At 40.8% G+C, this 60,973-nt stretch overlaps 1 non-coding gene and 1 pseudogene across 1 annotated transcript; one reads left to right on the top strand and one right to left on the bottom strand.

Moving 5' to 3' along the window:
• The first annotated feature begins 23,511 nt into the window (after positions 1-23,511).
• LOC145637414 (small nucleolar RNA R71) lies at positions 23,512-23,615 on the top strand. The gene has a single exon (XR_014114202.1). It is a non-coding gene; the product is annotated as a small nucleolar RNA R71 (small nucleolar RNA).
• A 17,798-nt stretch (positions 23,616-41,413) lies between these two features.
• LOC145637600 (small nucleolar RNA R71) lies at positions 41,414-41,512 on the bottom strand (annotated as a pseudogene).
• Between the last annotated feature and the right edge of the window lie 19,461 nt (positions 41,513-60,973).

The raw sequence follows: 60,973 nt of genomic DNA on the forward strand, positions 1-60,973 counted from the left end.
CTGTCATTTTCTCGATGATAGTCTTTAGATTTTTATTAGCTGCCTCGACTGCTCCGTTTGCTTGAGGTCTATAAGGGGGAGAATAATGATGTTGAATGCCGTATTTTTGTAGCAATTCTTCACATTCGGCTTGAAAGTGAGTTCCATTGTCACTTATCATTTCATGTGGGACTCCATATCGACAAATAATATTTCTCTCGATAAAGAGTGCTACATGTTTTGCAGTGAGCTTAGCGTATGATTGCGCTTCGACCCACTTCGTAAAGTAATCGATTGCTACTAGAATAAATTCGTGGCCTCCTGTTCCTGGGGGAGTAATTTTGCCAATTATGTCAATTCCCCACGTAGAGAATGGCCATGGCGATGTGTAGGTGTAGAGCAAAGATGGAGGGACATGTTGTAAATTGGCATAAATTTGGCAATTAGGGCATCTTTTTACGTATTGATGGCAATCCCTATTCATTGTAGTCCAATAATATCCTTCTCGCATTATTTTCTGGACTAACATTTTGCCATTTACATGAGTGCCACAGATTCCTTCGTGAACTATTCTCATTACTCTTTGTGCATCCACCTTTCCTACACATAGGAGAGCTCGACCTTTAGGTACCCTTTTATGTAGCTTGTTGTCTATGAGTACATATTGAGAAGCCAAAAGTCTCAATGCTCGCCTTGCTCTTTTGTCAGCATGAGGAGGGTATTCACCATTGGTGACATAGTTGAGTATGTATGTGTACTACGGTTCTTGTTCTTCTTCTTCTTCGCCTTGGACTGAGTCGTCGTCTTTTATAGCCTGGATATATGCTGGTTTGTGCCTTTTTTCGATAGTTAGAGGCATTTGCTCGATTTCCGTGGGAATCCTAACCATTGAGGCTAATCTTGTCAAGGCATCAGCAAATTGGTTTTCTTCTCTAGGTAGATATGTGTATTCTACCTTCTCTAACTGATCGGTAAGAGTTTCCAGATAGGTTTGGTAAGGGGCTAGGCTTTCGCTCCTTACTTTCCACCTTTTAGATATATGATTGATGATCAAAGAAGAGTCTCCGAATATCCTTAACTTCTTTACTCCCAATGCCAAAGCTGTTTCAAGGCCTACCACGCATGCTTCATATTTAGCAGCATTGTTGGTAACGTCGAAATCAAGCTTTATTGAGATTGGAACATGCTCTTCTTTAGGTGATACTAGTAGCACTCCGACGCCACATCCCTTTTGGTTTGAGGCTCCGTCAAAATACAAGGTCCAAGTATCATCTTCAGTGACCATTAAGTCTTCATCTGGAAATTCATTGTCCTGTATTGGTGTCGAGTGGTTCTATTTGAAAATCTGCTAGAAAGTCTGACACCACGGATCCTTTAATGGCTTTTTGTGGCATAAACCGTACATCGAACTGGGCCAGATTGACTATCCATCTTGATATGCGTCCATTGAGTGTAGATTTCTCGAACAAATTTTTGAGTGGATCCAATCGGGAGACTACGAAAACGGTATGTACCAACATGTAATGTCTTAACTTAGTTGTGGCCCACACCAAGGCGAGGCACAATTTCTCGAGCGGTGTATAGCGTGTTTCGTATTCGAGCATCTTTTTACTTAGGTAATAGATTGCGTTTTCTTTGCCTTCTACCTCTTGTGCTAGCATGGCTCCCATTGTCTCTTTGGTAACCGTCAAGTATAACCTAAGAGGTATTCCGGGAAGTGCTGGCGCTAATACGGGAGGATTTGCGAGATAGGCTTTGATAATTTCAAAGGCTTTTTAACACTCGTCATCCCATATTACTGGTACATTCTTCTTAAGCTTCTTGAAGATTGGTTCACATATCATCGTCAGTTTTGATATGAACCTACTTATGTATTGCAACCGGCCAATAAATCCTCGAATTTGTTTCTCGGTCTTGGGCGATGGCATTGACATGATTGCTTTAATCTTGGTTGGATCTACTTCTATTCCTCTAGAGCTTATGACGTATCCCAAGAGCTTGCCTGAGGTGACTCCAAAAGCACATTTTGATGGATTCAACCTCATGTTATATTTTTCTTAGCCTTTCGAATAATTTCCTTAAGGCTATTTGATGGCCTGGACGGTCTTTTGATTTTACAATCATGTCGTCGACATATACCTCGACTTCTTTGTGCATCATGTCATGGAGTTAGGCAGATGCTGCACGTTGGTAAGTAGCACCCGCGTTTTTCAACCCGAATGGCATTACGGTGTAGCAGTAAGTGCCCCATGGTGTTATAAAGGTTGTTTTCTCCATGTCTTCTTCTGCCATGAGGATCTGGTTATACCCTGCGTATCCATCCATGAATGAGAGAAGCGCGTGATTTGCCGTGTTGTCTACCAGAATATCGATGTGTGGCAAAGGGAAGTCGTCCTTTGGACTTGGCTTATTTAGATCTCGATAGTCGACACACATCCTTACCCTTCCGTCTTTCTTTGGAACTGGGACGACGTTGGCGACCCATTCGGGGTATTTGGATACCTTGATGAAACCTGCAGTTATTTGTTTTTTAACTTCTTCTTTTATTTTAAGTGCTACATCGGGTTTCATTCGACGCAACTTTTGTTTTAACGGTTTCATTCCTGGAATTAGTGGTATAGTGTGTTGAGCTATTTCTCTATTAATGCCTGGCATATCTTCATATGACCAAGCAAATACATCGATAAATTCTTTAAGCAAGTTAATTAAATCGGTTCTTTCTTGTTTATTCAATGTTAGTCCGATTTTAACTTCTCTTTTATGAGTTCATTCGAGATGTCAACTGTTTCAGTTTCTTCAATTATCGGTGTTTTCTTTTCGAGTGTTTCCATTGCTTTAATAATTTCTTTGTCTTTTTCATCGTTAGCTAAGCAATGCTCATCATCTTGGGTTAGAGAAGAACACAAGAAGTAAGGAGAATGAGAAATATTATTGTACTCTAAGATCATTACATCAAAGAGTGATATGTCCTTAGGGACTGGATCACTAACTATCCTAGGAGAAGAAATAGGAGGGGGAGGTGTTACTACTAAAGACTTAGAAGACTCTAAAGGGGAAGACTCAGACTCAGACTCTGACTTAGACGGCTCTTTGAACATCGGTCCTTGCCTTGTCGTGATTGATATCTTCCTTTCGCTTGGAGTAGTCACTTTGATAGTCTTGCGCCACCCTTGTAGTGATCCTTCGGCTGGAGTAATTAGCTTTGAGGGGTCGAAGCTTTCACTTTGTAGGACCGTTTGAATGAGCGAGGAGTTATCTTCTTCGTAGGTTAGCTCATTCTTTTCTCGTCCAAACAGTAATCCCATGACGTTAAAGTCAAAGCATGGGGGTGCTTTCTGCTTGTGGACGGGAGTTGGGATTTCATCAGTGAAGTAGCAATCCAAGAAAATCTCGAATCCTGGTTGCCGTATGCCGTTTACAACAAATGGCTCGGGAAATTCATGGCACGGATAGTCCTCTCCTTCTTTTATGAACTGACCATTAAGCGTAAGAGGGTACTGATCCATTGGAATTGCTTTCTTTTGAATGCGAGCGTCCCTACGTGCTTTCAACTTGTCCTGGGATCGCTTGAGATCTTTCCGAGTCGGTTCGAAACCAAGTCCGAAAGTATCTAGCTTAGGGAGGCCAGGTGACTCTAGCGATTTTGCGATCCCTTTCTTCTTTCCTGAGTTATCCCAGGGAAGTGTCCTTATTTCTTCACCATGGTGTTGACAATCATTTTGGAATGGGGGTCATGGCAAAGAGATCTCCTTTCATCCTCCTGGATTAAGGAGACTTCTTCGTTAAAGCCCCATAAGTCTTCATCATCTTCGTCGTGCTCCACATTAATGATTGGATTTTCTATGGATTTGATTCTCATTGGCGAAGCATCGATAGTGATTGGAATTCCTCCAACTATGGCTTTTACTTGTTGATGGAGAGATGAAGGGACGGCCTTTAGATCATGAAGCCAAGGGTGTCCCAACAACAAGTTGAATGAGGCTTTGATATCTACTACTTGAAAAGTAGTAGCATGTTCTATTGCTCCTGCCGTTACATTTAGGGTTATTTTGCCAAGAGCTTGACGACGAGTATTATCGTAGGCTCTTATACATTGTGTGGACGGAATTAAGTCTTCATCCCTTATGCCGAGCATCCTCGCAGTTCTAAGTGGACAGACATTGATAGCCGATCCATTGTCTACAAGAGTCATGGGAACATTCATCCTTTTGCAGACTACCGTGAGGTTTATTGCCTTGTAATGTCTGTCACCTTCTGGGGGTAAATCTTTGTCAGAGAAGGTGATTAAATTAATCGGACTAGGAAGGTCACTTGTGAGGAAGTTGGCTAGTCCCTCAGGAGTAGTGTCAGAATCTATCCCGATTTTATCCAAGGCATTCATTACAGCCAACCTATGTTCTCGAGATGTTGCAAGAAGTTTCCACACATTCATCTCAACTTTTGTCTTCTTAAACTGTTTAACAATATCATTGTCTTCGATGATAGGTATGGGAACTTGTTGTACGGTGGGCATAGGTTGCGATGAAACGGGAAGTTGCATTCTCCCAGATCTTGTGAGGACATCTATTGATGAATCTTCTTCAGCCCAAATGTCATTTGTGGTGTATGATACAGAAGGTGAAGGTCCTACTATGTCCTTTAGGTAGACATCTTCTTCATCACTGTCCCAAACTCCATTGATGGTTATATATTTCTTCTTGTTGGGTTTGGACTAGTTTCTTTTCATCAATCATTTTATGTACCAAATCCTTGAATTTGAAACAGTTTTCTATAGTGTGCCTTCCTGATTGATGATATTGGCAGTAATATCTATCTGTCCTTTTTAATGACTTGAATGGTCTCGGTTCGAGAGGTTTGACCTTGCCACTTTCGGAGAGCATTTTGAACATTTGCGCATATGGGATCCCAATTGGAGTGTAGATTCTATTGCTCTTCTTGGGTTTTTCAGTGACTTGTAAGGGAAAATACTTTGCCTCATAAGTCGTTCTCACTGGTGTGAATTCTCTTTTAGATTCTTCTTTTAGAAGTGGAAGCTCATCATATTTCTTATGGAGTTCGTTCATAAATTTGAGAGCTTCACGTAGTAGTTGCGATGCCTCCTTCATAGACAGTGTGAGCAATTGTATATCTTCCTTACTCGTCGATTCTGGAAGGCTATCTTTGACATCGAAGAAGGTCTCCTCTTCTTTTTCTATGGCATTGATTTCTTCAACAGGTTTAATGAGAGATGAGGGGTCAATCTCGTTTTCCTCGTCGGAGATAGCCAAAGTATGAGCTAGAGGTGCATTGTCGATGCTTGGCTTCTTACTGGCAGGGGGCAACGGCAGTTTGTTATTGTCGATTAGGTCTTGGATGGCTTCTTTAAGCATCCAACAACTTTCAGTAGAATGGCCCCTACCTTGGTGATACTTGCAGTGTGCGTTGGGGTTCCAGTTAACCGACCTCTTCTCGACTGGTGGGTCCCCAAATGGTCCAATGGGAGTTATAAGACCTTTTGCATTTAATCGATCAAATGCGGTGTCATAACTCATGCCAATAGGAGTGAAGTTCCTCATAAATGGTTTCTTCTGTCTTTGGTTGTTCATGGCAAGAACTTCTCCTAAATTAAAGGTGCTAACATTATTTGAGTGGGCGGTTTTGGAAGAATAAGGATTGTCGTTCTTCTTTCCTTTCCAGCCACTGTTGGAGTTATTTTTGGCAGCTTTTGACTTAGCCAAGTCATCTTTAATATTGATCCCGATGTCATAAACAGCCTTAAAGTTATGTAGATTATTTTGATATTTAAGATGCTTGGAATATTTTTGTTGGAGATTTTTGATAAACAGTCTCACATACTCTTTTTCACTTGGCACCTTGACGAGGGGAAAACTAGGTCGTTATCTAATCTTCCCTCGGTCAAAATAAATTTATAAACACTTAACAAACCTAAATACGAGTATAGAGGCAAGTCAAGGGTCGAAACCAAAGGAACGGTAATGTTCAAGCACTTTCAATTATGCGCCTAAGCTAGGTCGAAGACGAAGGTAAGAGAGAATACTAACAACTAACAAAACAAGTAACCAAGGAAATAAAACACTAGGAATGGGGATCAACAAGTAATCATGTCAATTGCAACAACTTGGGAAGAGCATGCCAATCAAAGGTTGTGAGGACTAAATGATAAGAGCAATCAATAGGAATCAAAGAGCTATCTCCTAATTGTTAAGCTAGGGTTCACTATGAATAACAAACTAAGAGAATCACAATCAAAACCAATTGATAATTGCAATTCCTAAATCAATTGTTCATGTCATTAGCAATTACAATGCAATCTAGCATAATTCTCAAGGCCAAATTGAATTACACACATGCAAACCTTCACTAATCACTTTAATCTCAACAATCAATCAACACAATCCCTAAATTAATCACAATTAATCAATCATACAAGTTTCACCCAATTCCTAGCCAAACAACTATTCAAGAATCATCATCTATCAACTAACAACTATAGAAATCAAGAATCAACAAAATACCAAGAACAATTACACTAATCAAGCATCAAACATCAAAATTAAACCAAACAAACATGAAATTAAACAAAGAAATAAGGTGAGATAGAGTTAAGAATGCTCATTGATAATAGAGAAGATCTTGAACACAATTGTCACACTTGCATCTTCAATCTCACAATCACCATTGAAATTCCACACTTTCTCTCTCTAAAACTACTCCTAATCTAGCCTAATCTAGAGAGAGAAGCTCTCAACCTAAGAGAGAGAAAACTATTCTAAAACTAAAGAAATACATGAATGAATAATAAAGGAAACCAAAAACTATATAAACAAAAGGAGAAAAGAAGCTTAAAATCGTAAAAGACCCAGAAACCCGCGCCCGCGGAGGGGAACGGACACCCCGATAGCCGCGCCCGCGGCCCAAGCCCGCGCCCGCGGGGCCAAGTCCCGCGCCCTCGGAGAGCCCTCGGGACAACCGCGGGTGCTTACTGCCCAAATACGGCAGTTTTGGAGCTGCAGCAACCCCGCGCCCGCGGGTACTGTAGCCCGCGCCCGCGGCAGTTTTCCAGGGCCAACTTCAGAAGGCTGTAACTTCCGACCTAAGAATCTTATGAAGGCGTGCGACCTATCATTGGAAAACTATTCAAGTCTAGTTTCCAACCCAACTTGAATCACCCTAATCCGATCTGTAGAACTTGAGATACGACTAAAACAATGAACAAAGGTCCTATTTGATACTTTGCAATCCTTCGTTTTCCTTTGTTTCAAACTCAAATTCAATTTCAAAAAGTGCATATTGATCCTAGTGGGTGCTATTTTCAATTCCCATGCATATAGCCCGCGACGTACCTACAAAACAAGACAAAGAAACGGAGAAGCAAGAGAAATAGCCGAGAAATGAATAAAATGATAAGAAAGCCATTAAAAGCATGCATTTCTCTAAACTAACACAAAAACAAGCGAATCGAGCATTATTCTCTAAAAACACGACATAAACGACTACAAAGGAGCATAGAAATATAAAGAAAACATAGCCTAAAGGTGCCATAAATGACACGGATCACACCTCAATCATTTTAGCTGAGGTTTCTCTCCACTTGTTAAAGAAAGAGGTAAAGCCTTCATTCTCTTTCTGTTTGAGGATTTCAAGTTCTCTATGGTCAGTCTCGACTTGAATGTTTCACTTGTACCTATCAACGAAAGCGTTTGCTATAGACTCCCAGGTAGAGGTCTTTTCTTTCTCGAGAGAAAAGAACCATTGTTGGCAAACGGTCTCGAGAGATAGTGAGAAAAGAGAAGGGAAGACCTTCTTATCAATACCCTTGATACTCATTATTGTTTAAAATGCTCTTAAATGGAAGTAAGGGTTGTCAATTGCTCTGAATTTTGGGATGTCGTTGGCGTTGAACTTCTGCGGAAGAAGATCTTTGTCCACCAAGACCCCTTGTGATGTAAGCTCTTGAAACTTGTAGTCACTAGACAACTTGCTTAAACTCTCTTGCATGAGGTCCATTTGTTGTTGCTTCACGGGATCGTCGATCCTAAGTGCGAGAAGCTTAAGTGTCTCAGTCACAGTAGCCAGTTGGTTCTTAAGATCATTGACTTCTTCTTGAGTTTCCATTATGACTCTTGCTTTCCTCTTACGAGCTATAGGTTTGTCGAAAAGTTGGACTTGTACGAAGAGGTTATCTTTGATTAATCGTCCTTCTTTCCTTAATCATGGTCGAGGTATGTGTATTGGTGTGTGCGTTGAGTGTAAGTGACATGCTTGGACTCTTGTGTAAGACCATGGCACTTAGTGCCTAAACTCGATCATTGATTCAATTAAACATTATTGACAGCAAAATTAACCGAATTAAACAGAAAACTGATTAATTAGACCTTAGGTGATGACTCGACAAATAATCCGAACTGTCGGCCAAGCGACAAGACTGGCGTCACACTGTGGAGCTTGGCGCCAGACAACATAGCTGTCGTTAGGCGCTACACTCCATAGTGTGGCGCTACAGCTCAGACCTTGGCGCCAATAGTGGAGCTTCGGTCTGGGACTGTTTTCGGTGTTATTAGTCAACTGGGGTATGCCTAAAGTCGTACTAGGTCAATTCCGATTAAAAAAAATTAGACTTTATCGACTCAAATTAAATAAATAAATAAATAATTAATTAATTAGGAAAAGTTCTTTAAGTCATTAATATATTTAATCTCAACACAAGTCAACAAACGGTTAAGAGAAACATAGAATATATATATGCACAACAAATAATGCACAATTAGTCAAGTAGGCACAATATGATGCAATGCGTTCGCAACCTAACCATGGCTCTAGTTCTCTAAAGTTCGGGATATGGTTTAGTCAAAGAGAGTCCATGGTTAATTGTCCGGATGCACCGCGCAAAAGCCTAACCGTGAAGGGTTGGCGCGAGAGGATGGGTCACCGCGAGTTTTAGAAAAAACTCGCTTCCATGGTTTGGTGAATTCAACATCTCGGATGTACCCTTTGTTGCACGAAGCGTTCAATCGGGTAGATGGAGCATGAATTCCCAGAGGGTTATATCCATATGTAGAACACATATGGGTTTCAAAAAAGTGAGAAAAAACACAACCAAGAATTAGGATCGAGCAAACAATACGAAAAACCGTTCGAAATTAGAACGCATATTTCTGGCTCGGTATTAGGGGAAATTGGCGCCAGCAATCAGAGACTGGCGCCAGATTTAAACTGTAGCGCCTAGCGCCAATGCTGGCGTCTGGCGCTACGGCTAAAATTCTGGCGCCAATGCTCTGGCCCCTGACGCTACGTCCCACATGCCTCAGCAGCTTTCTGTGCTCGATAAAATTTTCCAGTTTCGCACGGTGTTATTTTGGTCCTAGTTGTGAAAGATATTTCTCAAATTTCCTACGTGTAAGATCCAATATTTTTAACTCATTACGGATGGTCTTTCCAATGAGATCTTTTTTATGCATATGACAATAATGTTAATCAAAATTACGCACATGAAATACTTAGAACTTTTCGAGTTTCACCCACTCATTCTAAATCATTGCCGAAACAAATTCAGGAATTAAAATAGAAATCCTCCCCAGTGGAGTCTCCAAAAAACTGTAGGGAATAATTTCAAGCTTTAAATCCCACTAGCTTGAACCCCACTGTGATCATACACTAAAGTACGGTGGCGTCCAAAAGGGAAGAAGATAGAGCAAAAGAGTCGCCAACAAGTTTTTTTAGGAACTTGTAAACCGTTCACCAGGTGAAGGTTACACCCCTTAACGATCCAAGAGATCGTCAACTCCATAAGGTCATGAACCAAATAAAGGTTAGGGGATGAAGGTACAAATCCAACCTAAAAGAGATTGAACCTGCCCTAATAATAGGCCACTACTTTATTCTGATCGTATTCATGTGCGCTTTCTGATTAACATGCAATCAATAGAATTAACCCTAAACCTGTTTATCTATGTTGGTTGAATATTAATGCACAAATAAATCTATTATTGGCGATCACTTGAATTACAATCACAATTAACCCTAAACAAGATTATTAAATATCTTATTAAGCGTGATTGCAAGTACAAATTCCCTTTAAACATGCATAGAAGGTGATCAAGCAACATAATAAATAATCAATATCATGAATAATAAAATTATATTAACAATAATAATCATAAATAAAATAATCATCATCAAAATAATAATAATAATAATAATATTCATAATCATCATAAATTATAACAATTATAATCATAATCATGGTCATGTTAATATTAAAGCGTAATAATAGCAAGATCCTAGGCAAGATACTAACAAGATTAATAACAAACCCTAGCATGTCACTAAGCAACAAAAATCAAATCTTTAGCCCTAACATGATACTAACAATCATAAATATTAGGAAGAACATAGGAAGCATCATAACAATCATATTTAATATTAAAAATACCCTAGGCATGATACTAGGAATATCATAATAACAATGTAAACATGATTTCTACATCATAATATCAATTAAACCAATAAAGTACTTACTTTGATGCCTCGTACCTCTTTCTAATAACAAAATACACACGTTAGTAACTTCAAGGAAAATAATAAATCAAACAACTAAATTAAATAATTGAAAGAGAAATTTGGGACCAAACCCTCAGAAATTAAAACCTTTCACGTCTAGGGCGAAGGCAACTTCGAATATGGCTATGTGTATCTAAGTCTTGCGAATGCGGAATTTTGTATGATAAAACCAAGTTTAGGAGGAGATGAATGAGAGAATTAAAAGAATGCTAATGAATGTTGATGAATGGTGAATCTTGATGATAATTGGTGAATGAAAACGGAGTTTTTAATACGATATTTATAGAAAAAATCAGCCAAAAAGATAAATTAACAAAACAGAGTCTTACGCTCAGGAAACAGAGCTGGCGCCAACCCTGGCAAGCTGGCGCCAGGCACCAGCACTAGCGCTAGGCGCTAATGGCTAGCGCCAGGCGCCAGGCGCCAGGCCTGGTTCCAGGCGCCAAGGCCTGGGGTTGGACGCCAAGCTTGATTTTAACGCGTTTTCGAAAATCCGATAAGTTTACCGTGCTGGAGGATAAAATAATATAATTTCTTCGAAAATGCTATTTGATTTTGATTAAAACTCTGAAAAGTCAACAAAGTCAACTTATCAATGCTAATTGAATTAGGAATGAAAAGAACCTTCTAGAAGAATCTAGAAGACTAAAACCATTCCTAATTGCATTAGGAATGATAAATTATATTAGGCCCTCCCCTAGATCATTGGGCCGCACATAAAGCTCAAACCAGGCCCAGTTTGGTAAATTGGCCATAATTTCCTCAATATTCATCGGAATTGGGCTTATAATATATTGTTGGAAAGGTCTTTGCAAGCCCCATCCAACTACACCACTATTGGACCCATATCATGGACCAACCAAACTGGATTGGCTGTTTTCTTAAAATAAAGTTTTCAAAAACAGAGAGAAGAGAAAAGAAATAAAACTTTTCGCAACACTAGACTTTCCACACTTTCGTTTCATTCGATTATGATTCGACGTGAAAGGCACTCATCACTGGGTTTGGTTTTGGGGAGACACAAATGGGTGTCTACAGAAATCAAAATAAAAACAAAGCAAGAAGGCTAAGAAAAGGGAAGATAAAGGAGAAAAGAAAAAAAGGAAGCAAAACTAAGTAAAAATGCTTAGAAAAAGGGCCAAACAAGTGCAAATGAGGGGAGAATCCTTAGAGAAAAAGGATAAAAGAGTGGCATAAATGCCACTCATCATAATCCCCCAAACTTGCCTCTTGCTTGTCCTCAAGCAAGGAAAACCGGAACAAAAAGACAAACACAACAAACATAACATGACAAGGTTTTAGCAAAACCAATCAAGCCTCAAGGTAATGGAATACTCAATTTGGACTCACATGCAAATAAATGCACCAAAGAATACTTATCTCAATTCAAAGAGGGAAAACACGTTCCAAGATGCTCAAGGTTGAAAAAGACAAACCTAACCTAAGCGTAGAGAACTAATGATTTCATTCTCCGCCCCAGCCCCAACAAAGACGGTCCGCGTTCTCTCCACTAGCTTCAATTCATCCCCTATCTAGCTCCTCATGGTCCCTCGAGGGAACCGCAAAAAGAAATTTTTATCTGGAATCATAAGGTTATCCCGACATCTCAACTATGTATACTCTCTCCATAGGGTTGAAAGCTATCTCCCTCCACCGTTCTTTGACCACACCCCTCTAGAATCCAAGGGTCTTAAGTACGGTTGTAATGTTATGGCTAGGGGTTATGGTTAGGAAACAATTTGAAAATTTTGGTGGCAATTCCTAAGTGAAGCGTAAGAGTGACCATCTCTCAAGAACATCCTAAGAATTGAACCTATTCTCAAACTTACAACCTTTTAAAACAAACAACACCACATTACTTCAATCTTTTTCAATTTTTTTTTTTTTTTTTTGCTTGGTTTTCATGAGTTTCAACGTTCTTGCCAAACCTTTTTGCGTACTCTTTTCATGAATAATCTTTCAAAACCTTATTTGAACCAAATTACACAACTTTCTTGCTCAATTTCAACATTATCAAACTCGAACCTCACAAGCCAATGCTTCACTAACTACAAGGGTTGGTAGAACATAGGCCGATAGGTTTGTAATATGGCTAAGTCAAGAAAGGGGAAGTAAGGCTCAAATTGATTAGCAAGAGGGTGAATGTAAAAATAAAAACCAAATTTGTAAAAAAACACAAAGAAAAAAAAAGAAAAATGAGAAGAAATGCCCTCTTCCTCCTCTAGAGTTATATGGTCACGATCTTGGGAGCTAGATGCCAACACAAAGATTAAGACATGCATAGTTAATGATCCTAAATGCCGCTCACAAGAATGATGAAGGCTAGAACAAATGACGTTCACACGGGATAAGAAATATAGCAAATACTAACCAAGGGAATCCTATCCACCATAGAGAGCAACACCATCTTACCACTTTCCCGTGAACTAGGGGTTCAAACGTCCTCAAAAGTTCTAAACCGGGCTACCTTAGTTTACAATGTGTCTAATTCAACCCAAAACATTCTCAAACCGTGTAAACCCTCATCAACAAGGAAGATAAGCATTCAAAGACACATCGAGGCAAATCAATCCAAAAGAGTGAGCTAATTACACATCAAAAATCATTTCAAATTGTCATAATTATCCTTGTAACACAAAAAGGGGAAAACAAAACAAAAGAAAGAGGAAGAAATAAAAAAGGTTGACATACGAGGCATATAATCCAATTAAATCCCAATCGTCATACAAGTGATCGTTCGATAACAACATCAACGATCCCAGGTTCCATTGAACCAAAAGCAAACATCCTCGGACCATTCAAATTTTTCCTAAGCTAAACACCCAAAGAAAAAGAAAATAAAAGAGAGGAAAGGTCTCACCAAATACCGCTTGAAATGAAGAAAAGATAAATTATGCACTCTCACCGAGGGGGGCTCAATTTGCCCCTTAACTTCCTTTATCTCCATTTCCATGCTTGAAAAGTGAGCCAAAATGAAAGAAACGACTGAGATGAAACAAAAATAAAATAAAAAATTTAAAAATCAAAGAAAGAAACTAAGAATTTAAACAAAATGAAGAAATATAAACAAAATAAAATAAACTAAAAAAAATTTGGATTAAGGGAAGTTTGGACTATCAGGAGTTTGGATTTTTCTTCATGGGAGGACCATCACCTACACAAAAACTTGAAAATTCATTAGCAAAAGCTTATCAAAATCACCCAGGGACATCATCATCACAATCAAGAAGATAAATCAACATCAAAACATGATAAGGCCAACCGAACCATGAGAGCCTTACCACCTACAATGAAATCCCCCCCAAACTAGCATGATGACAAGCCTTCCCCCACACTATAAAAAAAACATCCCTTTGCCTCTTACACACCCCCCCACACTAAAACAATGCACCATCCGCGGTGCGCCAAATTAAAACATTGGGAGGGGGCAAAGGGGAGAAATAAAGAACAAGGGGGGCTAGTGGCCACTAGGGCCGGCTTCGTCATAATCTCCATCGTCCTCGGTGTCGTAAGATAAACCGTCCGGAGGGATGTCGTGTGGGCCCCAACCACCGGAGTAACCCGGAGGCCAACCATAGTGACCTCGGAAGAGGTCTTGTTGCCATTGAGGCAACGGTCGAAAGCAGCGGGAATCTGAAGAGGGGAAGGGTGGGTAGGGTCGACATATGGATAGTTGGGGTCACCCCTAAAATCGCTCCCCCCGACGGCACGATAATTGTACCCGATTTCCGTCGGGTAGTCTACCCGGGAAACACCGTGGGAGGAGGGTCCTTGCCAATAAGGCAAAGTAGGTTGTGATCCCTTCCACCTAGGGACCGGGCCTTGTTGGGGTGGCCAATAGGGGTAATTTACCGGGGGGGTGACTTCATCCCTATCCACGGCCGCACCATGAAGAGCTTGGGTTTGCATAAACATACCCTGATGGTTCTCCATTAGGCTCTGCATGTCAAGTTGCATGCTCATCATTTGTTGTTCAAGGCTACTCATGCCTTGATGTTGTTGCTGTTGCTGATGATGTTATTGTTGTTGCTATTGTTGCTGTTGTTGTTGTTGTTGTTGTTGTTGTTGCTTCTGTTGTTGTTGTTGCTATTGTTGTTGTTGGTCGACTTCCATATTCCTTGCGCCACCCAGAGTAGTGGGTAGCACACCATTGTCTCGCGAAATTTTCCATACATTCCCTTCGTTCCGCTCCAAGGATATACGGATGGGGTAAGGCAAGATACAATGGTGCTCGCGGTCAACAATCCAGGCATGAAAATTGTTGGCATCTAAAGTTCCTTGGAGGAACCCCGACCTTTTCATTTGTTGTATGTCGATGAATAGATCTTTGTCGGCCAAAATTTGAGTGCACGAGGGGAAGAAGCGTTCACAGTTAAGCTTCTTGGCAATCCTTGTAATCATCTCACCGAGGGCAATTTTTCCTGTCTTGTGACCCGACTTGATTGCCTCGCAGCACACGACGAAGCAGTATCCCATATTGAGCCGCCCTTTCAATTCCTCCCTAGTGGCAACCCACAAAGTAAATAGCTCTTCATACGAGAGCTTACTCAAGTCCTGCTTGCTAAACACCGCAAACCCCATAATGCGGTGTAGAATACGGAGCACAGGGTGGATAATATGGTTGGCCACCGAATACATAGTGTTGAACTCTTCAAAATCGGTAATTGTTTGCCGCCGTCTAAATGCATCGTACTCAGGGAATAGGCTCAATGATGGGGCAAGGAGGTCCGCCTCTGGGTTCAAATCCAACAATACATTAAGATCACTAAGAGTCATAGTGTGCTGGTTATTGAACAGTTGGAAGGAAATTTGGAAGTCGTTCCCATAGGGCTCCTTTTCAAAAAAGGCCAAGAATTCGAAGGTGGGCTCCTTATATGTTTGGAATTGATGCTTGATGAACTCACTCATCCCTAAGTTGACAAGGAGCGACCTTATATCATCGTCAATCCCCAAAGCTCTCATGGAGCGTTGATCATAGTGTATGGAGGGATTTAACTTTCGTCCGCGAAGGTCGTTAAAGAACGTAGCATGGACCTTGTTCAAGAATCTCAATCTAGGGGGAACATTTGGTCCTTGAGCTTGAGTTTGTTGAGTACTCGGTTCCTCAACCCTTAACCTGGGCTCCTTTCTGCTATTCCTTTTGCTCATTATGTTCTCAAGCAATACAAACAACCCAACGAAAAGGAGGACTCCCTTCGAACTTAACCAACAATTGAAACACAACAACAACAACCCAAGTCTTAACAATTTGCAAAAGGGTTAGTACTAACAACTAACCACACAAATATAGCGCCCAAGACAACAAGAATAAAAAACAAAGTAGTCAATCAAAATACATTATGATAGTAAGCAATTCTCATGAAAGTAGTTGCATTATCATCAATACAAACACCAAATTTCTCAACTTAATTTCATAAAAATGGGTTCCAAAACAATAATATTAACAACAATGTCCCTAAAATCACTAAATTTCACACTAATAACCAACAAATACTTAACAAAGAAAATCAAAATCACATGCATTTCACTCAAGCTAATTCATGCTTAATAACTAAAAATTTTGCATAAACAAGTGAAATTAAGTAATAAAATAGCAAAATTTAGAGTTATACCACTTTGTAGAAGCTTGAACACCACTAAGAACCTCCAAGAACACCACCTTCAATTAAGCTTGCAAACCATGAAAATGGAGGATTTTTGGGTATTTCGGAGAGAGAAAGTGGGTGAATTTGTGACTAGAGTGAAAATGTTTGATGAATTTGAAGGAAAATCGATGGAATTTGTGAGAAATGGGTGAAATTTGAAAGTTAGGGTTTGAGTTTGTGAGGAGAGAGAAGAGAGCATGAAATATGGGTTTCGAAATGATAAGGACAAATGGGGAAGAAAGGGTTAAACCCCGATTTTCCCAGCTCTGCACGCCCGCACAGGTATGCTGCGCGCCCGCACAGGCATGCTGGGCGCGCAGCATGCTTATGCTGCGCGCCCGCACAGAAGTCTCGCACTAGGTCGCGGAGACTCTCTGTCTCAAATCTCAAAATTTGATTAAATCTATGCGGGTTCTGACAGTGAACGCGCACCCGCACACCTTCCCTGTGCGCCCGCACAGAGGTCGCTCACTAGGTCGCGCAAACCTTCTGCCTCGAACTCCAATTTGTGAATAAATCTGTGCGGGTTCTGACAGTGCCTGCGCGCCCGCACACTTCACACTGCGCGCCCGCACAGATGTCGCGCACAGGGTCGCACAGAGTAAAATTCGATTTATTTCTCCTCACCTCTTCGAAATTGAAAATCCTTGTTCCTTCATCATCCAAACACCTATCAACCAAAAGGGTGAAAAATAAAAATCAAATTCAAATTAAAAAAAAAGCGCTTCTTTATGAGGTCACTATCTTGATTATGAGAAAAAATTCTTCAAGTGGGAGGCTTGGGATCCAAAGGATCAATGTAGACACCTAAAAATGTCTCCCCAAAACCAAACCCGATGATGAACAACCTTTCACCGCCACTATTGGTCGGGTTCAGTATTTAATCTCGAGAGTGCTTAAAAAATCGTATTTATTTATGAACAGTCCATGGATTAGTCTTGATGTTTGGTAAAAGCATAGTTATAATTTCAGCCCAAATTTATTATTTAATTTTAGCCCAAACCTTTTTTTATTTATTGTTTTATTATTTACTTTTGGCCCAAACCTTTTATTTATTTTATTTAATTAATTTCTTATTTTAGCCCAAATAATAGTAAATCAGAAAAGGCCCGAAATTATCAATCGGCACTTAAAATGCTGAACGAATCATGTTTAAAAATGTATTTAGACGGAAAAGCGGGCTGGGAATTCCCGCGCCAATGCAGGTACCCAGCGTGTCACGGGAATCATTCTCGTCTGACGGTGGGATTTTCCGTGACACGAAAAATCTGCCGTGACACGGGAATTTCCGTGTGTTTTCCGCGTAAACCCTTAACGCGATTTCTTCCCCGTTTACTAAAAATTTCCCGCGTCACACTAAAAATGCACCGTGTCACGGGAATGTTTCCCGTTTGACGGTGGGACTTCCCGTGTCACGGTACAGTTTGCCGTGTTGCGGGATACTTTTTTAGGTTTTTAATCATTTTAGGGTTCCGTGGGCTCCCTCAGCACATTTTCTTTATAAATACCCCCTCATTTCATATGTAGGGGGCAGCAATCAATTCTCTAGATTATTTTTCTCTCTTCTATGCTTAAGCCTAAACACTAGCCTACCCTTCTTATTTCAAAATTCCTTCTTCAAGTACTCCAAGGAGTCCATACTTTACTCGTGGTTCTGTCCTTAAGCCATGGCGTGAAAGTAGAACTGTTTGAGGGTTTGGTCCCAAATCAACTCTACTTCATTTAATTTAATTTAATTGTTGTTTTATTATTATTTCCTTGAAGTTACTAACTCGTTTATTATTTTGTAGTTGCAAACAAACAGAATTAAAGTAAGAATTATGCTCCTCTTATTTCTATTATTTTTCTAACGATTTTGTATTGTTGGAATTATTGCTAAATTTCTTCCAATATTAATGTTTATTCTATTATTTTTATGATCACTATATTGCATGTTTAAAGGGAATATGTAATTGAAAATCACGCCTAATAAGATAATTTGGACAACCGGTTTAGGTTCCTTTTTAATCTTGTTGTTTAATTCAAGTGATCACAAATATTTTAGAATTATGTGTTGCATTAATATTAAACCAATTTAGCATAATAATAGTTTGGAGCAAATTAAATATTTTGTTTGTATGCCTTTGAGATCGCAGGAATCACTTTTCACTATAAGAATCGAGTAGAGGCCAATACGGGCTAATGTGACTCCATGACTCACTTCGTACCATCATCCCCGATCCTCCTTTCGTGGTTCCGAACCATATGGAGTTAGTAATCTCATGGATTATGAATGGGGTGTAACATTCACGGGTCAATCGTTGTTGCCTATCGTTGTCCCTTATTCGTGGTTGCCTTTTATGATCTGTGAACGGTTTACAAGTTCCTTAAAAACTTGTTGGCGGCTCCCTACTTTATTTGTCCCTAATCGTAATGTCAATTCCCACTTCCTATGAGTGCCAAGCATATTCACAACATGCTTTAACGTAGGCGCACTTTGAGCGATGCCTACAATCAAGCATTATACATTCGATTATACCAACTTCTCCCTTGCAAAAGTAATGCTTTAAACGATGACCATTAACCATAAACTTGTTACCATCCGCATCTAACTCAAAGGAGCCATAAGGAGTAGTCTTTGATATCACAAAAGGACCCGACCACTTTGATTTGAGTTTACCAAGAAACAAACGAAGCCTTGAGTTGAAAAGCAAAACTTTGTGTCTAACCTTAAAGTTCTTGTTTCGAATATGTTGGTCATGCCACTTTTTGGTCTTCTCCTAATATAACCTTAAGCTCTCATAAGCATCATCTCTAAGCTCTTCAAGTTCATTGAGCTTAAGCAATATCTTCTCACTGGCCAACGATAAATCCATATTGAGCTCTTTGATGGCCCACCAATCCTTGTATTCTAACTCAACCGGCAAGTGACAAGACTTTTCATAGACCAACCTATAGGGGGTCGTGCTGATAGGAGTCTTGTAAGCCGTCCTAAGAGCCCATAGTGTGTCATCAAGTTTGAGAGATCAATCTTTCCTTGATTTGTTCACCATCCTTTCAAGAAGATTTTTGATTTCACGATTCGAGACCTCCACTTGTCCTTGAGTTTGAGGGTGGTAAGGTAATCCAACCTTGTGATGAACGCCATACCTCTTGAGAAGATCTTCAAATTGCTTTTTGGCGAAATGGGAGCCTCCATCACTAATTAGCATCCTCGGAACTCAAAACCTAGGAAAAATAATCTTCTTTAGAAGCTTAAGCACAACCTTGTGATCATTGGTAGGTGAGGGTATGGCTTCAATCCATTTCGTCACATAATCGACCGCTACCAAGATATATAGATTCCCACAAGAAGAAACGAAAGGCCCCAATCCACCCCCAAAACATCGAAGGGTTCAACTTCTAAAACACTTTGTTGGGGCATTTCGTCCCTCTTGGTAATGCCTAGCTCCTTTGACATTTATCACATTGCGCAACGAATTGGTGGGCGTCTTTATGCGTTGTTGGCCACCACAATAAAGATTGAGAGATTTTTGCCACTGTTTTGTCAACACCACCATGGCACCATGCCCTCAACATGGTAGTGAGTGGCAATGCTCAAGAACTCCTTGAATTTCATGATCTGGAACACACTTCCGATAAAGGCCATCTCTACATTGCTTGAATAGGTTTGGGTCATTCCAAAAGTACCTTCTCACTTCCTTGAAAAAATTCTTCTTTTGTTGAGAAGAATACTCCGGGGGAACGTCTCCACACGCAAGATAATTGGCTATATCCGCGCACAAAGGGGTAGAAGTTGACACCAAAGCTATGAGAGCCTCGAATCCTATCTCATCATTAATCGGTACATCCTCCATGTTCTCAAAAGGTAGCCTAGACAAATGATCCGCTACATAGTTCTCCGCTCCCTTTTTGTCCCTTATTTTCATGTGAAAGTCTTGGAGAGAGAGAAACCAAAGGATCAAGCGAGGCTTTGCCTCTTTCTTGGTCATGAGATACCGCACCGCGATGTGATCCGTGTACACAATAACTTTTGAGCATATAAGATAGGACCGAAACTTATCGAATGCAAACACTACCGCTAACATCTCTTTCTCTGTTGTTGTGTAATTCTTTTGAGCCTCATCTAGAGACCTACTTGCAAAGTAGATGACACATGATTTTCCTTGTTTCTTTTGACCAAGAACGACACCTACTGCAAAGTCACTAGCATCGCACATCAGCTCACAAGGCAAGCTCCAATCCGGAGCTTGCACAACGGGAGAAGAAATGAGAGCTTCCTTGAGCTTACGAAATGCCTCAAGGCAAGCCTCATTAAAGTTATAAACAACCTCTTTTTTGAGTAATTCGGTCAAAGGTTTGGCGATTGAAGAAAAATCTTTGATAAACCTCCGGTAAAAACCGGCATGCCCAAGAAAAGCCCGTACCCCCGTGATGGAAGTAGGAGGGGGCAACTTTTCAATCACCAAAACCTTGGTTGGATCAACCTCAATGCCATTTTTTGAAACCTTATGGCCGAGGACAATGCCCTCCTCGACCATAAAATGGCACTTTTCCCAATTTAAAACCAAACTCGTCTCTTGACACCTTTTCAAACTTTTTCAAGGTTAAAAAGATAAGTGTCAAAAGACGAGCCACCAACACTAAAATCATCCATGAAAACTTCAATTTCTTTTTCAAGCGTCTCAGAGAAAATGGAAGTCATGTATCTTTGAAAAGTAGAGGGAGCATTACATAATCCGAATGGCATTCTTCGGTATGCAAATGTCCCATATGGACATGTGAAAGTAGTTTTCTCTTGATCATTTAGATGGATAGGGGTTTGGAAAAATCTAGAATATCCATCCAAGAAACAAAAGAAAGCATGGTTAGAAAGCCTTTCAAGCATTTGGTCCATGAAAGGGAGAGGAAAATGATCTTTCTTGGTGTTTTTGTTCAATCTCCTATAATTAATACACATTCTCCACCCGGTTACCGTCCAGGTGGAGATTTCCTCTCCCTTTTCATCCTTTGATTATGGTCATTCCACCCTTCTTTGGAACTATATGAACCGGGCTAACCCATTTGCTATCGTAGATAGCATAGATGATGCCCGCCTCACGTAGTTTCAAAATTTCTTTCTTCACAACCTCTTGAAGGTTGGGGTTCAACCTTCTTTGAGGTTCAATGGAGGTGGAATGATCATCTTTAAGATGAATACGATGCATGCATAAAGAAGGGATAATACCTTTGATATCATCAATGCTATACCCTATCACATCCCTATATTTTCTAAAAACATCAAGAAGTTTTTCAAAATTAAGACCATCTAGGGTAGCATTGACAATAATAGGGTATTTTCCCTCCTTATCAAGAAAAGCATGTTTCAAAGAAGGGGAAGGGGCTTGAGTTCTACCTTGTGAGGAGGTTTAGAACTCTCCTCCAATTTCTCCTCCTTGGACTCAAGCTCGATCTCCACTTGTTGTTAAACTTCCTCTTTTGAGGATTCCTCCATTGCCATGACAAATTCTTTACCCTCTTGAGAGTGGAACTCTTCTTTGCATGTAAGGGCTTCTATCATTGGATATTGAGGCCTCATCACGACCCTCCCCAAGCGATCTAGCTCTTCATTCACAACATCAACTCCATAGCATTTTTCAACCATGGGGGTCTTGAGCAACTTAGAAAATTCAAAGACAATCTTTTCATCGGCCACTTCACATGTGATGGTGTTGTTCTTGCAATTGATGGCCGCCCCAAAGTTTTAAGAGCTTCACATCCCAAATTTAAAGGAGTGTTAACATCTTCCTCCATATCCATCACTACAAAGTCACAAGGCACGTAGATGTGTCCCACTTGAATTGGAACATCCTCAAGCTCTCCACAAGGTAATTTCACCGATCGATCGGCCAATCGAATTTTCTTCCTTATAGGGATCATCTTTATATTGAGTTTTTGAGCAATGGATATATGGATTAAACTAACACTTGCTCCAAGATCGGCTAAGGCGCCCCTAGCTTCCATGTTCCCAATTCTCACCGGCAAAGTGAAACTTCCCGGGTCTTTTTCCTTCTTGGGCATCTTATGTTGGACAAGAGCACTCACTTGATGTGGAAGGGTGATAAGCTCATCATTGAGCTTCCTCTTGTTGGTGAGAATATCTTTGAGGAACTTGGAGTAAGATGGCATTTGTGTCACAACTTCAAGAAAAGGGAGGTTGATATGCAAATTCTTCATGACACTAAGAAATTTTGTGAACTTGTCATTCAACTTCCTCTCCACAAGCCGACCGGGAAAAGGAACCGATCCATCAAGATTCCTAGCCTCACTAGGAATTGAAGTTGTCTTCTCATTGTCAAGCTTCTTCTTCTCCGAACCTCCTTCTATCTCATCACCCTTTTCTTTCTCACCTCCCTTGTTTTCATTCACACTCTCCTCTCCTCCCTTCTTTTCCTCACTATCCCCTTCATTTGGCCCTTGAAAGGATGTTCCCGACCTCAATGTGATTGCCTTGCATGTATCGGGTTTTCGATTGTAAGATGGGTTAGGTTGTGGTTGTCCGGGTAGAGTGGATGGTGAATTGAAAGGAGTTCTCTCGGCCAATTGGGCTAGTTGTGAATCAACCATCTTGTTATGAGCTCTTATCTCTTGCATTTGTTACCCAAAAGTTTGCATTTGCGCATGCATGGCTTGGAGGAATTGAGTTTGAGTTAGCTCCGCTTGAGGTGCTTGTTCTTGATGATTTCTTTGAGGTGCTTGGGTTTGATTATTGTATTGGTTGTTCCTTGGATAGCTTCCTCTTGGGTTTTGGGGTTGAGATGGAGGTGGATTTTTATATTGAGGGTTGGAGTTATAGGAAGGTTGAGCTTGTTGGTTCCATTGTTGAGGTTGAGATACAAACCCGGGTGGTGGTTGTCTCCAAGCTACTCCACCGTCGCTTCCTCTAAATCCCTCTTGCCTTGTGTTGTATGCCGCTACATGTTCGGGGCTTAAACCTCCACAATAAGATGTATAATGGTTCGTTCCTCCACAATTTTGACAAGAGAAAGAGTTAACTAGGGAAGAGCTTGCTCCACCACTTGAACTTGCATTCACACTCATATTCAACTTGGAAAGCCCTTTTGTTAGTTGATCAATTTGATGTTGTAATTGATCAACTTTCTCCAATTCGTAAATACCACCTCTCTTTGGAGCGTTTCTTCTTCGCCCCCCCCCCCCCAAGAGTAATTCTTTGCTACCTCTTCTATTGTAGCTTCAACTTGATTTGGAGGGATCTTTATTAATTGACCACCCGCCCCCGCATCCAAATTGGCTCTTGACATGGGATCCAATCTGTCGTAGAAAAACCGCATGAGCAACCCTTGATTTTACTCATGGTGGGGACATGCTTGTACCAACTCTTTGAACCTCTCCCATGCTTCACCAAGACTTTCATCGGCATCTTGCTCAAATGATGCAATTTTCCTTCTCATTTCGGCGGTCTTCTCCTCGGAGACAAAGCGCTTCAAGAACGCCTTTACCATCTTCCTCCATGTTGTGAGAGTGTTAAGCTTTACTTGCTTTAGCTATTTCTTTGCTCGTCCCGTGAGAGATTATCGGAAAAGGTGCATACGAATGTATTCTTGACTCACTTCATTGGTTTGCATCATTGCGCACAATTCAAGGAATCAATCCAAATGTTCAATAGGGTCCTCACTTGCACTTCCGGAAAATTGCTCTGATTGGACCATTCGAGTATATTGTGGATGGATTGAGAAGTTGGTTTCCGTGATGGGTAGCAAAATCCCTCCCGTGAGCTCATAATCCTCCGGATTTCCAAACTCACGAAACAAAACATCATTCTCTTGTCCCGCCATTGATCCGCGTGGTGAACTTGAAGAGTAAGTATCACTATCACTATCAACTATATCACCATAACCTCTTCCCTCGTCTTGATAAAGCCTACGGACTTGTCTCAAGGTTCGGTTGATTTCATGGTCAATTTGATGTGAGGGTGCACCTTGAGACCTCCTAAGCATTCACCAAAGCTAAGAAAACAATTAGCAATGACAAGGATGATAAAACAAAAAAACAAAAAGAAAAGAAAGCAAAATGACTCCAACAAAAGCAATAATAGACGCTAAACAAGCCGCTTCCCCGGAAACGGCGCCAAAATTTTGTCACGGGTTAGATAGGTCGTTAAGCTACTACCCTAACCAAATTAATCATTTATAAAACCTAAACCTACAATAAACTAGTTAGTGGCAAGTAAAGGGTCGAACCACTAGGGAAGCACGCTAATTCAACATCAAATATCACTAATGCAAGAGTGAAGAGGGGATTGTTTTTGTTGGTTTTGTTGAGTAAGAACATTAAAATTATTGAGAGTTTGGATTTTTCTTCATGGGAGTGCCATCACCTACACAAACACTTGAAAATTCATTAGCAAAAGCTTATGAAAATCACCCAGGGACATCATCATCACAATCAAGAAGATAAATCAACATCAAAACATGATAAAGCCAACCGAACCATGAGAGCTCTGCCACCTACAAAGAAATCCCCCCCACACTAGCATGATGACAATCCTTCCCCCACACTATAATAAAAAACATCCTTTTGCCTCTTACACACCCCCCCACACTAAAACAATGCACCGTCCGCGGAGCGCCAAATTAAAACATTGGGAGGGGGCAAAGGGGAGAAATAAAAAACAAGGAGGCTAATGGACACTAGGGCCGGCTTTGTCATAATCTCCATCGTCCTCGGTTTCGTAAGAGAAACCGTCCGGAGGGATGCCGTGTGGGTCCCAACCACCGGAGTAACCCGGAGGCCAACCATAGTGACCTCGGAAGAGGTCTTGTTGCCATTGAGGCAACGGGTTGAAAGGGGCGGGAAGATGAAGAGGGGAAGGGTGGTTAGGGTCGACATATGGATAGTTAGGGTCACCCCTAAAATCGCTCCCCCCGGGGGCACGATAATTGTACCCGGTTTTCGTCGGGTAGTCTACCCGGGAAACATCGTGGGAGGAGGGTCCTTGCTAATAGGGAAAAGTAGGTTGTGATCCCTTCCACCTAGGGACCGGGCCTTGTTGGGGTGGCCAATAGGGGTAATTTACCAGGGGGGTGACTTTATCCCTGTCCACGGCCGCACCATGAAGAGCTTGGGTTTGCATAAACATACCCTGATGGTTCTCCATTAGGCTCTGCATGCCAAGTTGCATGCTCATCATTTGTTGTTCAAGGCTACTCATGCCTTGATGTTGTTGCTGTTGCTGATGATGTTATTGTTGTCGATGTTGTTGTTGCTGCTGTTGCTGTTGTTGTTGTTGTTGTTGTTGCTGTTGTTGTTGTTGGTCGACTTCCATAATCCTTGCGCCACCAAGTGCAGTGGGTAGCACACCATTGTCTCGCGGAATTTTCCATACATTCCCTGCGTTCCGCTCAAAGGATGTACGGATGGGGTAAGGCAAGATACAATGGTGCTCACGGTCAACCATCCATGCATGAAAATTGTTGGCATCTGAAGTTCCTTGGAGGAACCCCGACCTTTTCATTTGCTGTATGTCGATGAATATATCTTTATCGGCTACAATTTGAGTGCACGAGGGGAAGAAGCGTTCACAGTTAAGCTTCTTGGCAATCCTTGTAATCATCCCACCGAGGGCAATTTTTCCCGTCTTGTGACCCGACTTGATTTCCTTGCAGCACACGACGAACCAGTATCCCATATTGAGCCGCCCTTTCAATCCCTCCCTAGTGGTAACCCACAAAGTAAATAGCTCTTTATGCGAGAGCTTACTTAAGTCCTGCTTGCTAAACACCGCAAACCCCATAATGCGGTGTAGAATACGGAGCACACGGTTGTTAATATGGTTGGCCACCGAATACATAGTGTTGAACTCTTCAAAATCGGTAATTGTTTGCCACCGTCTAAATGCATCGTACTCAGGGAATAGGTTCAATGAAGGGGCAAGGAGGTCCGCCTCTGGGTCCAAATCCAACAATACATTAAGATCACTAAGAGTCATAGTGTGCTGGTCGTTGAACAGTTGGAACGAAATTTGGAAGTCGTTCCCATAGGGCTCCTTTTCAAAAAAGGCCAAGAATTCGAAGGTGGGCTCCTTATATGTTCGGAATTGATGCTTGATGAACTCACTCATCCCTAAGTTGTCAAGGAGCGACCTTATATCATCGTCAATCCCCAAAGCTCTCATGGAGCGTTGATCATAGTGTCTGGAGGGATTTAACTTTCGTCCGCGAAGGTCGTTAAAGAACGTAGCATGGACCTTGTTCAAGAATCTCAATCTAGGGGGAACATTTGGTCCTTGAGCTTGAGTTTGTTGAGTACTCGGTTCCTCAACCCTTAACCTGGCCTCCTTTCTGCTATTCCTTTTGCTCATTATGTTCTCAAGCAATACAAACAACCCAACCAAAAGGAGGACTCCCTTCGAACTTAACCAACAATTGGAACACAACAACAATAACCCAAGTCTTAACAATCTGCAAAAGGGTTAGTACTAACAACTAACCACACAAATATAGCGCCCAAGACAACAAGAATTAAAAACAAAGCAGTCAATCAAAATACATTTTGATAGTAAGCAATTCTCATGAAAGTAGTTGCATTATTGTAGACACCCATTTGTGTCTCCCCAAAACCAAATCCAGTGATGAGTACCTTTCACGTCGAATCATAATCGAATGAAGTGAAATTGTGGAAAGTCTAGTGTTGCGGATAGTTTTAATTTCTTTTCTCTTCTCTTTGTTTTTGAAAACCTTTTTTAAGAAAACATCTAATCCAGTTTGGTTGGTCCATGATATGGGTCCAATAGTAGTGTAGTTGGATGGGGCTTGACAAGAGCTTTCCAACGATATATTATAATCACGCTTAATAAGATAATTAATAATCTTGTAAGGATTAATATGATTATAATTCAAGTGATCGCCAATAATAGTTTATTTGTGCATTAATATTCAACCAACATAGATAAACAAGTTTAGGGGTTAATCCTATTGATTGCATGTTAATCAGAAAGCGCACATGAATACGATCAGAATAAAGTAGATGCCTATTATTAGGGCAGGTTCAATCTCTTTTAGGTTGGATTTGTACCGTCATCCCCGAACCCTTATTTGGTTCTAGACCTTATAGAGTTGACGATCTCTTGGATCGTTAAGGGGTGTAACCTTCACCCTGTGAACGGTTTACAAGTTCCTAAAACTTGTTGGCGACTCTTTTGCTCTATCTTCTTCCCTTTTGGACGCCACCGTACTTTAGTGTATGATCACAGTGGGGTTCAAGCTAGGGGTTTAACGCTTGAAATTTATTCCCTACAATTTTTGGCGACTCCACTTGGGAGGATTTCTATTTTAATTCTTGAATTTGTTTCGTCAATGATTTAGAATGAGTGGATGAGACTCGAAACGTTCTAAGTATTTCATGTGCATAATTTTGATTAATATTATTGTCATATGCATAAAAATGATCTCATTGGAAAGACCATCCGTGATGAGTTAAAAAACATAGGATTTTACACGTAGGAAATTTGAGAAATATCTTTCACAACTAGGACCGAAATAACACCGCGTGAAACTGGAAAATTTTATCGAGCACAGAAAGCTGCTGAGGCATGTGGGAAGTAGCGCCAGAGGCCAGAGCTTGGCGCCAGCATTTTAGTCGTAGCGCCAGACGCCAGTATTGGCGCCAGGCGCTACAGTTAAAAGCTAGCGCCAGTCTCTGAATGTTGGCGCCAATTTCCCCCAATACCGAGCCAGAAATATGCGCTCTAATTTCGACTGGTTTTTCGTATTGTTTGCTCGATCCTACTTCCTGATTGAATTTTTTCTCACTTTTCTGAAACCCATATGTGTTCTACATATGGACATAACCCTCTGGGAATTCATGCTCCATCTACCCGATTGAACGCTCCGTGAAACAAAGGGTACATCCGAGATTGTTGAATTCACCAAACCATGGAAGCGAGTTTTTTCTAAAACTCGCGGTGTCCCATCCACTCGCGCCAACCCTTCACGGTTAGGCTTCCGCGCGGTGCATCCGGACAATTAACCATGGACCTTCTATTGACTAAACCATATCCCGAACTTTAGAGAAGTAAAGCAATGGTTAGGTTGCAAACTCATTGCATCATATTGTGCCTACTTGACTAATTGTGCATTATTTGTTGTGCATACTCTATGTGATTTTTTCCTAACCGTTTGTTTGACTTGTGTTAAGACTAAATAAACTGATTAATGACTAAAGGACTTTGTTTAATTAATTAATTAATTAATTTGAGCTAATAAAAAAACATAAAATCGAGTCACAGTTCCTTTAAGTCAACCCGATTTTTTTATTCCCGTATACTGCACAAACGTCAACTTGTTTTGGTCATAGCCAAAGTTCTAGGATGAACTACGAGTCGTACAACCTATGGATCAGTAGCCCCGAGTTTTATCTTTAATTTGGCGTTGGTTTTATTCAAATCAGAGTCACAGATAAAAAGTTATGACTAAAATACCACAGTCTGTCAAGTTTAATGCATATACGTGAAGTCTTAACTTAGTCTTTGCTTGAGTCTAGTCACATAGTCTAGCCACATGGTCATGAAACGAGTCTTAACGTACCATCTACACTCACTAGTTTTAGCACACACTTTGAGTATATGTCACCATGACCATGTCTTAGGTTCATGCATGAGTCGGTCTTTTTCCGTCATTTGAGTTGGGGGGTACATTATATTCCTAATTCTTCATATCTCTCCATCTACATCATTTTCCTTCACATTCTATTCCAATCTTTCTTCACATCCTCCTTCCATTGCATGTTGAATAGAGTTTGAGTTAAATAATTAACAATGAATATCCCCAAATTCCTTTTCCACAGTATTTGGTCGAGGAGAGAAGGGCGATTAGTCAAGGACAACCTCTTTATTCAAGTTTCACTTTTTGATAAACCGATTCTTCAAAAGAGGAAGGCTAAAAGGATAATGGCAACTCAAGAAGAAGTCAATGAGCTTAGGAACCAACTAGTTACCATGACTGTAACACTGAAGCTCCTCACCCTCAAGATCGATGATCCCGTAAAGCAACAACAAATGAACCTCATGCAAGAAAGTTTGAGGAAGCTATCTAGCGACTATAAATTTCAGGGCATGAGTTCACAAGGGGTCTCGCTGGACAAGGAACTTCTTCCACATAAGTTCAACGCCACTAACATCCCGAAATTCAAGGCAACAGATAACCCTTACTTCCATCTAAGAGCTTTCGAAACTATAATGATTATTAAGAGTATCGATAAGAAGGTCTTCCCCTCTCTGTTCCCACTATCTCTTGAAACCGTTTGCCAACAATGGTACTTCTCCCTTGATAAGGTATAAGAATCGATAGTAAACGCTTTCATTGATAGGTACAAGTGCAATATTAAAGTTCAAACCGATCATAGACAACTTGAGATGCTAAGACAAAAAGAGAATGAAGTTTTTACTTCTTTCTTTAATAAGTGGATGGAAACTTCCGCTAAGATGATTGAGGTCCCCACCGAAAAGGAGTATGTGAGGATGTTTATCAAGAATCTCCAAGAGAAGTATTCGAAGCATTTAAAATATCAACACAATTTGAATACTTTCAAGGCCGTTTATGACATCGGAATTGAAATCAAAGATGACCTCGCAAAGCAAAAAGCTACTAACAATATTAACCACGGTGGCTGGAAAGGAAAGAAGAACGACAATCCTTCTTCTTCCAAAAACGCCCACTCTAGTAACAATGTTAGTACCTTTGATCTCAGTGAAGTCTTAGCCATAGATAACCAAGGATCTAAGAAGCAACTAAGGAAAGACTTTACCCCCATTGGGATGAGCTACGATACTGCCTTCGATCAAATCCATGCCAAAGGACTCATTACTCCCATTAGACCTATTCAGGATCCCGCACCTGAAAAGAGATTTCCTAGTTGGAATCCAGACGAACACTGCAAGTACCATCAAGGTAAGGGTCATACTACTGAGAGCTGTTGGAAGCTAAAGGAGGCTATCCAACATTTGATTGATAATAACAAGCTTCCCATGCCTCCAGTTAACAAGAAGAGCGAGTGATGATAAAGGAAACAACACAAGACAAGAGGCGAGCTTCAACGACAAGATTTCGCGACCTCTTTTTTCTATTTCTTTTTTATTTACCCTTATCCTTTATAAGTCTAGCATAGGCACCTTTTTATTCTCCTTAGATTTATTTTGTAGAATCATTATATATTTTATTTTTTAATAAAATGAGCATTTATTTCCTTATATATGATCATTTCATTATATTGCATTAAAAAAATATTGTCGAATTAAGCACAAGGTAAACCAATGATTTAAGGCACCCCTTGTAGCCACATCATATCTCCTTTCACCTTTCAAATATGCAATCCTTTCTTCATAAACCACTTTGAGTCTCGTCTAACGATAGACCTTTCTTTTTTCAACCTACATCTACCTAACCTCGGGATGGGATGGTGTGTAACTTATGCAATTCTAAAAAAGAGCTTGAGTAATTCAAAAATCAAAATAAAAATAAGCAAAAATAAAATAATCATAAAAGTGTACAAAAGGGTAAGTGTTCCAATGTCTTTGTATGAAAATATCTTCGATAAAAACACGTCTCAGATTGCGTCTCTTATCGAGTGCTCGGTACCGTGCCTGAGAAACATGAATGCCAAGTGAGTGATAGACCACATGATCGGGATTGCCCACGCTTATAAAAATAAAATAGATGCTAAAGCAAAAGATAAAAGAGAGCTAAAAAAGAGTAGAAACTCAAGCATAAAAATATAAAGATTCGAAAGCGAGGTTGCACACCTTGGGGGCTTATCTAGGGTCTTGAGCCTTTATCCCCTTCTTCTTCAAACCTTTAGTCTAACCACGTTACAACCCTTAAAAAAACCTTTTGAGGTATACATACACTTGTGCGAGGTTCGACTAGAGCTACGTTTGGCCTGTTTCCTAACGGATACGTCGGCAACTTCACATTGAGGTGCAGCCGTAATAAAAATGCATTCATATTCACATTCACACACTTAAACCATAATCATATCAAGGGATTTCCTATGCTCACCCCTTTTCACGTAGAGTTAGACTTGGGGGCTTGATCCCTACATCATTAGCTTACCTAGCCAGAGAGTCACCACCATTTGACTCTTTTCAATATATTTTTCCACACACTTAGCTCTTGTGGCCTAACTTTAGTGTCACTATCACACACATCACAGATACATGACCAAATACTTCCCTTAGGAACCCTTTGTCATGGAATCTTAACACAACGCTGAAGCATGCCTTGTCATATCAACATCACTCATCAATCATAATCATCATTGCATCACGAAGTATGAAGTGCTTAGCCTCCGTGCCTAAGTTACCTAAGTGCTTTCATCATGGAGTCAACAGTTGAGATAGCCTAGGATGGATTAATCCTTGCACCTTGAGAGATAGTATCAAACAACATTTGACTAAGCTCATTCACCATGCACCTTCAAAACTTCGATTCTTTTTCTCGTCTTTCTTTTTCGAGAGAAAGTCGGTACCCTCCACAAAAATGACGGAAAGTTTTTGCTTCGAGTCACACGTGTCATTTTACTTCGAGTCGAGTCAACCTCGAGTCAGTCAATCACAAAGAGTCAAGTTTATACCTTGAGTCGTGTCAAGTCGATGAGTCAAGCAATGCTAAACCTTAGGTCAACTCTAAGATAATTAAAGAGATTGGCAAAGTTCTACAGTCAAAAATAAATACAGGTGCAGCAGAATAGGGAAGACCCTACTCCAATTATTGGCGCCAGAAATATTTCAGCAGCGACAGAACAGCAATTTGGGGTTCCTTGGTACGCCAGTTAGCCCCTATAAGCAATTTTACATGATTGAGTAGTCGATTTGATTACAATCACAATAAGTGGTCGACCTGACGAAAGATCGTCTCACTTAGCTTAAAGTGCCTAATAATTGGCTCATCACGGAAACACCGACATACTGGTTTTAGCGGAAGCGAAGTTCAGGCGAGCTTTAGAGATCGACAAACGTTGGTCTTTGGAAATTTCTTCTTCAGAATATTATCGCAACAAACGTTCAAGTATCGAAGCTCTTTTGTTCAAAGACGCGTGAACATCTCCATCAAAGCTCTTTTGTTCAGAGACGCGTGGACATATCATCAAAGATCTCCTATTTTCAAGCTCTATTGTTCAGAGACGCGTGGACATAAAAAAAAAGGGAGCTCTTTGTTCAGAGACGAGTGAACATCGAAATAGCAAGACGGCATTCACTAAGATTGTGGAAGTTGTCACCAAAGATTTGAGAAGATAGCACGAGATGGGCGGTCTTTGACGGCATTCGCTAAGATTGTGGAGGTTGTCACCCAAGATTTGAGAAGATAGCACGAGAGGGGCGGTCTTTGACGACTTTTGCTATGATTGGAAAGGTTGTCACTATGATTCAAGAAAAGGCTCGAGATGTAGCAACATTGATCGACAGCGTTCCCTAGATTGTGGAAGATCCTCAAAACAAGCAGCAAGATGGCGTTCCATAGATTGTGGAAAGTTGTCAAAAAGCAACTTAAGGTGATTTCAAGAGAAATAATCTTCGATAGTATTCCCTTGGATGTGGAATACTATCATAGTGAAGGAGGATCGTTTCAGGCGAAGCAATCTTCTAATTTGAAAGCAGTTACGGGTGTAGCGGTTTTCAAGCGGGATGGAATTCTCTAGCTTGTAGGAGGTCATCAAAACAACAGTAAAGCAACAGCAAATCGGTTACTTTCAGAGACGTGTGCTCGACGGTGCAAGATACGCGTTTCTTAACTCTTTTATCTATTTGACTAACGTTAGTTTTGCAGGTATCGGCGTTACAAGAGTGGTTTAGGATCACAGAACGTTCTGAATCATTCTCCGTCCCTATCGATACTTTGACTTTTGTTTTCGAAACTTGCGTTTCTCCAAACTCAGTCAAAGTGGGGGCTTCTGTAGACACCCATTTGTGTCTCCCCAAAACCAAACCCAGTGATGAGTACCTTTCACGTCGAATCATAATCGAATGAAGTGAAAGTGTGGAAAGTCTAGTGTTGCGGATAGTTTTAATTTCTTTTCTCTTCTCTCTGTTTTTGAAAACTTATTTTAAGAAAACAGCCAATCAAGTTTGGTTGGTCCATGATATGGGTCCAAAAGCAGTATAGTTGGATGAGTCTTGACAAGAGCTTTCCAACGATATATTATAAGCCCAATTCAGATGAATATTGAGGAAGTTATGACCAATTTACTAAACTGGGCCCGGTTTGAGCCTTATTTGCGGCCCAATGATCTATGGGAGGGCCTAATATGATTTATCATTCCTAATGCAATTAGGAATGGTTTTAGTCTTCTAGATTCTTCTAGAAGGTTCTTTTCATTCCTAATTCAATTAGCATTGATAAATTGACTTTTGTTGACTTTTCAGAGTTTTAATTAAAATCAAAGAGCATTTTTGAGGAAAATATACGATTTTATCCTCCTGTACGGTAAAATTTATCTGATTTTAGAAAACGCGTCAAAAACAGGATTGGCGTCACACGCCAGGCATTGGCGCCTGGCGCTGACGTAGGCACCTGGCGCCAACCTCGTTTTGCGAGCGCCAGATTCTGTTTTGTTCATTTTATCTTTTTTGGCTGATTTCTCTATAAATAACGTATTAAAAACTCCGTTTTCATTCACCTACAATCAGTTTTCATTCTCAATCATTAATTCTCTAATTCTCTCTTAATCATTCACCAATTCTCATCAAGTTTTCTTGATTATTTCATCTCTCTCTCTTTCTCTTTTCTAAACTTGCTTTTCAAATACAAAATTCCGCTTTCGCAAGATCTAGAAACACCTAGCCATATTCGAAGTTGCCTTCGCCCTAGACGTGAAAAGTTTAATTTCTGATGGTTTGGTCCTAAATCTCTCTTTCAATTATTTAATTTAATTGTTGTTTTATTATTTTCCTTGAAGTTACTAACGTGTGTATTTTGTTATTAGAAAGAGGTACGAGGCATCAAAGTAAGTACTTTACAGGTTTTAATTGATATTACGATGTAGAAATAATGTTTATATTGTTATTATGATATTCCTAGTATCATGTTTAGGGAAAAGGTTATAATATCAAATATGCTTAATATGATTGTTGCGATTATGTTCTTCCTAATATTTGTGATTGTTAGTATCATGTTAGGGTTAAAGATTTTATTTTTATTTCTTAGTGACATGCTAGGATTTGTTATTAATCTTGTTAGTATCATGCCTAGGATCTTGCTATTATTATGCTTTAATATTAACATGAACATGATTATGATTATAATTGTTATAATTTATGATGATTATGAATATTATTATTATTAATATTTTGATGATGATTATTTTATTTATGATTATTATTATGACTATTATAATGATTGATTATGGATTATTATTATGTTGCTTGATTATATATTTATTTGTTATTGCTTTATCACCTTTTATGCATGTTTAAAGGGAATTTGGTACTTGTAATCACGCTTAATAAGATAATTAATAATCTTGTTAGGGTTAATATGATTATAATTCAAGTGATCGCCAATAATAGTTTATTTGTGCATTAATATTCAACCAACATAGATAAACAGGTTTAGGGGGTTAATCCTATTGATTGCATGTTAATCAGAAAGCGCACATGAATACGATCAGAATAAAGTAGAGGCCTATTATTAGGGCAGGTTCAATCTCTTTTAGGTTGGATTTGTACCGTCATCCCCGAACCCTTATTTTGTTCTAGACCTTATGGAGTTGACGATCTCTTGGATCGTTAAGGGGTGTAACCTTCACCCTGTGAACGGTTTTCAAGTTCCTAAAACTTGTTGGCGACTCTTTTGCTCTATCTTCTTCCCTTTTGGACGCCACCGTACTTTAGTGTATGATCACAGAGGGGTTCAAGCTAGGGGGTTTACGCTTGAAATTTATTCCCTACAATTATCATCAATACAAACACCAAATTGCTCAACTTAATTTCATAAAAATGGCTTCCAAAACAATAATATTAACAACAATGTTCCCAAAATCACTAAATTTCACACTAATAACCAACAAATCCTTAACAAAGAAAATCAAAATCACATGCAATTCACTAAAGCTAATTCATGCTTAATAACTAAAAATTTTGCATAAACAAGTGAAACTAAGTAATAAAATAGCAAAATTTAGAGTTATACCACTTTGTAGAAGCTTGAACACCACTAAGAACCTCCAAGAACACCACCTTCAATTAAGCTTGCAAACCATGAAAATGGAGGATTTTTGGGTATTTTGGAGAGAGAAAGTGGGTGAATTTGTGACTAGAGTGAAAATGTTTGATGGATTTGAAGGAAAATCGATGGAATTTGTGAGAAATGGGTGAAATTTGAAGATTAGGGTTTGAGTTTATGAGGAGAGAGAAGAGAGCATGAAATATGGGTTTCGAAATTATGCAGGACGAAATGGGGAAGAAAGGGTTAAAACCTGATTTTCCCAGCTCTGCGCGCCCGCACAGGTATGCTGCGTGCCCGCACAGAAGTCGCGCAGACTCTTTGTCTCGAATCTCCAATTTTAAATAAATCTATGCGGGTTCTGACATTGAAAGCGCGCCCGCACACCTTCCCTGCGCGCCCGCACAGAGGTCGCGCAAACCTTCTGCCTCGAACTCCAATTTGTGAAGAAATCTGTGCGGGTTCTGACAGTGCCTGCGCACCCGCACAGATGTCGCGCACAGGGTGGCATAGAGTAAAATTCAATTTATTTCTCCTCACATCTTCGAAATAGAAAATCCTTGTTCCTTCATCATCCAAACAACTATCAACCAAAAGGGGAAAAATAAAATTCAAATTCAAATTCAAAAAAAAGAAAGTGAAATCGGAATATTTTAAAAAAATATAGAATGGAGTTAGAAATTCGGGTTGCCTCCCGAGAAGCGCTTCTTGATGAGGTCACTAGCTTGACCATGAGAAAAATTCTTCAAGTGGGAGGCTTGGGATCCAAAGGATCAATGTAGACACCTAAAAATGTCTCCACAAAACCAAACCCGATAATAAACAACCTTTCACCGCCACTATTGGTCGGGTTCAGTATTTAATCCCGAGAGTGCTTAAAAAATCGTATTTATTTTTGAACAGTCCATGGATTAGTCTTGATGTTTGGTCAAAGCATAGTTATAATTTCAGCCCAAATTTATTATTTAATTTTAGCCCAAACCTTTTTTTATTTATTGTTTTATTATTTACTTTTGGCCCAAACCTTTTATTTATTTTATTTAATTATTTTCTTATTTTAGCCCAAATAATAATAAATCATAAAAAGGCCCGAAATTATCAATCGGCACTTAAAATGCTAAACAAAATCAGGGTTAAAAATGTTATTAGACGGAAAAGCGGGCTGGGAATTCCCGCGCCACGGCAGGTACCCACCGTGTCACGGGAATCATTCCCGTCTGACGGTGGGATTTCCTGTGACACGGGAAATCTGCCGTGACACGGGAATTTCCGTGTGTTTTCCGCGTAAACCCTTAACGCGTTTTCTTCCCCGTTTACTAAAAATTTCCCGCGTCACACTAAAAATGCACCGTGTCACGGGAATGTTTCCCGTATGACGGTGGGACTTCCCGTGTCACGGTACAGTTTGCCGTGTCTCGGGATACTTTTCTAGGGTTTTTATCATTTTAGGGTTCTGTGTGCTCCCTCAACACATTTTCTCTATAAATACCCCCACATTTCTGATGTAGGGGGCAGCAATTAATTCTCTAGATTATTTTTCTCTCTTCTATGCTTTAGCCTAAACACTTGCCTACCCTTCTTATTTAAAAATTCCTTCTTCAAGTACTCCAAGGAGTCCATACTTTACTCGTGGTTCTGTCCTTAAGCTAAGGCGTGAAAGGTAGAACTATTTAAGGGTTTGGCCCCAAATCAACTCTACTTTATTTAATTAAATTTAATTGTTGTGTTATTATTATTTCCTTAAAGTTACTAACTCGTTTATTATTTTGTAATTGCAAACAAACATAATCAAAGTAAGAATTATGCTCCTCTTATTTCTATTATTTTTCTAACGATTTTGTATTGTTGGAATTATTGCTAAATTGCTTCCAATATTAATGTTTATTCTATTATTTTTATGATCACTATATTGCATGTTTAAAGGGAATATGTAATTGAAAATCACGCCTAATAAGATAATTTGGACAACCGGTTTAGGTTCCTTTTTAATATTGTTGTTTAATTCAAGTGATCACAAATATTTTAGAATTATGTGTTGCATTAATATTAAACCAATTTAGCATAATAATAGTTTGGAGCAAATTGAATATTTTGTTTGTATGCCTTTGAGATCGCAGGAATCACTTTTCACTAAAAGAATCGAGTAGAGGCCAATACGGGCGAATGTGACTCCATGACTCACTTCGTACCATCATCCCTGATCCTCCTTTCGTGGTTCCGAACCATATGGAGTTAGTAATCTCATGGATGATGAACGGGGTGTAATCTTCACGGGTCAATCGTTGTTGCCTATCGTTGTCCCTTATTCGTGGTTGCCTTTTATGATCTGTGAAAGGTTTACAAGTTCCTTAAAAACTTGTTGGCGGCTCCCTACTTTATTTGTCCCTAATCGTAATGTCAATTCCCACTTCCTATGAGTGCCAAGCATATTCACAACACGCTTTAACGTAGGCGCACTTCGAGCGACGCCTACAATTTGACGACTCCACTGGGGAGGATTCTTAATTATTTATCGATTTGTGTGATCGGTATTTTATTAAGATGAGTGGATGAGACTTGAAAGATTCTTGAAAAAATATTCCTGTGATTAATTTGGCCTTTTTGCATATGTATAGACATTTTAACGTCGCATTTAAGTCTGTCCGTAGGAAAAATCGAATAACTTGGTTGCGCACGAAGGAAAACAGGGCACCAGTCAGATCTTCTAACTGCCGTGCCACGGCAAAATCTGCCGTATCACGGTACAGTACACCGTTTGACGGTGCACAGTACCGTGGCACGGGAATTTTTTCCGTGTCACGGCAGTCCTAAAATCAGTCCGGTGGGTTATTTTCTCTTTTCACAGTCAACTTCCTTCGATTTTTCTGAAAAAAAGTATGTGTTCTACATGCGTCTTAGCCCCGAGGGATTTAAGCTCTATCAACCCAAAAACGCTCATGGCAATAAGGTTTCATCCGAGTTATTTAATCCACCCAAACCATGGAGTCGAGTTCGATTTCATCACGAACTCGCGGAACCGCCTGTAATCATACACCCTCAAGGGAGGTTGCCTTGCTAACGCGTCCAAACTCTTAACCATGGTACCCTTTTGACACCCAAAGCTTGACCAATAGTTGAACGTAGATCTTGACTCTAGGTTGCGAACTTTTTTTACATCATCGTGCCTAAATGCTATGTGGTTGTTTGGTGCTAAGCTTCATGTGTTTACTCTTTTGTTTAACCTATGACCGAGGGTTTTTATTCTCACATAGTAATTAGTACGGACCTAAAATCGATTAAAATCTGGAAAAATCACAAAATTGACCTGGAACTGCGCACTGTGTCACGGTATGTTCTGCCGCGCCACGGTGAACAGTGCCGTGACACGGGGCTTTCTACCGTCTGACGGTAGACTGCACCGTGTCACGACAGTCAGCACCGTGACACGGTGCCCAGGAAAAGTGTCATGTCAGTATTTTTTCGGTTTTTGTGCATACGTATGTGGTTGATGTGTCCAGTTTTATGTCATGTCTAGTTGTACGGTCAAAACACGCGTCCATAACCTCACTTAATCACTCACATATCGTGTTCACAAACTTTTTTCCTTAGTCGTGCACTACTTTTTTACTGTATTTTAGGGTGGTCTTGTTTTTTGTGTCTTTTTTTTCGGAGTAAGTCGGATAGTATCCTCCCATATTTTTTTAAAATAAACAAATAGAATATCAAAATTATAGATTGATGAGTGTCATTTATGGCACTCATAGGGTAGTCTTTTAAGGTTATTTCTTTCCCCTTTTCATGCTTTCTTCTCTTATTTTTGGTCCTTTTTCCTTTAGTTTCTCTTTTTCCTCTTTTCTTTATGATTCTCGTGTTTTTATCGTGTTTTCCTTTATTTGGCTCTTTTTCCCTTTTATTTCCTTTCTTTGTGTACTTGTGTAGGTATTGTGAGAATCACTTTGGCAAAGGATTCAATATGGGACTTTAATGATCAAGCAAGGAAGAAGCATTTGGCTAGAGAGGGCTTAGAGAGGGCTTGGAGAGGCCTCGGAGAGGTTTCCAAGGCAAATCCAGCAGGCCGCGGGCGCGGGTCATCTTGCCGCGGGCGCAGGCCCATGTTACTCAAAATTGCCAAAACTTGGCAGGAACTTGCCGCGGTTGCCCCGCGGGCTCTCCGCGGGCGCGGGTAAAATGGAGAGGCCGCTCCATTCAGAGAGACCGCGGCCCCCTGATCAGGCTTTGGGAGCAGGGGATTAGCCGCGGGCGCGGGTTTCACTGCCGCGGGCGAGGATCTCTGTTGCCGCGGGCGCGGGGTCTGCCCAGATAGCCCGCGGAGGGTTCCGTACCCATTTTTCCGCGGGCGCGGGTCTATCGAGAGAGGGCGCGGGAGTTGCCGATTTCTTCTTTGCTTATAAATAGAATTGTATTTCCTTTTTGAAACCAACTTTTTGATAATTTTCATTAGCTTAGTTTTAGAGAAAGAATCTAGAGAGAAGTTCTTGGTTTTGGATTTGTAACTCAACATTTGATCAATCAAGTTTGGATTTCTTCATTTTCAATCATAAATATTAGTGAGAATCTCTTCCTTCTTTCATCTTTTACTTACTTGCTATTGATTTTTGCTTGTTGCTTGTTCTTCTTTGGATTGAAATTTGATATTGTTTATTATTTTGATTTCCCTTAGATTTTGATATAGAAATGAAGATTAAAGCAATATCTAGTTGTTTATTCTTCAATTTCACCATGATTAGTGAGTAGATTAGTTGCTAGGGAAAGGGGGAAGCATGTTTGATTAATGAAATTGCTAGTTGATTCTCTTTGATTGATTGATTTGTTGCAATTAAATTGGTTAACATAGTTTTGCATGTGATTGATTAGACTAGGAGTGATCAACCTATAAGATTAATCTAGATTGCATTGCAACTCTTAATGACATGAACAATTGAATTGAAAGTTGCTCTAATTGATTGGGTTTGCTTGTGATTCTCCTTGATTTGCCTTTCATACTGACACCTAGATTGGCCTATAGGAGATAGCATTTTAACTCTCTTGATTGCTACTATTGTTTGTCCGTTGCAATACTTGAATTAATTGATTGAGCTTTAAACTAGCATTATCATTGAACTTGCATGTGGAACCCATATCCCTAGTGTTTAGACCTTTGTTTTACTTGATTAGACTTGCTTTATTTTACCATAGTGCCAACCATAATATCAACTCCATCTTCGAGGTAGCTTGACTTAGACTCTAGTTTTCATCATTGCATTCCCTAGGGATCGACCCTTAACTTGCCCTATATTCATATAAGGTTGGTTAGGTGTTTACAAATTTTGTTTGACTTGGGGGAAGGGTACATAACGACATACATTTTCCTCTCGTCAAAATGGCGCCGTTGCTGGGGAGTGCTATTGGTGCTTAGCTTTTGTTGTTGAGTCTACTTCATTTTAATTGAAAAAAAAAATACAAAAAGATTTTGTTTCTTTAGGCTACACTTGTAGCCGTGCTACTAATATTTTCTTTGCAGTTTTGCATGCATAGAGCTCGTGATCGATCCATTGTGCCTTTTGACCCAGAAATTGAGAGGACTCTCTCAAGAAGAAGAATAGCTAATCGATTCTCCTTGGGGTATAGTTCTTCAAGTGAAGAAGAGATTGAAGAAGAGCAAGGCATGGGAGAAAATCCGAGAGTGGCCTTGAAGGAGCTAGGAATACCCGGTGCTTATAGGTTTGAGAGCGGCATAGCTCCGCCTACAACACCGGCAAATGATTTCGAGATTCGGCCGGCCATGATCACCTTAATTGAGAGGAGGCAATATAGTGGGGCTAAGAATGAGAGCCCGTTGAACCATCTTAAAGAATTTGAGAAATATTGCAACACCATCAAAGTCAACGGAGTTTCTCGAGAGTTCATCCGCCTCAAGTTGTTCCCCTTCTCTCTCATAGGAAGATCCTTAGAGTGGCTAGATAAAGAGGTGAATCCCAATTCCTTGAGAACATGGGATGATGTTACAAAGGCCTTCTTGTCCCGCTTCTACCCTCAAAAGAAGACGGCGGAGGCAAGAGCCTTGATTCAAGGGTTCAAGCAAAGGCCAAATGAAAGCCTTTACGAAGCATGGGAGAGATACAAGGAGTATCAAAGGGAGTGCCCTCACCACGGAATCCCAACATACCAAGTGGTCCAAATCTTATATGGCGGTTTAAGTCCCCAAGGCAAGTCATGCCTTGATGGGGGGGCCGGGGGTCCTATCATGAATAATACCGAAGAAGAAGTGGTGGACATTATTAAGGACGTGGTGACGTACTATAGAGATTGGAAAGATGGGGAGAGGGACTCTTCAAGCAAGCAATCTTCATTGTACTCGGTAGACCATCTAAATGCGATCAACAACCTTTCCTCCCAAATGAAAAACTTGGGAAAGGAGGTGACCGCAATCAAAGCCAAGTTGGAGAGCGCTTCTTCTTCTTCTTCTCGAGCTTCGAATCTTCCCTCCCAATTTAAGGGGAGAGGTACTCTTTCTAACTCTCAACCCCCTCCCTCTTCACATAATATGCCTATGGGTTGTTTGTTTTGTGATGCATGTGGATCGTATGATCATGACTCTAGTAATTGTCCTAATGAATGTGTTGATGAGTTTGATAACAATGAGAGTGAGCATGTGAATTATGTGTCAAATAATAATGCTCAAAGGTTTGATAATCAAAGAGGTCAATGGAATAGGAATTACCAAAACCAAGGCAATTTTGACAACTATAATCAAGGTGGTGGTTATAGAAACCAAGGGAACCAAGGTTTTCGTGGTAGCTATAATAATCAAGGTTATAGTGGCCAAAATCAAAGCCAAAATTATGGAAATCAAAACCAAGGTTATGGAAATCACAACCAAGGTAGTGGTAACCATAATCAAGGTGGTGGTAACCATAATCAAGGTTATGGACAAAATCAAAATAGGGGTACTTGGAACAATCAAGGGAAGGGCAATTTTCAAAATAATGCTCAAAGAGGTCCCCCACCCGGATTTGTTCCAAGGACTCAAGGAGAAAATTCCTATTCCCAACCTTCTTCACCTAGGACCAATTTAGAAGAGATAATTGAGAATCAAACCAAGTTGTTGAACACATACATGGCCGTTAGTGATAAGAAGTTCAATGAAATGATGACCCACAATAAAATGCTTGAAAATCAAATTTCTCAACTTGCTAATGCTTTGAAAGATCATGCAAGCCCCTCTTCTTTACCTTCCCAAGGTCTTGATCCCAAGAAACACGTGAATGCTATTGTTACTAGGAGTGGTAAGGTTCTTGAGGAGAGATTGCCTAGGAAGGGTGAGGATAAGGAGATTTCTAAGAAAGCCTTGGTCGAGAATGAGGGGGATAGGGCATCATTGGATGAGGTTGTGGTTGAGACACCTAGAGAGGTGAGAGTAGAGAAAGAAATTGTGAAACCCAAGCTCCCTTACCCACAAAAATTCATGAGACACAAATTGGATGAGCAATTTGGGAGATTCATTGATATGCTAAAACAACTTCATCTTTCTCTACCTTTTACCGATGTGATCAACCAAATGCCAAACTATGCCAAATTCCTCAAGGATATTTTGAGTGGAAAAAGGACTTGTGAGGTTGTGGAAACTATCAATTTGACCGAAAATTGTAGTGCTTTCATCATGAATAAAATGCCACCCAAATTCAAAGACCCCGGAAACTTCTCCATCCCTTGTGCCATTAACAAGATGCAAATTGATAATGCCTTATGTGACTTGGGAGCTAGTGTTAGCATAATGCCATATTCGGTTTATCAAAGGCTTGAACTAGGGGAACTCTTACCTTCTAACATTACCTTGAAATTAGCCGATAGGTCAATCAAGTTTCCAAAAGGTAAGGTAGAAGATGTTCCATTGAGGGTTGGGAAGTTTGTGTTCCCGGTGGATTTTATTGTGCTTGAAATGGATGAAGATGCTACCATTCCAATAATTTTAGGTAGACCCTTTCTTGCTACCTCGGGTGCTATGATTGATGTGAGGAGTGCAAATATTTCCCTTAAGGTAGGAGATGAGGTCATTGAATTTGATTTGAATGAAAGCATGAAATATCCATCTTCTTCTCTAGAAAATTACATGATGATTGATTCACTTGATCATGTTTTGTCTTCCATGCATGAGCACTTGCTCACCTCTAACGATGCTCTTGAGAATGTTTTGTTGAACAAGGACAAAGTAGGTACACCATGCAAGGAAGTGGCATTCTATGAAGAATTGCTTAATGGAAGCATGGAAGAAGTGGATGAGCAAATGTGCTTGAAAATCTCAAGCCAAGAAGCTTTGCAAGCGGCCACATCAAAGGAAGGTAATGGTGTGCCTATGGTAGAGCTCAAACCTCTACCATCACACCTTAGGTATGAGTTCTTGGGCCCTCATTCCACTTATCCCGTGATAGTTAGTGCATCCTTGAGCGTGAGCCAAGCTCAAGCGTTATGTGGTGTTTTGAGAAAGCACCAAGGTGCTTTGGGGTACACAATTGATGATCTTAAAGGTATAAGCCCCGCCTTGTGCCAACACCATATAACACTTGAGGAAGGCGCCCTTCCTTCTATCGAACGACAAAGAAAACTACATCCCCAAATGGGAGAGGTAGTTAAGAAGGAGATCACCAAGCTATTGAATGCGGGAATCATATTCCCCATCTCTAGCACAAGGTGGGTCTCCCCCGTGCATGTCGTTCCAAAGAAGGGGGGCATGACCGTGGTTGAGAATGAGAAGGGTGAGCTCATTCCAATTAGGACGGTCACGGGTTGGCGGATGTGTATAGACTATAGACGTCTAAACACATCCACCAAGAAGGATCACTTCCCTCTTCCATTTATTGATCAAATGCTTGAAAGACTAACAAGGCACAAGTTCTATTGTTTCCTCGATGGATATTCGGGATTCTTCCAAATCCCCATTCACCCCGATGATCAAGAGAAAACTACCTTCACATGTCCTTATGGGACCTTTGCCTATCGAAGAATGCCCTTTGGGTTATGCAATGCACCCGCTACATTCCAAAGGTGTATGATGAGTATCTTTGGGGATATGTTGGAGGAAGAAATTGAGGTCTTCATAGATGACTTTTCGGTGGGGGGTGTCTCATTTGAGGAGTGCCTTGTGAACCTTGAGAAGTGTTTGGAAAGATGTGTTAAGGTCAATCTTGTTTTGAATTGGGAGAAATGCCACTTCATGGTGGAAGAAGGTATAGTGCTTGGGCACAAGATTTCAAATAGAGGCATTGAGGTGGATAAGGCAAAAATAGAAGTTATTGAGAAACTTCCACCTCCGGTGAATGTCAAGGGTGTGAGATCGTTCCTTGGTCATGCGGGTTTCTATAGAAGATTCATCAAGGATTTTTCACTTATTACTAAGCCCCTAAATGACCTTCTTCAAAAGGATGTTGAGTTCATTTTTGATGACAAATGCTTGAAGGCATTTGATAAATTGAAGAAGGCCCTTATCTCCACTCCTATTGTTCAAGCCCCAAGGTGGGATCTTCCTTTTGAATTGATGTGTGATGCAAGTGATTGGGCTATTGGAGGTGTTTTTGGACAACGTTTAGAAAAGAAGCTTCATGTGATCTATTATATGTCCAAGGCACTCAATGGGGCTTAAAAGAACTACACAACAACGGAAAAAGAATTTTTAGCAATTGTGCACTCTTTTGAGAAATTCCGTTGTTACTTGTTGGGTTCCAAGACCATTCACGGATCACACGGCCCTCAAGTATCTCTTTTCCAAGAAAGAGTCCAAGCCTAGGTTGATTCGATGGGTGCTTGAATTGCAAACTTTTGAGATTGAGATTAGGGATAAGAAGGGTGCGGAGAATGTTGTGGCGGACCATCTTTCTCGCCTTGAGGGTGATCACATTCATGATGATGGTTCACCAATTGAGGATAGAATGCTTGATGACTTCTTATATGCCATAGAGGTGAAGGAACTCCCATGGTATGCCGACTTGGTGAATTTTCTAGCATGTGGGGAGTTTCCACCCTCTTTCTCAAAGAACCAAAGGAAGAAAATCAAAAGGGAGGCAAGACATTACTTGTGGGATGATCCCATCCTATACAAACGAGGGGTTGATGGCTTACTTAGGCGTTGTGTTCCAAATGAAGAGGTGCCTAGTGTTTTAAGGATGTGCCACTCGGACCCTAGTGGTGGGCATATGGGTGTTTCCAAGACCGCTACCAAGGTTCTTCAATGTGGTTTGTGGTGGCCGCATCTCTTCAAGGACTCATGGGGCTTTGTGAAGTCATGTGACCGATGTCAAAGGGTTGGGAATATCTCCAAGAGGAATGAGATGCCTCAACAACCCATTCTTGAGTTAGAGGTGTTCGATGTTTGGGGGATTGACTTCATGGGACCGTTCCCATCTTCATATGGTAATCAATTCATACTTGTGGCTATGGACTTTTTTTTTTTTAAAATGGATTGAGGCAATTGCCTCCCCTACTAATGACCACAAAGTAGTGTTGAAGTTGTTCAACAAAATCATCTTCCCAAGGTTTGGCGTGCCTAAGGCTGTAATAAGCGATAACGGATCTCATTTTGTTCACAATGCTTTCCAAAAGATGTTGAGGAAACATGGAGTGCATCAACGGTTCGGCCTTCCATATCATCCTCAATCGAGTGGCCAAGTCGAGGTCTCCAATCATCAAATAAAGCTCATTCTTGAGAAGACGGTTGCAAGGAATAGAAAGGATTGGTCGAACAAGTTAGATGATGCTCTTTGGGCTTATAGAACGGCTTTTAATACGCCTATTGGTACCACTCCATATCGCCTTATCTATGGCAAATCGTGCCATCTCCCGGTAGAGCTTGAACATCGTGCCTTATGGGCTATCAAGAAGATAAATTTTGACTTAGCTAGTGCGGGGGAGAAGAGGTGGTTGGATCTTCATGAGCTAGAGGAACTTCGACTTGATGCTTACGATTGTGCTAGCACCTACAAGGCTCGCTCCAAAGAGGTTCATGACAAGTTGATTGAGAAAACGGAGTTTTGTGTAGGTGACAAAGTCCTCCTCTACAATTCAAGGATGAAGTTGTTTCCCGGAAAGCTCATGTCAAGATGGAGTGGACCATTCTTGGTGAAAGATGTTTTTGATAATGGTGTCGTGGAGATTTCTCCTTTGAACTCCTCATCTTCATTCAAAGTTAATGGTCATCGGCTCAAGAAGTACTATGAGGGAGTGTTTGTTGGACTTGTTCACAAGATGATTCTTTTCAAGCCACCTTGATATGGTGGTGCACGTCGAGCTAACGACGTTAACCAAAAGCGCTTACGGGAGGCAACCCGGATTCTCATCTCATTTCTTTTTCCTTTCTTTTCTTTTATTTTTCCTTGATTGGTTTTTGATTTTATTTTTGAGTTAGTTTTGTGTTTGTCTTGTAGGTCGCCCATTATCATCTCTTGTTGAAAAAAAAAGGAGTTTGAAGAAAAGTTAAGAGTGCTGGGAGAGGGCTCCCCGAGGGCAAGGAGAGACCTCGGGGGCAATTTCTCCTTTTGAGGCAAATTGAAATGTCATTTCCAGGAACTTCCCGCGGTTGCCCCGCGGGCTCTCCGCGGGCGCGGGAGGTTCTGGAGAGGGCGCCCCCTGTTGGAGAGGGCGCGGGCCTCAATTCGACCAAATTTAAAGCCCCATTCCAGGAAGTCCCCGCGGTTGCCCCGCGGTCTCTCCGCGGGCGCGGGAGGTTTTGGAGCGGGCGCTCCATGTTTGGAGAAGGCGCGGCATTCTCGAGAGAGGGCGCGGCGAACTGGGTTTTAACCCGGGGCACGCCCCTCTTCTCCCTCTCTTCTCTCTTATTTTCTCCTCTTCTCCTTATTTTTCCCCTTTCTCTCTCTACCTCCTCTCAAACCCTAACCCCTAAACATCAATTTCCCAAAAATTTCTAAACCTTTTGCCCAAATTTTTCACAATTTCTTCCATAATCCTCCATTTTCAACACTCCTCCTATTCTTTCTCGTGCTTCTTCGGAAAAATTCGGGTCTTTGATGTGCTTTGAGTTTCATTTGAGTCTCCAATCTTGGTATACTTCTAACCTTTGTAATATTTTTGTCAATTTCAATTGATTTCTTTACATTGGTTTGTTTACCTAGAATTTGAGCATGATTTTTGTGTTTTATGGTTGATTTATGGAAAATTGGTATATTTGGGTGATTGTTACTTTTTCTCGTTGATTCATGATTATATTGTTGAATGATTGTTGATATTGTTGTTTGTTGTTGGATTTTGGTTGTTGTGTTGATTGGAACAGGTACCTTGTAGTTTGTGGTGGTTTGGTTGGATTTGTAAGGAGGTTTGTGAGTAATTTTTGGAGGAAGTGGATTTGTTTGAGGGAGTTTGTTGTGTTCTTGTGACTTGTGTGAATTTTGTTACAATGGATTTCATAAGAAGAGTCAAAAGTAGCAAGAAGCGCTCAAACCAATCCCCCGGCCAATCTTCTCAAGGCCAATCCTCAAACCCTCAACCCCAACCGCATTCCACAACTCAAGATGATGCTCCTCCTCCTCCTTTACCCCCTCTCAAATTTTGGAACCGGTCTAAACAAACCCCCACCTATAACAAAATGAAAGACCGGAAGTTTAGACCCTCCCGGCATTACTTTCGTGAGGATATGGCCAAGTTAGGAATTGAAAATGACCTTGACATCCTCCTAGATAACCTTAGCTTGGGTGAGTTTCTAAAATCGGCCCCTATAACCTATTTGGAGCCTTCCATTGAATTTTTCTCCACATTTGAGTTCAATAAGGTGGGGGAAACCGATTTTATTATTTCCTTCCAGCTCTTCAATGTCAAACACACCATGAACCTAGCCGAGTTCAATGTAGCCCTTGGTTTCAACCCCAATGGTGATATCTTCGAGCCCCTTATCTCCATAGTCCAATCTGAGTACAATGAGGTTTCTTGGTGGAGAACCATAGCCAACAAGAGGGAGTTTGATTCGAAAAAGTCTCTTGCTAGTGAGATTATCCATCCGGCCCTTAGGATCCTTCATAGAATTCTTGGGTATTCGGTTTTTAATAAGCAAGATTTGGGGAAGTTGTCTCGGGAGGAGATTATGGTGTTATGGATGGCTACCAAGCCGGAGTTAGGGTCAAGGATTAATTTTGGCTATATCTTCATGAATTGTTGCAAGGATATAATGCATGGGGTCAAAACGGGGGAAATTCATTGTGGGGGCATGGTGACACGTCTTGTGTCGTATTTTAAGCAAGAGGGGTTCTTGAAGTCTTGCACTCCGGTTGGAAGGAGTGAAGACGTGTGGATTAGTTTGAAGCAAGTTAATACTTTACGTTTCATAACTAGCACTAGGAGAACCGGCACCTACTCTTGGCTAGTGAGAAATACCCACCATTGCCATCTCCCTAACCCGGCCGCCACCTCCATCCTTCGTGAGGCTAGGAACATTTGGATGGTCCCTAGGGACAATGGGAGGATTGAGGATGAGATGGAGGAGGGTGATGAGATTGATGGGGATGATGAGAATGATGAGGAAGAGGAGGAAGGAGGAGGAGATGAATATGATGAAGAGCAGCAACATCCGCCATTACAACAACAACATGAGCATTTTCATGATGATGCTCAAGGAAGAAGAAGAGAAAGAAGATGACAACAACAACAACAACAACAACAACAACTACAACAACAACAACAACAACAACAAGGTTTCCAAGGGGATGCTTATCTCCGAGAGATGGAGGCCATGAGAGACCAAATGGAGCGCATGCAATTGAGCATGCAAGGTATGTACTCGGACCACCAAACTTTGTCTTATCAAACTAGCGCATTGTATGACGCTAGTGTGCGTAGGGGGGAGGTCACACCTCCGGTCAACTACCCTTATGTGCCGCCCTAACAAGGGCTGGTACCTTCATGGGGTGGTGACAACCTCCCTACGTACCCATATTGGCCCGGGGTGGAGGACCCCGATGTGCCAAGGCGCGATTTCCCACCTTATAATTATAGGGTCTCGGGGGGGAGTGATTATCGGGGTGATCCCACATATTACTATGTTCACCCCCATCACCCCGAGCCCCTTGTTCAGCCTGAGCCCTATGACCAATTAACCCGATCCCAACTTGACCTATTCCAGGGTCACTATGGTTTTCCTCCCGGTTACACCGGAGGTTGGGATACGGGTGCCGGCCCTAGTGGCCAATAGTCCCCTTATGCATGCTTGTTCCCCTTTTTGTTCTCCCCTTTCCCTATTTTTCATGATTATAGGCATCGCGGTCGATGCCTTCATTTTGTGAGGGGGGAGGGTCAAAAAGAATGTTTTATGTTGGTTTGGGGAAGCACCTGGGGCTCGGTGGGAAGTCTTTGATAAGGATTTTGGTGGATTTTTGCTGATGGTCTCGTTGGTCTGTTGCTTGTTGTTTTGGTTCATTTCTTGATGTTTTTGGGAGTTTCTTGAGAAGAAAAAAAAAACAAATAAATAGAAATTTTGATGATGATGGTTTCTCTAGGTCTTTGTATATAATTTGTATCTAAGTGTTTTATTGGTTGCTTTTGTTTGGAAGTTACTAAAATTTCATTTTGTATATATAGCCTTTTTCTTTAACTCACCTTGCTCGTAGCCTATGCTTTGGATTGCGGAACCTTTTGGAGATGCACATTCCTACTCCTTGGGTATTTTAATTTAGAGTGGATGCTTGGTGAGGCCTTTCTTATTTTACCTTTTTATTTTCACTTCTTCATTTTCTTGGTTGCTTAGATTAAGATTAGATTTAGGAGAAGTTGAACGGTTCGAGGATGTATGATTTTAACACCTAGTGTGTTTGGGGTCTTTGGCGATGTGGCCATTAGACCGCTTGTATGTCGATTGGGATAAAAGTGTTATGATTGCATCTTTGCTCTTTTCCTCTTTCCCTTTCTTGTCCTTGTCTAAGTTTTCCATTATTTTCTTTTCTTTTCTTTCCTTTTCTTTTAATCTTGTTTGTGTGCATAATTTTTTTTTTTTGAGGCTTTATTTTCACTCTTTCTCTTTTTGAAAATTGGACTTGTATGCACTGGACTTTTGCTTTTGAATAATGGTCTTCTTAGGTAATAATGGTATGCACGGTTTGAGATTACGTTTGGTTGATTCTAGGATAAAGCATGCTAAGGTAGTTGTCTAGAACTAGGGGGATCATGAAACCGGATTTTACTCGTTTGTGGCATGTTGGTAGTTGCTCCCTATCTTTGATTTGACACCCTTAGTGAGTCTTTGCTACAACCATGTGAGATTTATATTTGTTCAAGCTTTCATCATACTCTTGCATGAGCGGCATGGATCCTTGATTTTCGCAAACCTAATCTAGAATCTTAGCGTATGATTCCTAAGACCGTGACCGAACTACCTAGGGAGGACAAAGGCAAATTTTTCGGGGAGGTATTTTTCACTTTCTAGGATAGTCCCTTTTTGGTTTGGGATACATTTGCCTACTTGTTACCCCCTTTGAACCCTTTTCCCTCTTTTCAAGCCGCATAATTAGATATCTTGAGCCTTTTGTTTCGTTCTCCTTCTTTTTGGTTTTTGTGAAGCAAGGGTCAATGTTTGGTGATTGTGGTCTATGAAGTTGGGGTTTGGTTCGAATTGGTACACATAATTGAGTTGTTTATATTTGGTAAATAATGGCAAATGCTTATGTAAAACCCGTCCTTAGTAAAAAAAATAAAAAGGGCAAGGACTAATGCTTTTAAGAAGTTCAAGGAAATTCAAACAATTTTATTAATGAGAAAATTCAAAAAAAAAAAAAAATTGAAGTGTCTTTCTCCTCTTTATGCATTGAGGACAATGTTTCTTTTAGCTTGGGGGGAAAGCGCTTGCGCTTTTTGTTCTAATGTTTGTAGATTGTTGCTTTGAATAAGCTTGGGGGTGTTAATACGTTTTTGATTGGTGATTACTTAAGTTTGGTGTTGAGATTTGGCCGGTCTTTGCATCACAATTTAGGATAACCACTAAATTTTAAATTTTAGCCTACCTTAACCCTTCTTGCCTTGCGTTACAACCTTGGGGAAGACCTTTGGACCTAGGAGTTGAGTCTTTCATCGGTGGAGGGAATCATAGGTTGTAGACTAAGGAAAGGGGATGCGAAATCAAGATGTCGAGTAGCCCAAAAATTTGATCTTTTTTCGGTTCCTTCGCAGAATCTATGAGATGCTCACTAAGGGGAGACATGAGATTAGTAGGGGGAACGCGGTAAGACCAATTGGGATGAAAGTGGAATGTGATAACCAGTTCCTATGCTTAGCATGTTTATGTTTCAATCAACCTTTGGTATCTTATAACGTGCATACCATAATTCTCTTTAGAAAGGTTGTTGTTCATTTGAATTATAGTCTCTTTGTAAAGTCCATTTCGTAAAGATTTTTTTTCCTTTTTCCTCTTTCTTTTCCTTCTCTGGTTTTCCTCTTGGGGGTTTGGTGGAGAGTTATGGGTAAACTCTTAGGATACCCTTACGAGAGCATCACTCGTCCTCTAGAGCGATCTAGGGGTTTAAATGGCTTGTTGTAGCTAAAAACAACCGTGATTCCTACGACAGTGAGTCTTAGTGTAAATTCTCGCCCCTCTTTTTCTTTTTGCTTCGAATAAGCCCTTCTTATTCCTTTTTAGCCTTTGTTTTCTCGGGACGAGCAAAAGTCTAGCGTGGGGGAATTTGATGAGTGTCATTTATGGCACTCATAGGGTAGTCTTTTAGGGTTATTTCTTTCCCCTTTTCATGCTTTCTTCTCTTATTTTTGGTCCTTTTTCCTTTAGTTTCTCTTTTTCCTCTTTTCTTTATGATTCTCGTGTTTTTATCGTGTTTTCCTTTATTTGGCTCTTTTTCCCTTTTATTTCCTTTCTTTGTGTACTTGTGTAGGTATTGTGAGAATCACTTTGGCAAAGGATTCAATTTGGGACTTTAATGATCAAGCAAGGAAGAAGCATTTGGCTAGAGAGGGCTTAGAGAGGGCTTGGAGAGGCCTCGGAGAGGTTTCCAAGGCAAATCCAGCAGGCCACGGGCGCGGGTCATCTTGCCGCGGGCGCGGGCCCATGTTACTCAAAATTGCCAAAACTTGGCAGGAACTTGCCGCGGTTGCCCCGCGGGCTCTCTGCGGGCGCGGGTAAAATGGAGAGGCTGCTCCATTCAGAGAGACCGCGGCCCCCTGATCAGGCTTTGGGAGCAGGGGATTAGCCGCGGGCGCGAGTTTCACTACCGCGGGCGCGGGGTCTGCCCAGATAGCCCACGGAGGGTTCCGTACCCATTTTTCCGCGGGCGCGGGTCTATCGAGAGAGGGCGCGGGAGCTGCCGATTTCTTCTTTGCTTATAAATAGAATTGTATTTCCTTTTTGAAACCAACTTTTTGATAATTTTCATTAGCTTAGTTTTAGAGAGAGAATCTAGAGAGAAGTTCTTGGTTTTGGATTTGTAACTCAACATTTGATCAATCAAGTTTGGATTTCTTCACTTTCAATCATCAATATTAGTGAGAATCTCTTCCTTCTTTCATCTTTTACTTACTTGCTATTGATTTTTGCTTGTTGCTTGTTCTTCTTTGGATTGAAATTTGATATTGTTGATTATTTTGATTTCCCTTAGATTTTGATATAGAAATGAAGATTAAAGCAATATCTAGTTGTTTATTCTTCAATTTCACCATGATTAGTGAGTAGATTAGTTGCTAGGGAAAGGGGGAAGCATGTTTGATTAATGAAATTGCTAGTTGATGCTCTTTGATTGATTGATTTGTTGCAATTAAATTGGTTGACATAGTTTTGCATGTGATTGATTAAACTAGGAGTGATCAACCTATAAGATTAATCTAGATTGCATTACAACTCTTAATGACATGAACAATTGAATTGAAAGTTGCTCTAATTGATTGGGTTTGCTTGTGATTCTTCTTGATTTGCCTTTCATAGTGACACCTAGATTGGCCTATAGGAGATAGCATTTGAACTCTCTTGATTGCTACTATTGTTTGTCCATTGCAATACTTGAATTAATTGATTAAGCTTTAAACTAGCATTATCATTGAACTTGCATGTGGAACCCATATCCCTAGTGTTTAGACCTTTGTTTTACTTGATTAGACTTGCTTTATTTTACCATAGTGCCAACCATAATATCAACTCCATCTTCAAGGTAGCTTGACTTAGACTCTAGTTTTCATCATTGCATTCCCTAGGGATCGACCCTTAACTTGCCCTATATTCATATAAGGTTGGTTAGGTGTTTACAAATTTTGTTTGACTTGGGGGAAGGGTACATAACGACATAAATTTTCCTCTCGTCATAGATTTTTTTTTAAATTCATTTTTATATCCGGATGGGTTAAGGTTAAGTTTGGTCATTAAAGGTGTGTTTGTTTTGGTGTCACATCACTTGGTCATGAAGCAGGGGTAGATTGTTACGGTTCGAGTCAATACCTCAACAACCTCTTATACCAAAGAGGCGTACAAGGAAACCACCACAATCATCTCCATAAGATCCATCTCCAGTTTACTTTCAACCAATGGCTACTAAGGAAGACATCAAGAACATCAACAAGACAATTGAAATGTTGTCTAACATGATGCAGACACTCACCACTAGAGTCAACACGGTAGAGCAAGACAATCAAAACAATGTCACTACCGCTGCAATGGACAAGATTAAGGAACAGATGAGTAAGATTTCTGAATAATTCACCTATGTGGAACAGCCTGTCACTTCTTCGTCCATAAGGGACAAGCTTCATAAAAAGTTTTCCACTGCTGACATTCCCAAATTCAAGCCTACTGATAATCTGCTTTTCTATTTGAAGGCTTTTTCTACAACCATGGCTCTTAAGGGAGTAGATGTGACACTCTTCCCTACAGTGTTCCCTCTTTCCTTGGAGCATGCCTGTCAACAGTGGTTCTACTCTTTGGAATCCAAACATGTCGCAACCTGGGAGGATGTTGCTGAAAGCTTTATGAATCGTTACAAGTGTAACATTCAAGCCAAGACTTCTGAACGTGAACTCTCCATTCTCAAACAGAAAGAGAATGAAGGCTTCACCACTTACTTAAGCAGGTGGAGGGAAACAGCCACGCTCTTGGTGGATCCCTCCAAAGAAAAAGAGATTGTTCACTTGTTCATTGCCAATCTGACTCATAAGTACAAGCAACACTTAAAGTTTCTGCCTCTGAGTACCTTTTAAGCTGTATACGATATTGGAATCAATATCGAGGACGAACTAATGAAGATTGCTGGTAGCAACAATAATGACAGCACTTGGAAAAACAAGAAGAACGACACTCCTTCTTCTTCGTCTTCCAAGCCCAATAATGCTACCAAAAATATCAATATTAATGATGTGCTGGCCCTTAATGCTCCTCCTCAAAGATTCTAAAGGCAAAGGAGGGTTTACACGCCTTTAGGAATAACTTATGATGCTGCTTTTGACCGTTTGCATGGTCAAGGACTAATTATGCCAATTGGACCATTTCCAGAACCTCGACCAGAGAATAGGACCGCTAGCTATGACCCCAATGCTTATTGCAAGTTTCATCAAGGCAAGGGTCATAATACTGAGAAGTGTTGGAGGTTGAAGGATGCAATCCAAGATCTAATTAATGCTAATCAACTTCCTGTCCCTCCAGGGGGCAAGAAGCCTAACATTCAAACAGGTCCTCTTTCTGATGCTTTGGCTATCATGGGAGACGAAGTCTCCTTTGATCCGTCAATACTCATTCAACCTGTGAATGAACCTCTGCCGGAAGTTGTATTTGTCTCGAGTTCTGAAGAAGTGAATGGAATTTGGGATAGTGACGATGAAGACGTCTATCTCAATGATATAGCTTGTTCATCTCTTGGCACAAGTGAAGATGTTTCGGGAGACTTTGAGGTCAAGGTTCTCACCAGAAGTGGACGGTTGCAACAACCTAGTCCACCTCCATCTCCACCACAATCACATCCGATAGTTGATCCCATCGACCCTGTGAACAGCGATGTGGTCAAACAATTGCAAAAGACCAAGGTGGAGATGAATGTATGGAAGATTTTGGCCACTTCCCACGAGCATCGAAAGGCTGTGATGAATGCTCTGGTGAAAATAGGAGTTGATGATGGCATGACTCCTCAAGGACTGGTCAACTTTCTCACTACAGAATTGCCAAGTACTAGCAATCTGATTTCGTTTTCTGACAAGGATCTGCCCTCGGAAAGGGATCAACATAATAAGGCCTTACACCTCACTATGGTGTGTAGGTAGATGAATGTTCCTATGAGCCTGGTTGATAACGGCTCTGCAATCAATGTATGCCCACTCCGCACTGCAAAGAAGTTGGGCATAAAGAATGAAGAACTGACTCCCTCTACTCAAGGGATTCGAGCTTATGATAATACTCGCCGTCAAGCCATGGGTACTATCATACTCAACATAGCTACTGGGGCCATTGAACGTCGCACCAAATTTCAGGTGGTGGACATTAAGGCCTCTTTCAATCTATTATTAGGACGCCCTTGGCTTCATGAGCTAAAGGCGATTCCATCATCGCTACACCAGAAAGTGAAAGCCATAGTTGGAGGGGTTCCAATTACCATTGATGCCTCCCCTATGCGCATTCAAGTTATCGACACTCCTATCGTCCATGTCGAACATGACGAAGAAGACAAAGATCTTTGGGGGTTTTCACTCGATGATGTTCTCGTGATTGAAGAGTAGGAAAAGTGCCATCTCGACTTCGATCCCTATTCAAACACCAATATTAATGCCATTCTGAAGAAGCAAGGGCATTTCCCTGGAATGATTCTCGGACTCAAAAAGAAAATGGCTGAATTTTGGGGCCATCCTGGTGCAATCAAGAAGGATACTTCTGGCTTGGGATTCAAGCCAACAAAAGAAGATGTGAAACAAGCTCTATTGAAGATGAAGGCTCGCAATAACGCTCGAATCATGAAGACGGAAATGGCCATGGATCCTTATCCATTCACCCTAAATGGCCAATACATCAAAGAGGGGGAAGACTTCCCATGTTATGAATTCCCTGAGCCATTTGTCCACGATGGGAAGCGTGAACCAGGATTCGAGATGTTTCTCGATTGTGACTTTGTTGATGATGACGAAGAGCTTTTCGCAACTAAGAAACTAGCTAGCCCAAACTCTGATGATCTAGGAATCAACCTGCTTTTTGGAATGGAGAAGAATGAGTCTAAGCCCGTCGGCAATGATAACTCCGAGCTCGTTCAAGCTGTTAGAGCAAACAAGGATTTTGACCCCTCCGAGTTAATCGTCCGAGCTGATAATATTTCAAAGGGGTGGCACAAGACATTAAGGATTACTACACCAAGCGGAGAGAAGTTGGAAATAACCGCTGGCGAAGGTCCTATGTTTGATGAGTTTGAGTCGTCTGGGTCCGAGTCCGAGTCTGAGTCTAAGTCTGTAGACGAGTCCTTAGAGTCTGAGGCCGACCCTCTTTTTGTTATAGAGCCCAATCCTGAGTCTCTTGTTGAGCCTTCTCTTTCCGGTGAGGTCGCAGCTGACCTTGCCCCTTTTGATGTATTAGACAATGAATTCAATAAAATGAGTACCTTTACTTACGATGCGTGTCATTCCCCTAACCCTGATCAATATTGCTTTGCTAATGATAAAAATGACAAAGAAATAATAAAAGCAATGGAAGAACACGAAAATAAAACAGCAGTTATCGAAGATACAGAAACAGTTAACATTTCCAATGATACGACTGTTAAAGAAGTAAAAATTGGATTAACACTAAGTCAAGATGAACGCAAAGAGCTAATTAACTTGCTTTGTGAATTTGTTGATGTATTTGCTTGGTCATACCAAGATATGCCAGGAATTGACAGGGATATAGCTCAGCATACGATACCACTTATTCCAGGTATGAAGCCTGTCAAGCAAAAGCTGCGGCGTATGAAACCAGATGTGGCTCTCAAAATCAAAGAAGAAATCAGAAAGCAGTTGGCCGCATGTTTCATCAAAGTATCCAAGTATCTAGAATGGATAGCAAATGTGGTTCCAGTTCCAAAGAAGGATGGAAGGGTCAGAATGTGTGTTGATTACAAGGACCTCAATAAAGCAAGCCCGAAAGATGGGTTCCCTCTACCTCACATTGACATTCTGGTCGATAACATAGCAAACTAGGCACTCCTATCATTCATGGACGCTTACGCCTGATATAATCAAGTATTGATGGCTGAAGAAGATATGGAGAAAACCACATTCATCACACAATGGGGTACTTATTGCTATACGGTAATGCCATTCGGTTTGAAAAACGCGGGTGCCACCAACCAAAGAGCAGCTACGGCATTGTTACATGACATGATGCACAAAGAGGTGGAGGTCTATGTCGATGATATGAGTGTTAAGTCTAAATATCGCCCAGGCTATATCATTGCACTTCGCAAGTTCTTTGAAAGACTCCGCAAGTAAAACATGAAATTAAATCCAGCAAAGTGTGCATTCGGAGTCACGTTAGGCAAATTACTTGGATATGTGATCAATTCTCGAGGGATTGAAATAGATCCCACAAAAGTAAAAGCGATCATGGCCATGCCACCGCCCAAGAATGAGAAGGAGATTCGAGGTTTCATTGGAAGGATGCAGTATATAAGTAGGTTCATATCAAAACTCACAGCGATATGTGAACCTATATTCAAGAAGCTTAAGAAAAATGTCCAAGTCACATAGGATGACGATTGCCAAAAAGCTTTCGACAAAATCAAAGAGTACCTGGCAAACCCACCCGTGCTAGCGCCAGCAATACCTGACTTTCCTCTTTGACTCTACCTTACGGTCACAAGAGAAACGATGGGGGCAATGCTAGCACAAAGAGATTGAAAGCAAGGAGAATGCAATCTACTACATGAGTAAGAAGCTTCAAGGATATGAGACACGATACACACCACTTGAAAAACTGTGTCTCGTACTTGTGTGGGCCGCACAGAAACTAAGACATTATATGCTCACTCATACAGTGCATGTCGTGTCCAAGATGGATCCTCTCAAATACTTGTTCGAAAAAGCCACACTCAATGGCAGATTATCAAGGTGGATAATCAATCTTGCTCAGTTTGACTTGAAATTTGTACCACAAAAAGCCATCAAAGCATCTGCGGTTTCTGACTTCTTAGCAGACTTTCCGCTAGAAGAAGTTGAGAAAGAAGAAGATGAGTACGATTTCCCTGACGAAGATTACTCATGACCGAAGATGATAGCTGGACGCTCTATTTTGATGGAGCTTCAAACCAAAAAGGATGTGGTGTAGGAGTCTTGCTTATATCACCCAATGAAGAGCACATCCCAATTTCCATGAAGCTCGACTTTGATGTCACCAACAATGCAGCAAAATATGAAGCATGTATTTTGGGGTTAGAAACAGCTGTCGCCTTGGGAATTAAGAAGCTCAGAATCTACGGTGATTCTTCATTAATCATTAACCAAATCTCCAAGAGATGGAAAGTGAGAAGTGAAAGTCTCGCTACGTATCAAGCTCATTTAGAAACTCTCACGGAGCAATTATATGAAGTGGAATATATGTATTTGCCGAGAGAAGAAAACCAATTCGCCGACGCACTAGCTAAATTAGCATCAATGGTGCGAATTCCAACGGATACAATCAGAATGCCGCTGACCATAGAAAGAAGATATGAACCGGCTTATGTTCACGCACTCGACGATGAACAAGAATCACAAGAAGAAGATGAAGAGCCATGGTATACAGATATCCTTAACTATGTGACAAGAGGAGAATACCCTCCTAATACTGATAAAAGGGCACACCGTGCTTTGAGGCTCCTGGCCTCACAGTATGTGCTAATCAGGGGAGAACTCCAAAAGAGAACTGCAATGGGGAGAAATCTCTTATGCATAGCCAAGAAAGAAGCACACAGAACCATGGAAAACCTTCATGCCGGTATATGTGGAACACACATGAATGCAAAGATGTTAGTCCAAAAGATTCAACGACAAGGTTACTATTGGACTACCATGGAGAGAGATTGTCACGAATACGTCAAGAAATGTATGAAGTGTCAAGTCTACGCAAATTTACAGCATGTTCCACCTTCACTTCTCTACACATATACTTCTCCATGGCCTTTCTCCACTTGGGGCATCGGTATCATTGGAAAAATAACACCACCAGGACAAGGGGGGCATGAATTCATCTTCGTAGCGATCGATTATTCACCAAATGGGTCGAAGCTGCCTCATATGCTAAGCTGACGACGAAACACGTAGCTCAATTCATTGAGAAAAATATCATATGCCGCTATGGGGTACCACATGAGATGATTGGCGATAATGGAACGCATTTCCAAGCCGAATGCACGGAATTATTACAGAAATACCATATCAAGCATCACAGATCATCACCTTACAGGCCACAAACAAATGGTGCGGTCGAATCTGCCAACAAAAATGTGAAAACTATCATCGAAAAGATGACATAAAATTACAAGGATTGGCCAAGTAAGCTACATTTCGCCCTTTTAGGTTATCGAACCTCTGTTCGTACATCAACGGGGGCTACCCCTTTCTCTCTGGTTTATGGAGTTGTAGTTGTACAACCAATAGAACTCAAAATCCCTTCTCTTCCAATCGCATTGGAAAGCCAACTAGATGAAGTCGACTGGATTAGAGCAAGATATGATGAACTAGTCTTACTTGATGAAAACCGCTTGGCAGCTTTGCATCATGTCCAAACCTACCAACAGCGTATGGCGCGACATTTTAATAAAAAAAGTCAAGACTAGGAACATCAAAGAGGGTGACCTGGTACATAAGGCACTTCGTAAAAATGTGTTAGATCCAAGAGGAAAATTCAGACCGAATTGGTCAGGCCCGTACATTGTTAAAGCCATCTTGTCTGGCGGAGCGGCACAATTGGTAGACATGGACGGTAACGGTTTCCACAATTTAACCAACTTGGATCAACTCAAGAAATTCTATGCCTAGTCGCATGGGTTCATGACCCAGTAGAGCTACCTTTGGCCTGATTCCTTTTTAAGGATACGTAGGCAACCCCTCAAGGGGGGCCCGGTCACTTTAAAAAATAAAAATCCTCCCTCCGTCGATCAAGTATACGCGTCAGTTCATCATTGCGTCACGACAAAAAAAAGGGGGGGGGATTTTTTCCGCGACACGGGACATTCCACCGTGTCACGGTACAGTCCACCGTGGCACGGTACAGTCCACCGTGGCACGGTACAGTCCACCGTGGCACGGTGGACCTGAGCAAAAAAAAAAGGGATTTCTGCCGCGACACGGGACATTCCACCGTGTCACGGTACAGTCCACCGTGGCACGGTGGACCTGAGCCAAAAAAAAAAAAAAAAAAAAAGGGATTTCTGCCGCGACACGGGACATTCCACCATGGCACGGTGGACCTGAGCAAAAAAAATAAAAAAATAAAAAATTGCCGTGACACGGGAATTTCCAACGTGTCACGGAAATTTTCACCGTGGCACGGTGGAATTTCATATTTCTGATTTTTTTTTAGTGACGCAGTCTTTGCGAATTCATTATTTATTCGTTGTTTTTTTTCTTCCATTGCGTCCGACTCGTTGGCTCGGATAAATAAATTAAAAAAAATTCTTTGTAATTTTTTTATTTGAGGCTAAAATAAATATGCTATTA

Source organism: Chenopodium album, chromosome 6 (genome assembly GCF_948465745.1).
Source record: "Chenopodium album chromosome 6, dcCheAlbu1.1, whole genome shotgun sequence".
NCBI lineage: Eukaryota > Viridiplantae > Streptophyta > Magnoliopsida > Caryophyllales > Amaranthaceae > Chenopodium > Chenopodium album.